Source organism: Oryza sativa, chromosome 9, assembly GCF_034140825.1.
Source record: "Oryza sativa Japonica Group chromosome 9, ASM3414082v1".
NCBI lineage: Eukaryota > Viridiplantae > Streptophyta > Magnoliopsida > Poales > Poaceae > Oryza > Oryza sativa.
The window spans coordinates 12,482,096-12,553,364 of record NC_089043.1 but is presented as its reverse complement, the minus strand read 5'-3'; the positions used below and the strand labels follow the sequence as shown (position 1 = coordinate 12,553,364).

Genomic DNA, 71,269 nt, shown 5'->3' with positions numbered 1-71,269 from the left:
TATGACTCATCTCGTATTCTATACCATACTTTTTTCTTCGAATCGGATTTGGGAACAGATATTTACTTGCATTTTTAATTCATAGATATTTAATATACAAAGACAATTAAAGTGGTAAAAGAGGTACATCAAGGAACAAAGTATATAATATTACATGTGAGCTCATAAAAATAATGATTAACTAATTTTTTGTTTATATGTAAGTTTCTAATAGATTTTCACATATGTTTGTATAATATGGACATACGGGCAGATACGACTCTTCCCATATCATAACATATATTTTTTTACGAATTTGGGTTCGAACTCGGATAATATCATGTATCTCATTTTTCTCTTCCATATTTTTTTTCCGTAAGCCTTGGGTCGGGCGGGCGGTCAGGTATATACCCGGGGCAGACCCAGAGGGTTTCTGGTATGCACCGGCATGGAACCGGATCCTCTGACGTAGAGGATTCTACGTTAGAGGGCGGTAGTTTTCTGCATCTACGTCTGTTTTTCATCGCACGGCAAAGGAACCAGAAGTTGAGACGCGATTTGTCTTCGCCTCGTCAGGCCCAACAACGTGGCTTGGGTCAGCCCGGTCGACACCTTGATAGTCATTTTCCTCCGCTTGTTTTCTCTGATCGCTCTATCTCTTCTCTTCTCCCCCGCGCCGCCAGACCGCGCTCGAGCGTTCGACGTGGGGAGCAGAATCGTCGATTGCCGGAGGGGTCAACCAGACAAGCTTCTCTACACTTCTTTCGCTATTTTGGAAATCAACATTCTAGCAACTTCCTGGGAGCATGGAGAAGAACTATAGTTCTGTGTGTATATATTTACCTTTCTTTTGTATATTGGAAATCAGCATGAATTCTGGGAGCATGGGCACACATTATGTAAATCTGAATGAGTGTCTTTTGCCACCTAAAATATATTACCAAAGAAAAAAAGGCATCAGCTGTTCAGTTAAATAGTTAAGTTATGATTGAGCATTCATAAATCTCATTCAGTCAGTGTATCAGGGATATGATTGAGCAATTACATACAATCATATGTTGAACTGAATGCTGAAAATTCAGCAATATTGTTCAGTCAGGCATTTCATTATGCATTGGCAAACAATCAATAATCACAAACTCCCAATTTATAAAACTATCATTCAACAATATTCATTCACAATCATTTATCATTGAGTCAAAATCTCAGTATAGAACACTAACTCTAAAGCTACAGCATGGCTGGCCATTGGGTCTGCTACTCTGCTTCAACACCGCTCCTCGGACCTCCTCAACGGCGCGAGCGCTACAGCACAAGGTCAGCCTTTCTCCAGCGGCAGCGTGGGCTCGACAACGCTGAGGTCACCCTTCTTCCTCCCTCGGCGGCGCGGGGGTCTGTGGTGTGGTCGCCCATGGCGGCCCTTCCTCCTCCCACAGCGGTATGGAGATCGCCTACAGCGGCACGGAGGTCACCCTTCCTCACACGATGGCGAGCACTCGGTGGCGAATGGAATTCCGGTGCCGCCACTCTCTAGCCGCACCACGTCGCACACACAAGCTTGGCCACCTTGGCGGCGCAAAGACCTCCGGCGGGCGGCGGCGCAGGCGAGAAGAGATAGAGCGACCAGAACGAGCGAGCGTAGGAAAAGAACCGTCGACAGGGCCGACCTGGCCCACGTTGTTGGGCCCAAAGAGTCGAGACAAATCACATCTCGAACTTCCGCTGAAGCCTTGCCGTGCAATCAAAAACAGACGTAGATGCGTAAAACTACTGCAGGATCCGGTTCCCACGGGCATACCAGAACATGCGGCAAAAGTTTAGGATATAGTAGTAGGCATGCATGCTTCGGTTGTTCTGCTGACGTAAATACAATATATGTTATTTTCTTGTGGCCTTGTTTAGATAAAAAAAAATTGGCCAAAAACGTCACATCAAATGTTTGGACATGTGCATGGAGAATTAAATATGGGAAAAATAAAAACCAATTGCACAGTTTGCATGTAAATTGCGAGACGAATCTTTTGAGCCTAATTAGACTATGATTTGATAATATGATGCTATAGTAAACATTTGCTAATGACGGATTAATTAGGCTTAATAAATTCGTCTCGCAGTTTACAGGCGGAATCTGTAATTTATTTTGTTATTAGTCTACGTTTAATACTTCAAATCAATGTGTGTTTGTATATTTCAAAAACTTTACACCCAAAATACTAAACACATTCTGTGCCTTATTAGCAATGCAAAGCAAAGCCCATAAGGACCAACGAACAGCCACTTTCCTCACACAGCTTCACAGCCCACAAGCACAAAAATTAATTAATGTGCAATCGATTCTTCGGTATTTGTCTTGGTCACATTTTATGAAGCCATTCTGTTAAAGATTCACAACAATAATGCAGTCGAGTGCTTTTATGCTATTAAAAGTGTGGCCATTCTAAATGTTTTTAGATTTTTCTGAATCTTCTATTAAAAATTATTCTTATAAATTCAGACATTTTTATGTATTCATGTGGACGTAAGCTGCTACAATTTGCTCGCAAGTTTTATATGGGCACACCAGTATAATTTTTCTGTGTCCGCCACTGGGTATACCCACCTCGTTTTCACCCCATATGGATAAGAAAAAGAAGGTACTATTGGATCTAAATACAACGAAATTAATATTGAAGGTACCAAATTATTAGTAGGGGGCATAAATCGACACCAGTCCAAACCTACACATAATCAAAAATACAAAGACATAAAATATACTAGACCACATGCTCACACTAAATGAAACATAGGAAAGTTTACTATTTCATGGTCTTGGTGAAAAAACTTATATGGTGATCAATATGGAATGGATGAAGTATTTTGGGTCAGAGGTAGTAGTTTGCTATAGGATATGATAATTATTGTTTCAGTATTCCGTCCTAAGTCGATTTGACTTTTTTTAATAGTCAAACTTTTGTTGGTTTAACTAAGTTAATAGAAAAAAATAGCAGTATCCATGATACAAAATTAGCTTCACTAAATGTAAAATTGAATATATGTTAATAACTTGTTTGTTTTGTATTGAAAATGTTACTATATTTTTATGGCCTTTATCAAACTTAAAAAAAATCAATTAAGAAAAAAAGTTCAAAACAACTTATAATAACTTATAATATGATGTGGAGGAAATATTATTTTTTATACTAGTGTGTTTAGTTCACGCTAAAATTAAAAGTTTGGTTGAAATTGGAACGATGTGACGAAAAGTTTGAAATTTATGTGTGTAGGAAAGTTTTGATGTGATGAAAAAGTTAAAAGTTTGAAGAAAAAGTTTACAACTAAACAAGGTAAATTGGAGATTAAAATTGCTTTTGAGAGCAGCGTTGCTTCCGCGTGACGGTTTGTGGCTCCATGCCATTGCCATCTGAGTCATCACCTACACTGTCGCCTACTGCACCTGCTGTACTCTCACCCTCGCATTGGGAACCGACTCGTCTGTTTCTCTCTCTCTCTCCCCGCACGAACAGCTGCTGAGCCCCACGCACCCAGGAGCGAGAGGGAGGCTACTTGGAGTCCAAGAAAGTCGCCGAGAGCCAGAGCCTCCCATTCGGCCGCCACGTGGCCGCCCAGGATTGGCAGTCAAGGAAAAGCCCAAGGACGGGATCATCCCACCCGTCCGTCCCGCAACGGACGGCGCCGAGATCGATCAACTCCCAGCTGGGGAGTGTGAAGTGACGTGGCAGGGATCTGACGGGTGGGCCCCAACGTGGGGGGAACCGCCTTCCCTGGTGGTCACGCGTGTGATGAATAAAATTTGAATATATACCTTTGTTTTTAACATTTTGCGTTTATATATATGCATAGGAAAAAATTACGAAAATATACCTCTACCGCAGAGTGGAGATGCGGGACTGAGATGGTGCCACTCGCTCCCGCAGAACGGCCGCGCGGCACCGTCGCTCCCGCGGAATGGCCGCGCGGAACCGTCGCTGCCGTGCTCGCTCCCGCGCGCGACGTCACGGTCCCGCGCTGCCGGGACGCACGACCGTGCGGTCCCGCGCGGCGGGTGCGCACTACAAGAATCCTGTTAATCTGTGATGGAAAATTTCTGTCACGGATTACTGAAAAACCGTCACCAAACAACATCTGTGATGGTTTCAGAAATCATCACGGATTGAGCGTCATGGATTGACTTGCGTGACGGTTTGTCGAAAACCATCACAGATTAACAGAATCGGTGACGGTTTAAAACCGTCACGATGGAGCCCAAGGTCTAGTTAGTCCAGCCAAGCCCATTTCCTGTGATGAAAATAACCGTCACGGATAGCTGCCACGTAGGATATTTTCCGTCACGGATCAGCTGCCACGTAGGATATTTTTCCGCCAAGGTGGACGCTGATGTGTCATCGATGCCACGTAGGATTAAGCCAACGTATTTTGTGGCCCAATTCAGGATCCAAGAGCTTTCGGCCCATTTATGACCACCTGGATTTTTTTTGTTTTGGGCCGATTTGTTTTTTTGTGGGGTGTTTTTTCGGCCTTTTAGTCATCATTCAACCCAGTTCAAATTGGGCTACTGCAAGATTTCAGCCCAACTAAAATTCAGCTGCTGCTAAAATTAGCAAAATGCAAATATTTCATCCATAATTTAAACAAAATTAATTACCGATCATCAATTTACATTCTCTCATCATCATCATCAGATCAGCACATAAATATTCTAAAAACACATTACAACCTTCACATCTCATACAACATAATGTTTGTTGAGCATATCTCATACAGCATAATTAAAACCTGTTCAAAAGCACATGACAATACCCAGCAGCCACCAAAGCATTTTGGCCACTTCTCCATCAAAGTTCACATATGTTTGAGCCCAGCAACCTGATAGTACAGTACCATATGTTAGGTTTTTTTTTATGCGCTAGAGAAACAACAAGAAACAATCTACATATACGATATTAATTTTTGATGTCCCCATAATATATTGCACCAACAGAACTCATTGTCCCCATCCCAACCCACCTCATTTCATTGGCCAAGCAAACAAGCAACTAACGCTAGACTAAACCAAAAAATATGAGAGCAAGTAAAGTGGTACATGAAAGTGAACTAGAATGCATAGGAGTACAACACTAAAATTTAGACACTAAAGTTATGATACGAGTAACTTCCTATCCATGCTTCATTTCCACGGGCTACAGGCATATAGCATTTAAACATACATACATATTTGTATGCAGGACCATAAAGATGAGAATATTGGTCATGGTATATTAATTAATAGTCCGTTCCACTGAGTATATAAACAGTTCTATACGGCAGAAATCATGAGATGCTTCTACACATGTACAAGCAGAATTACCTAAAAAAAACACATGTACAAGCAGCTAGATGGAGTTTGCTAATCGAACATGGTCCAAGCATCACTGGCATTCTGATTTGCTTCACTCCACAAACAGCTAGATGGATCTGCAGCATCTTCTGAAATCAGACAAATTGTTCAGCACTATCCTTTTGCAGGGGGAGCTGAAGGACATAACTACTGAAATAAAGTACGGTGCATACCAGTAAGCAAATCTTTCTGCAGATCACATTCCTGACTTTGCCATCCCCACATTTCTCTACAAAGTTACACATTTCACTCATAACTCATATTGTAGAATCAATAACACAAACAAATAACATAAATAACATATATCAATCCACACAGATGCAGTTGTGCTGTTGCTGTTGTTGTGCTGTTGCGGTACCTTTGGTTGTCGTTGTGCTGTTGCTGCAGCAAGAGGCTAAGGCACTTGGTGGGGGCGGATGGTAAGCCGGGAAGCAGCAGGGCCGAGGCACCGGCTCTTGGAACGGAGGAGGAAATCCTGGCACTGCTGCTGTTCGGCGGTGGCCGCGTCCATAGCAGCGCACGCCAGAGCGGCGGCGTCGTCGCCGTGGACAAACCTGCAGATCCTAGAACGGAGTACCGAGGGGGGATGCTAGCCACCGCCGCCAGCTAGTGCGCGCACGGTCGCCGCCGCCACCGCCGGTTCGACTGCGCGCGGTCGCTGCCGCCGCCGGCGGCTTGAGCATGCGTGGTCGCCGCCGAGATTCAAAGAGGAGGGGGACGAAGGACGGAATGCGAGTGGGGATGCGAGCCGCCGGCGCCGGCACCGGCTCTAGCGCGCGCGGACACCGCCACCGCCGAGATTCAGAGAGGAGGGGGCGGAGGACGGAATGGGGATGCGAGCCGCCGCCGCCGGCTCGAGCGCACTCGGTCGCCGCCACCGCCAAGATTCAGAGAGAAGGCGACGGAGGACGGTGGGGGAGTGGATGGTGGCGGCGGCGAATGGATAGCTTGGGCTAGGGTTTGGGGAACTGGTTATATAGATAAGAAGCAATCCAACGCGAATTTACCAAACTGTCCCTGGTGTGTTCACAATAGTTAAAAAATTGTATGAACAAAATGGACATTTCACCTTAAATTTATAAGAACTTTAAATTTAACTTTAGGCTGAATTATGGGTTTCAAATGCAAAAATCATAAACAACAAAATTGTAGGACTCATCGAGATCTACAACTATTGTATTGGTCCTTTTTATAAATAAGTTCATTTGAACAATTCAAATTTTGAATTTTTAAAATTTGACAACTTCGAATAAAAATTGGGGTTAATAAATGATTTCAAATGGAAAAGTCACTAAAATCAAAGTTGTAGAACTCATCGAGATGCAAAATTTTTATTTTGGTAATTTCTCTATCTGGCTCTATTTGAATAATTTGAAATTTGAAATTCAAAGTTTGATAACTTCAAATAGAATTTTTTATTAGTGAACGACTTCAACTGAAAAAGTCATCAACAACAAAGTTGTATAATCCATCTGTATCTACAATTTTTATTTTGGTCATTTCTTCATCTGATAAAGTGATAGTAACATTGTTTACAAATTTTACATATCTCTTATACTGTTTTATAATCTATAAGAGATATATGTAAATTTTGTGAACAATGTTACTATTACTTTATTGGATGAAGAAATGACCAAAATAAAAGTTATAGATATTAATGAGTTATACAACTTTATTGTTGATGAATTTTTCAGTTGAAATCATTTAGTATTTGAAAATATTGTTTGAAGTTGTCATAATTTGAAATTCAAATTCAAATTGTTGAAACAAAATCATATAGCAAAATGACCAAAACAAAAGTTGTAGATCTTGATAAGGTATACAAATTTGATGTTGACAATTTTTTATATTTGAAATCATTTACAACCCGAAAAATTATTTGAATTTCTTCTATTTCAAAATTTAAATTTTATATTGGTCAATCAAACTCAGATGGAGAAATAACCAAAATAAAATTGGTGTATCTCAATAAGTTTTACAACTTTGTTTATGACAACTTTTTCACATAAGTTCATTTAATATGATAAAATTTGATTCAAAGTTTTAATATTTTAAAATTAATTGAGAGGAGGGAGGCAAAGTGGACTTCTCGGTGAGGGAGGAGGGGAATGGGAAGTCGGCCCAGGAGGGAGAGAGAGGCTGTGGGCTGAGGGAGGGGGAGAGTAACACTTGGGCCAAAAATGGCCCAAGGACAGAGAGATATTTTAATTTGTTTTCTATTTTTTTTGATAGGTTAAATAAACTTTGTGGTATTAAAATTAGTTATTAGGCTCTGAAAATTCACAGAAAATTACAGAGAATAATTTAGACCACGTAGAATATTAAAAAATATTTCCGGTATGATTTTTAAAGGAAAAATTTTAATTTCCTCGTTAATTCACTTGATAAAATTGCTTTAACTTTTAATATATTTCTTGTAGTGAAAAGTATAAGTGAGTGCATACCTAATCAACTAAAAGAAGTAGCTATGAATGTTGCTGGATAACTATAGGTGTTAGGTTAAATTCCTACAAGCTCCAAATATTTTTTGTTCGCACACTATATATATGCAAATATTTTCAGTTTTACCATATGCAACATATACAAGTAACAAATAGTAACAAAATAATTTAGTTCAAAAACAAATTGTCTTTTGGGTTTGATTCGTTTTGCAATCATTTACTGCTTCAAAATGTTGTTTGAAGTTGCCACTTTTTGAAATTTAAATCTTCAATTGATAAAACAAAGTCACATGAAAGTATGACAAAAATAATAGTTGTAATAGCACAATAAATAGATAGATCATGAATTTAGAAAATTTTATATAAAAGAAAAATTAAATTTGAAGTTAGTATGAGGAAAATAAACTAATTTAAAATTTTATTCACACATTAAAAGTAAAAATCTGCAGCTATTCTCGCGAATTTTATGATGAACACGACGAGCAGGTGGCGCAGGTCCATTACCTGCTAACATTTTGATATATAAAATATAATGCACGCTCTTTGACAAAATACTTCAGTGGCACAGTGGTGTTTCCTCATCGAGTCCCCTAGAAAGCAACGTTTTTGTTTCTTGTTTTTTTACAAGGCGCAGGGTGGCCTGCAGCTAGCCTGTGTTGGCTGCCCATGTGGAAAATGGGCCGCTGGCCCAGCTGAAGGGGCAGAGCGCGAGAGGGAGGCTGGGCCGAGCCCAAGAGAAGGAGAGAGTGAGCCATAAATGGTCCAAGAGAGAGTGTAGCTTTTCATTTTTTTTAAATTCATTTGAACCTCAAATTCAAATCCTTTTCAAGCAAAACAAGTTTTGAAATGCCTTTTGATTATCGTCACACTGTGACGATTTTAAAATCACACACTGTGACGATCTGGATAAAACCGTCACGAGTTAACGGGCCAAGAATATCCACTAGTGCACGTCCATGACGGAAAACAAATTATCGTCACGGATTGCCTCTGTCAGTGACGGTTTATGAATCCGTCACCAAGAATCTGTCATGGATTAACAAGTTTCTTGTAGTGGCGCGCGACCGGCGTGGCATGCATGCACCGCTGTGCCTGCATGCGTGCGTGCGCTTGCGTGGCCGTGTTCCGCATGCATGCATGCACTGGTTCCGCGTTCCCGTGTTGCGGGAGCATCGGTCCCGCACAGCTATTCTGCGCGATCGTCGGTTCCGCAAAATGGTGGTGCGGGACCGTCGTGGTAGAGGTATATTTGCGTAAAATTTTATAGCATATGTATATAAACGCAAAATAACGACAACAACGGTATATTTTCAATTTTTTTTCTACTAGACGGTAGCCACGGTTTCGCAGAACCAGCGCGCGCGACCGCCACGGTTTCGCAGAACCAGCGCGCGCGACCGCCCCGGTTCCGCAGAACCAGCGCGCGCGACCGCCCCCTGTTCTGGGACTGCAACGGTGCCGCACACCCAACGTGCGGGACCGAGTTTCCCCCGGCCAGTCCCGCAGTCCACCGCGGTGCCGCACGGCCGGTCCCGCAATCCGCCGGTGCCGCACGCCCGGTCCCGCAATCCACCCCGGTGCCGCACGGCAGTTATGCGCGTGCGCCTCGGTACCGCACGCCCAATGTGCGGTACCGTCGCGGTACCGCTTCTCCAACGTGCGGCACAGCTCCGGGATCGGTCCCGCGCCGCCAATCCGCGGTTGCGCTTCGCTCCCGCTGCCCCGCCCTGCGGCTTAGGTATAATTTCGCAATTAGTTGCCATGCATGTATATAAACGCGAATTAGGGAAAAAAGAAGTATATTTTCAAATTTTTTTCCGCGTGTGATGTGCGGAGGCGAGGCAGCGGTCCCCATTTCCTTTTTTCCTACGCGCACCCCCTCAACTGTACTCCTAGTAGTATACTACCACACCTGAGTAGTAATTAGGCTTACGCCCGGAGTAATTCTTTTTCTATATTTATTTAAAACTTCAATTACCTTGTTTTAAATAATCATATATGATAAATGTAACTTAAAAACATATATATTTTTAATTAGAATATTGAGATTTTTTTATAAATATTTTATTGTAACCAATACAACAATGGAACCGGATCATAAATAGGATAAGTATTTTAAGAGAAAATTTTAGAAGGAAAAAGACATACAAGACCTAATAGCAAAATAGATCTTCAGCTTGTCTGTAGATGTAGATGCTTATAGTATAGTAGTTCTCCAACGTATGGTTGACATCGCTCATTAATCTAGTGTCACGCGATTTGACAGAAACCAGAGGGCTCTTGATTTAAATTTTTCGTTAATTAATCATATGCTAATGAGCTTTCTCATTTTGCACACGCTAAACATCTTTCTCCAAAACGAGAGAACGAACTTAACACAGCCTTAATACTAACTTCGTTTCGTACTACGAGAGTTTCCAATTCCAACTTTTTGGACCATATTCCTTCATATTTACGGTTCCATTAATTTGTATTAGCTGTCAATATGAACAAAGAAAATCAGACGTAATCTTTTTTTTTCAATGGTATCAAATTCAACCAATTTGATTGTTTAGCTGATTTTCAGCAGCAATGTCAGACCTGCATTGAGCTCTAAAGGGCATCACCAATGTATATGGCAAAGTGATCCATATAGATGGGACCCATATAAATAGTTTTTACCTATGACAATCTCCATAATGTATATGGATACAAGGTATCATTAGGAGAAGAGAGAGGAGTAGGGATAGATAATATAATTTATTCCATATGGGTAGTCCATATGCATATGGATACCTTTTGTTATTTTTTCTATATGGACTAATTGCACAATGGTAATAGGTGGCTGAATGAAATATTCTATTGCTTATGGACTACTTTTACACCACATTGTGGATGCCCTAACTATGTGAGTTGGCTCTATATATAAGTTAGGGTTAAAATAGGCTGATATAAGCAAGTTTAGATACTCATAAGTCACTCTAGGATGTGTTTTAGAGGAGGGAAAATAGGAAGATTGAGAACATACTAAATAAGGTGAGATATTAGCGTATGATTAATTGAGTATTAATTATTTTAAAATTGTAATACTAATTAATATGATTTTTAAAGCATCTTTCTTACTTTTTTTTTGCAAAAGAAACCCGTTTAATTGTTTGAGAAGCGTGTGCGAGTAGAAAGTGAGAGATTTTTTTCTTCCTTTGTCCTTCTAACAAAAACTACCTTAAATGGCATAAATGTTTTTCAAAATTTTGGGCTCTTTGGATTTGCCATGTATTTATCCAGATCACAATTTGGAGTTTTTTTTTTAAGAACACAAGACGGATATAGTATTCTTTATAGATAATTGGATGTATTATGCTCAATTTTTTTATAGGGATAAATTAAAGGCTACTTTTGCTAAAATTTGTTGAACATCTTATCTTAACTGATGTATAAAGTTTGTTTAGTTAGAAATTGTACTTTCGGAAACATGACACAAATAGTCCGCACATAATTCACTAGCTACAATCTAAAACAATTTGTTCTTAGTAGCTATTTCAACAGATTATAACAGCAAAGTTTTTTTTTAAAAAAAAATGTTTTACTGTATAGCTCACACCACTTCTTGTAAGCCAATACTACTCACTTTGTCCTAACTTATATAAAGTTAGTTTACTTTTACCCTCTTTCATTTGTTCCAAAATAAATTTACTTTTGAGTCATCATTATATTGGAGTTTACGAAAGTGGGAGAAAAATGTAAGGAATAATCACATTGAGATTTGATAATGTAAGAGTATTTTTATTTTTCTTCTTGTTTTATATTGGTATATACATGTGTAGGACAGATTAAAAATAAACTTATTTCAAGACAGAGGGAATATTTGTTAAGTCTATTTAAACAAAAAAAACCATTTAATTTATCCCCACGATTAAGTAGATAATAGTAATACGAATGTTGCACAAGAGATAAAAAAAGCTCTCTCATTAATGAACCATGACTATTGTGGATTTTGGTTGACCCGGCAAATATGGTTTATCCAGTAGTCCTCATCGTGTGCCTGGGTGGACTTTGGACTGGTTGAGTTTCTGTCTGGTTCATGAATCGAACAGAGATAGCACTTGATCCAACGGCTGTAAGGTGATGATGACGTGGCTTAACCTGGAGGTTGCTTTATAGAAGTTATTGGTTGTAGTGGGTACCAGGAAGAATATATGAAGAATGTATGCTAGAAATCACATGTCATTTTTTTTGCAAGTTTTATCAATAATATCACATAATAATTACATCATCATCCAATAACAATACCGGAAATCACATGCTTAATTACGTAACGAGTTGAATCTTCTTCCAATCTACTGAGAACGAACGTGGCCAAAAAGTTTGTTCGTTCGAACCACACTAAGAAAATAATCTCCTCGTTTCTACGCGAACACTTCTCGACATTGTAAACAATACATTTTTTTATAATTTTTTTACTTAAAAGTTGATTTAAAAAACATATTAATATATATTTCAAGTTTAAAATAATTAATGCTTAATTAATCATGTGTTAATAGCTTATATCATTTTACGTATCTACTCAATCTTTTTCTTTCTCCTTCTCAGCCTAAATTTGATAGCTTAGGTTGGATGGGGGATAAACAAATTATGGCTACCTAAATACAAAGAAAATACTATTGAAGCTACCAAAATATTAGTAGGAGGTATAAATTGACACCAGTCCAAAACCTACACATAATAAAAAAAAATACTAAGACATAAATTATACTACACCACGTGATCACATTAAATGAAATATTAACGATTTCTTAGTCTTGGTGAAAACATTTATATGGTGATCAATATGGAATAATATGGAATGGAGGTGATATTTTGGGACAGAGGTAATAGTTTGCTGTAGGATATGATAATTATTGTTTTAGTACTCCATCTGTTTCATATTATAAGTTGTTTTGACCCTTTTCTTTAGTTAAACCTTTTTCGGTTTGACTAAATTTATAGAAAATATAGCAATATCCATGATACAATATTAGCTTTATTAAATATAAGATTAAATATATTTTAATATTTTAATAGTATATTTGTTTTGTGTTGAGAATGTTATTATATTTTTGAGGAAAGTCCATCACCGGTCCCTAAACTTGTACCGCTGGGTCATTCCGGTCCCTAAACTCGCAAATCGACCGTTCAGTTCCTCAAACTTGTTCGATTGTGTCATCCCGGTCCCTAAACTTACAGATCACTCGTTTAGATCCTCCAACTTGTTCAGTAGTGTCATCCCGGTCCCTAAACTTGATTTGAATATCATCTAGATCAAATAGGACGGTCTAAAAACTTTATATTTAAAAATAATTCATAACATTTTCATGTGAACTTTAATGAAGATAAACTTTATATCAAACTTGTAACCCTCGACGTGATCTACAATTTTGTAGTTGAATTTTTTTTATTTTAAGTCATTTTTGTCCCAAAATGTAATTTTAAAATTAAAATTTCAAAATCTATAAACATGCAACAATATTTTGGGACCCTAAATAGTTTTGATACAAAAACTTTTCAACAACAAAGTTGTAGGTCGCGTCGAGGGCTACAGTTTTGATATAAAGTTTGTCTTCATTAGAGTTCACATGAAAAAGTTATAAATTATTTTTTAATATAAAGTTTTTAGACCGTCCTGTTTAGAGACCGGGGTGACACAACTGAACAAGTTAGAGGACCTAAACGAGTGATCTGCAAGTTTAGGGACTGGGATGACACAGTCGAACAAGTTTGAGGACCTGAACGGTCGATTTGCGAGTTTAGGGATCGGGATGACACAGCGGTACAAGTTTAGGGACCGGTGATGGACTTTACTTTATATTTTTTCTACAAAGTCAAAGCGACTTATAATACAAAACAGAAGGAGTATTATTTTTTACTACTCTTCGTTCTATAATATAAGTATTTTTAGCATAGTGACAAGTCAAAACATTCTTAACTTTGACCATTAATAGAAAAAAAGAGAGATCAATCATGTAAAAATGATGTTACTAGATTTATCATTAAAAAAATTATCATAATATGCAACTCTTTTTATTTAAAGCATCTTACTTTTATAGATATTGGCCATGTTTAGATCCAAGGGATATTTTTTTAGCCCTACCTCAAATAGCCCAAATAGTTCAAAAGGATCCAAAAGGGTGAGCTATTTGAGGACTATTTGGAAATAACCCACCAAAAAAACTATCCCACCCAAGGGGTGCTAATTGGGGCTATATATTTCAGGTGGGGCCACTGAAAAAGTGTATTTTCTCTCTATCTCTCTCCATGTGAAGGTACATTAAAAGCCAAATAGCTCTCAAAATAACCCTTGGATCCAAACAAGTTAGAGCTATTTTATTGGAGGGCTATTTCTTTGTGCTAAATAATACTTCATCTGTTTCACAATGTAAGTCATTCTAATATTTCTCACATTCATATTGATGTTAATGAATCTAGATAGATATATATGTCTAGATTTATTAACATCAATATGAATATGGAAAATGCTAGAATGACTTACATTGTAAAATGGAGGGAGTAGCTCTCAAAATAACTCTTGGCTAGTTGTCAAACATGGCCCTTGTTGGTTAAAGTAATATCTCGGAGACCGTGTCAGGATCCAAAAAATACTTATATTTTGGGACGGAGGAGTACTAAGGCACTGTTTGATTCAGCTTAGGATTATTATAATCTGGATTATTAGGAATAAGCTGAAACAAAACAGATAGATTATTATGATAGATTATTATAATCTGTAAGGCAGATTATTATAATCTAATAATCCACTCTAAAGGTGCTTATTTTAGATTATTGAGTAGCTAACAGCTAACAAAACAGCTTATAGTCCATATAAACAAACAGCTCTCACAGCTTATTTTATATCAGCTTATTATAATTCAGCTCATAGTAATCGGACACAATAATTTAGATTATAATAGTTTTAAGTTGAAGGTGAAACAAACCGGCCTAAATTGGAGATTAAATTTGCTTTTGATAGCAGCGTTGCTTGCGTGTGACGGTTTGTGGATCCATGCCATTGCCATCTGACTCGCATCGGGAACAACCGACTCTGTCTGTTTCACGACTATACTGGGCCCCACGCACCCAGGAGCGCGAGCGAGAGGCTACTTGGAGTCCAAGAAAGTCGCCGAGAGCCAGAGCTTCCCATTCGGCCGCCCAGGCTTGGCAGTCAAGGAAAGCCCAACGACGGGATCATCCCACCCGTCCGTCCCCCAACGGACGGCGCCGAGATCGATCAACTCCAGCTGGGGAGTGTGAGGTGACGTGGCACTGATCTGACGGGTGGGGCCCAACGTGGTGGGAACTGCCTTCCCTGGTGGTCACGCGTGTGATGGGCGGAGGCGAGGCAGGCAAGGATGGCGGTCCCCATTTCCTTTTTTCCTACGCGCACCCCATCAACTGTACTAATAGTAGTATACTACCACACCTGAGTACTAGTAATTAGTCTTACGCCCGGAGTAATTCTTTTTCTATATTTATTTAAAACTTCAATTACCTTGTTTTAAATAATCATATATGATAAATGTAACTTAAAATACATATATATTTTTAATTAGAATGTAATTATGTGAGATTTTTTTATAAATATTTTATTGCAACCAATATAACAATGGAACCGGATCGTAAATACGATAAGTATTTTTAGAGAAAATTTTAGAAGAAGGAAAAAGACATGCAAGACCTAATAGCAAAATAGATCTTCAGCTTATCTGTAGATGTTTACTATAGTAGTTCTCCAACGTATGGTCGACATCGCTTATTAATCTAGTGTCACGCGATAGGGAAAAAACGAGAGCACTCTTAATTTAAATTTTTTTGTTATTTAATCATATGCTAATGAGTTTTCTCGTTTTACACACGCTAAACATCTTTTTCCAATAGGAGAGAACGAACACAGCCTTAATACTAACTTCGTTTCGTACTACGCGAGAGTTTCCAATTCCAACTTTTTGTACCATATTCCTTCATATTTAATATATTTATGCTTCCATTAATTTGTATTAGCTGTCAATATGAAAAAAAAAATCAGACGTAATCTTTTTTTTTCAATGGTATCAAATTCAACCATTTTGATTGTTTAGTTGATTTTCAGCACCAATGTCAGACCTGCATTGAGCTCTAACTATGTGAGTTGGCTCTATAAGTTAGGGTTAAAATAGGTTGATATAAGCAAGTTTAGATACTCATAACTCACTTTAGGATGTGCTTTAGAGGAGGGAAAATAGGAAGATTGGGAACATACTAAATAAGGTGAGACATTAGCGTTTGATTAATTGAGTATTAATTATTTTAAAATAATAATATTAATTAATATGATTTTTTAAAGCATCTTTCTTATATTTTTTTTCTTGCAAAACATACGTTTAACTGTTTGAGAAGCGTGTGCGAGTAGAAAGTGAGGGATTTTTTTTTCTTCCTTTGTCCTTCTAACAAAAACTGCCTTAAATGGCATAAATGTTTTTCAAAATTTTGGGCTCTTTGGATTTGCCGTGTATTTACCAAGATCACAATTTGGAGTTTTTTTAGAACACAAGACAGATATAGTATTCTTTATAGATAATTGGACGTATTATGCTCAATTTTTTATAGGGATAAATTAAAGGCTACTTTTGCTAAAATATGTTGAACAACTTATCTTAACTCATGTATAAAGTTTTGTTAGTTAGAAATTGTACTTTTGGAAACATGACACAAATAGTCCGCACATAATTCACCAGCTACAATCTAAAACAATTTGTTCTTAGTAGCTATTTCAACAGATTATAACAGCAAAGTTTTTTTTAAAAGAAAAATGTTTTACTGTATAGCTCACACCACTTCTTGTAAGCTAATACTACTCACTTTGTCCTAACTTATATAAAGTAAGTTTACTTTTACCCTCTTCCATTTGTTCCAAAATAAATTTACTTTTGAGTCATCATTATATTGGAGTTTATGAAAGTGGGAGAAAAATATAAGGAATAATCACATTGAGATTTGATAATGTAAGAGTATTTTATTTTTCTTCTTGTTTTTATATTGGTATATACATGTGTAGGACAGATTAAAAATAAACTTATTTCAAGACAGAGGGAATATTTGTTAAGTCTATTTAAACAAAAGGCACTGTCTACACATCTGTTGACAGAAAATCCCACCTCCTATCTTTCAAATTTTGGACCAATGGATATGCTTCAAGATTCGTGCAGACCCCTTAACCCTAACTTCTCTCCTCCCCCCCATCCAGATCACGCTGCCACCGCTACTCCCGTCCCTCGCGCGTGATCCCCCGCCGCCACCGCCCCATCGTGCCGCCGCCCGCCTTGCCGGCTGGCCGAAGGGCGCCAACGGCGCCGACGAGGCCCCCCAGCCAGCCTCTCCCTCTCCTTCCTCCTCGAACCGTCGGCGACGAGATGCCCCCGCCACCAACGCCGGCCCACCGCTGTCCTCCAGCCCCGCGGCTCCGGCGCCTCGCCACCCGCCCGATCTGCCGTCCACCGCCGGGCTGTCGCCTCCCCGGCCATCCCTCTAAGCCCGGCGAACTCCCCCTTCTCCCTCCTCCCCCTTCCCCTCCCACCCTTCCCACCCCACCCCTAGGACCCTAATTCATCGGCCCTTCATTGGAGTTTGGGTTGTCGTCGGCGCCGGAGAAGAAGAGGAGTTCGTCGGAGTTGGAGAAGAGGCAGCTGGAGCACGAATCGCGAAGCACATCCAGTGAACCAAAAATTGCAAGATTTGGAGGTAGGTTTTCTGTCGACTGAAGTGTAGCAATTCCGTAAAAAAAAACCATTTAATTTATCCCTACGATTAAGTAGATAATAATAATACGAATGTTGCACAAGAGATAAAAAAAGCTCTCTCATCACATCATGGGTACAATAGGGGTGTGGTCGGATCAATTCCACCCATTCTTTTCATTCATCCCCCTCCCCCCATAATTAATGAGCCCCTCCCCCTCCCTCGTACACATCACACGTTTCGCCTCCCTCCTCCGCTCGTCTTCTTCATTCTCTCTCCTTCGCTTCGCTTCCAAATCGCCCGCAATTTCTCCCCCAAAAACCTCCCCTCCCCCCACCACCACCATTAATAAACCCCTCCTCCTCCTCCTCTTCTTCCTCCTCCGCCTCGCCATCTCACCGCCACCGCCTCCTCACTCACTCACTTCCTGCCACGTCATTCGCGCCATCGATCGCGTCGTCGCCTCAGCTGCCTGTAAGTGGTGAGGTGACGACCTCTGCTGTCTCCTTTCTTGTTCTTTGTTCTTCCTCCAATATCGGATCGTCTCGGGTTGGGGTTGGGGTTGGCTCGGCGTGGATCGGTGTGTTGTTGTTGGTGGCGACGTGTTTCTTCTTCCTCGTTGAAAGATTGGATTTTTTTTTTTGGGTTGGTATTATTGCGGAGATATTTCGTGGGTGGGTTCGGTTTGTTTCTATCTTTTTTTTTTCTTTTTTACCTTTCCTTTTTTTTGTGGGGGTTTGTGGGGGGATTTTTTCTGGGGGTTGTGATTAATCAGCTGCCAATCTAATCTGGGGGGATTGTGCTGGGTGTGAATACTTGAATTTTGGATGGAAAGTTCTTGGATTCTTAGCTTTCGCGTCCTCTGTTTCCTTTCTTGATCTCCTCTTTTTTTTTCTTTTCTTTTTCTTTTTACTTTCCTTGATGATGAATTCGAATTCGCTTGTGATGTTGATCGATCCGCTTGTGGTGATGATGCTGGGAGGAGCAGAGAGGAAGAGGAGGAGTAGAGCTCGTCGTCTCCGCCGCCGCAGCTGGTGCTCGCTGTTGATTTATGTCGCCTGCTCTACCCCCGTTTCTCCATGGTTCTGAGCTCCAGTCGCCGCCAACGGTTTCTTCCTGCTCCCTTCTCATCCTCCTCCTTCAAAATTGGTATACGAGGGGCGCAAGAACACAGCAAAATCCCTTCACGATCTCCAGGTAACCCATGCATTTCTCTGTTTGGTTTAATCCGATTCGTTTGAATTGAAACCAATATTGTCCATTATCTCGGTAAATAAAGTCAGTCGTGTGTGCATGTTGTTGTTTCTCTATTTCTTTCTAGGACAGCATATATTATATGTACTAATATGTTTATTAAGATTGTCTTCCTTGCATGATGGAAGATTGTTTTTTCAGTTGCTAGTTGCATATCTAGAGGAGGGCATGGTGGGTGGATATATTATTCTTTTAATTCAATGAGTATATATGACTGCATAACTGTGTTAAGAATGTTGATGCAAGTTTGGACTGGTTACCCAGCTGAGCTGCTTAATAAGGATTGATTTGTTGATCTTGTCATAGTCATAACGTTTCACTATTTTTAGATGCAAAGATGGATACGCTTGCTTGATCATTCTTTGCTCTAATAATGACCAATGTGCCTTCTTTGCTTGTTGGTTTCAGATTTGGATTTGGGGTGAAATACTTTGGCTTTCTTCATTTAGACTGGTGACAATTGAAGATAGCCCCCAAATTGCCTTAAGATTTGGTAAGTGTTGGCTGTTTTTAAGGCAATATATTATCAGCAAATAACTGCTCTTCCGTATTATAACTTTCCTAGTTTATTTGTACTACTTAAAGAGAACCTTTTCAAGACTAACTTACAGGGCATCATCACAAAACCTCTTTTTCCTTTTTATTCTTTCAGGTTTGGCTTGAGTGGATCAAGTACAGAATCCGAACTTTTGCAACCTGACATTCTTCTAGTTCACAAAGTCGGCCAGATTTGAGATTTCTCTCGGACATCTCTGTACACACAGGAGCTCTCTTTTGCTCCAGTTTTAAACAGAAGTTGGACAAAGGCTCTGTTTCTGGTTTTTTGAGTTTCTGCGATAAGCTTAGAGAGCAGACAACAAACTTTTGTCCTGATTCATCTAAACTCTTACCTGGTAGGTGAACATCTTTTCTGTTTTGCTTCTTTGCAATTTCATATCCTTTTATGAGCATATTTGACACATCCTCAGCCTTCTCTGCAGACTGCAATCAAGGCCAATTGTAATCCAATAATCTCTGATCTTGTTCTGGTTGCACGTTGAGATGATGGTGCCCTCTTCACGGAAAGTCCGTGTTTTCTGCTCTGATCCTGATGCCACTGACTCCTCTGATGAAGATGACCAGAATAAGAAGGAAAGGAGATTTTCAAGGGAAATACTAATTCCAATGGAAAACTCCAAGGCATCCAAACCTGTTAAGACCCTTGTTCAATGTGGCACAAAGACTGTAAAGGATTCCGAGAAGGAACCGACGAGCAAATACAGGGGTGTGCGCCGGCGGGCGTGGGGCAAATGGGCTGCAGAAATACGTGACCCTGTGCGAAAATCAAGGAAATGGATTGGCACATTTAACAGTGAGGAGGAGGCCGCTGCGGCATATCTTGCACAATCAAACCAGTTCCATGAAGAGTTGATGGCCTTGAAAATCCAATCTTCTGTATCAGAGCAGGAAGATTTGTCAAGCTCTGTTACTATATCCTGCGTGTCCTCATCTCAGTCATGTGACCAGAAGATTCAGGCAAAGCCACAAGAACACAAGAGAGTGTCAGTGGTGGTTAACCGTGAGACCGTTGAGCAGAAGTTTAAGGCACAGCCACAAGCTCAGAAGATTAAGGCACAGCCAGAAGTGCAGAAGAGAGTGTCAGTGAAGATTAGCCATGAGACTGAGGATGAGCACTTGCTGAACTTGCCGTCCACGCCTAAAGGCAAAGAGATTTCGATGGGCGCTGTTCTTGGCAGGATAGATGAGATTCCTGTGAGCAACTGTGTGGGCCATATTGATGAATTTCCACCTGATGATTTCACTAGGCTTGCAGATGCGTTCCCAGTTAGTGATTTTATCGGCATGGCAGATGTGCCACTGGGCGATGATTACATTGGCCTTGCAGACATCAGCCACCTGCCGCTGCCTATCACAGATCTGAAGTTCGACCTCAATGCAGAACTCAACTGGGACGGGTTCGACTTTGCTTCATTGGAACAAGAACTCAACTGTCTTTGATGGCTTGAATCCTGTTCTATGTGAAAACCTCTTGTTGATTGAATTGAGTGCAGGAGGTAGATTCAGGTATCCATCTTTCACATTGCTGGCAGGCCGAGTGTATGATCTGGAGATTTTCATCTCCAATTTTGCCGGAAAATTGTACAGTCCCCCTACAGCAAACAAATGAGTACCGCAGTATTTATGTATATGTTCACCAATCTCAAAAATGTTAATGAGATTGTGGTGACAGACCGTCCTTGATCTCAGTTTGGTTGTGTATTTGTTGGACGCCATTATTATATTTGTTAATTTTGATATTGTTCTTGTGATTCTGAAGTTATGTACAAATGTAAATATAGGCCTGATAAAATCCAGTTATTGTAAATAACCTTACTAATTTTAGGCAATGAACAGCTAAGAATAGTTCATTGTTGAACAAAAATGATTAATTTTTGTTGTTAAACATGGTAACGTTGCTTTTCTTTCTGAAGGATCAGTTCCCTAGTTGATTGGATTCCTACTCTCTGCTGAACATGTGTAATTCTGTCAGACAAGAGTAGTAACACAAAAATGAAAACAAAAGAATAATAGTATCCAACATTGCTTCTCTTAGTGCATGGAATTAGTTTCAAATTCAAAATGATTGACATAGCCACATTACTGCTAATACAAACACCATGTAGTAGTAGTCTAATGATGCAGCATCTGAAGAACATGAATACATATTTCTCTAGATGTTGTTAACTTCTCTGAATTCAGCTGTGGGATGCAAAATGCTGTGGAGAAAGAAAGAAAGACCCATGGCCGCCGCCGCCACCGCCGGCGGCGCTCCGGCGATCAGTAGGCGGCGGCGCACTCGAAGGAGACGTCGCAGCCGGGGACGGGGGTGAGCTTGATGGCGTGCTTGACCCTGCTCATGAACACCGGGAGGTAGGACATGGCCTGGCAGATGCAGGCGTTGTCGATGCCCATCAGACGCCGGCAGCACGCCGTGTCGTAGGGGTCGGCGCGGTGGCTGCGCAGCCGCCCACCGCCGCCGCCACCGCCACCGCCATGGCCGTGCTCGCGCTCGCGGTGCTCCGCCATTACCGCCACCGCCGACTCGTTGAGCTGGCGCAGCGGCACCGCCGGGTTGGGGCCGGAGAAGGTCCGGAGGCTGCAGGCCTCGTTTGCCAGGTTGAACTGCGACCTGCAGAACACCTGGGCGTTGGCCTCCGTTGCCATGAAAGTGAACAGTAGCAGGAGTACCAGTAGTACTACTACTGCTGCTACTGATGACAGTGGTGGCAATGGTGGTGATCTCTTCTTGTTCTCCATTGCTGCTGCTGTTTTTTTTTTCTTTCTTGATTTGTGGTTTGGTGATGTTGATCTGTGGTTTTGGAGGATGGTTTTTGGTGGTTTAGTGAAGAAAATGGGGGAAGGGGTTTAAGTAGTGAAACGGCGGTTCGTTTAGGCGCGGTTCTGGTTATTTTTCGGGGGGTTCGGGTTGGAGTTAGGAGGGGGAGGTTCAGCACTCTGTTAGGATTTTGCAGTCTGGTGCTGGAGATTCAGGTTACTCATGCTTGAGTTGTGATCAGTTGACAATTGACTTGACATCTTTTTTTTTTTTTGGTCTTATGGTTCAGGGGGTCAAGCAGAACAAGTGTGACATGTACTGAGCTTTTCATCTCTAGAATATCATTTGCAGTTTACATTGCCTTCTGTTCATCAACTAGTTTTATTTTCCTTTTCCTTTATTTTAAGGTAGATCTTTTATTTTTTTTCCTTTCTAAAAGGCAAGTTAGGCTAAACAAACATGATGAGTAAAAAGCAGCAAGGCTGCCTTGTAAGTTGAGCATTTTATTGAGGTATTCTAGTTTATTCCATTAGAACATGATTTCTATTGCTTGAGGGACAGTCTCAATCAGGCAACACAAACATTTGACAGTTTTTGGCAGGTTCGTAGTGAAAGGTGCAGGATATATATTTATATACATGTTCTCTATCTCCCTATATTCTTTTTCTCTCTTTGGTGGCAAAGCATTTCTTCAGGTTGGAACCTTTTTTTTTTACAACCTGACCATGTTCTTTCTACTTTTAATCTGCATGTAAGGTAGGTAACTCTACTACTCCCTCCGTTTCACAATGTAAGTCATTCTAGCATTTCCCACATTCATATAATTGTTAAATGAATCTAGACATATAACTATATGAATGTGGGAAATGCTAGAATGACTTACATTGTGAAACGGAGGAAGTACTAAACAAATCACTTTACACATTACTCCATATCCAACTATTATTTTGTTTCTAAGAAAGAATACCTTGGGTCTGTAAAATACTCCTTTCAACTTCAAAAGTTGCCTCGTTTGATTTGGATGATTGAGCGAATTATTACCATGGATTATCTACTTGATTATAGAAATAAATTAAATATTTCGAGAAATGAACTAAACAAATAGGTTAAAACAAGTAGTCTAAGTAATACAGTAAATTAAAATGACTTTTAAAGCATAGAGTAAATAATCCGTTCTAATAATCCAATAAATAGTCTAAATAGCGTAATTAATGGTTCTTTTTATCCTATCTTTTCTTTTAAAGCGAACAATTCCATGCTCATATGCAGACTCAACAACAGGTAGCAACTGAAACTTTGCAGGTTTAAAGCTGCAGCATATATCTGCCATTTCCCAAATTGCCTCCAAAAAGCAAGGAATTACATCCTGTAAACCTTTTCTTTGCAGCCTAAAATTATTTTTTCTACAACAAAAAAGCTGTACTTCATCATTCATCATTGGGTACCTTTTGTGTTCAAGAAAGATGCAGGAGTATAATTCTACTTCATCATAGCCTGCTTTGGCTTATAAAAACTGAAGATAATTTTGAAACTTGATCTTTAAGAATAATTGTGTAAGAACTTTTTATTTATCTTCTTAGCAATCAAGAACAGAAAGCTGAGCAATGAGAGTAGCAAATAAGCCCCTAAAGTTAATCCTAAAATCACCAGGCTTCAGCTGCACCAAGCAGGCTTATCTTAAAAAGGAACTTCGTCAGCTTATTAAAAAAGTACTGCAGTGGCAAGATATATTGGTCATATTCTTTTTAATTATTGAAAAGGACCATTTGTTCTACGGTTCGAAAAATACATTTTCTCAAAAAACTTCCTCCTACTATATTTATTAGATCACTTGTTATGTTATTTCAAAAATATTTAATTTATCCTTGCAATCAAGTAGATAATTCATGATAATAATCGTTCAATGATCTAAAAATCAGAATTTATCTTTATTTGCAAGTGTTTAAAAGTGCTACAGTGTCGCACTACTGGCAAACAGCAGGCACCTTAACCAATCGCATGATTGCAACTTAAATTAGGCATCTCTGTGGAGAGGTTGCCGTCAAAGGTGCTGGATGATGCGCTATACCAGCTTCTGCTGTCACAGCATGGGACCCACCATTGCACTTTCTGTTCTGCCTTAACATTCTGATATGGGCTCCAAAAATGTTGTCTCACACCTTGTCCCTGTTGGCCCTTTAAGGATTAATAATAACATTTTTTTAATTGATTAGTAGTTTTAACAGTTTCTTTTCATTGACTATAACATTAGTTGAGACCTCTGAAATGGAGTAATTTTGCGTGAATTTTTGAGGAAATGAACTATTTTTTGTGAAAATTCTGTAACATTTATGCGTCTGAAAGAGGGTCTCAAAGAATTCGACCCATTTGTTTCATGTGAAGAGAGTTGTCAATTGAAAATTCTTACGAATTCCGCCTTCAACTGTTGGAGCTAACCAGAGCTCTTACATGGATACACGTGCTTTCCTCGTGTTGCGTGCACCTTACACATGGTTTTTTTTTAGAAAATAGGTTTTTATTAATCTGGCTTTTTTATCTATGAAGGATATACACAACCAAACCTTATACGTAACTATCTATCGATCTCCTGACCGTCGCGATGTTTGGTTGCCTGCGTGAGCTGCTTTCTTGATAGATCGCAACCCCTGTGAGACTTTCACACAAGGGGACAATATCATGATGAAATTGAAGAAATATGATTACAAGATGATTAGGAGGACACGAATTCACCCCAAATTTGTTCCAAGATGTGACTGCCTCCAAATTAAATGCGATGTGCAACAGAGCTGGAAATGACAGAAAGGAACATATGAGACAATGACGCTTCTAATGGCCAAATTTTTCGGCACATAAAGGCGTATTTGGTGATAGGGTTTGGACGGCGACGTGATGGCTGGTCAATAATTAGATTAAACGCCAAAATTAATTGAAATTTTTGACAAATTGTTTGAACGCTTTAGTTTTGTGTAGAATCAGCGGGCTGGTTAATTTAGCGTCGTTGCTTCCTTAGTCGCTGTCTTATTTGTTTTTTTTGTCAAAGTTTTTTCAGAATTTGCTTTTCAAAGTTGAGCTGCTGCTTAAAACGCGTAGTAATTTACTGTACATTAATTAACGTTTAAGGTCAAAACTTTGCAAATCACGTGGAAACATACCTGTTCAAGCAAGCTTGGATCATGAGCTAAAACAAAATAAAGGCTAGATTATGACAGGTTTTATTCTACCTCTTCCTCATGAGCACGAGCATCATACAAAATTGTACCATTAGTTGCGTGTAACCACTACAACAGGCACACTAATCACCCCATCATCAATCACGCTAATTAGCACTCCCTCGTTGGGGCCACATGTCACGGACCGGAGCTCCGATTCCACGAATTAAGTTAAAATCGAAGAATGTGTAGGGGGCATATGACAAAATGGACTGGAAAGACTAGAAAAAGAGTGGTAATGATGCTTTTCCCATTTTATCATTCTCATCTCTGTTGTTGTTGATCACCACAACATGAATCAAAGAATTAATGGTGGTACAAAAGCTAGTAATTAATTGTACATACATGAATAGATCATCATCATCATCATCATCCCCAATGTGTGATCACCATCAACCGATGTGAAAAATCTCCAATCTCTTCTTGCGAATTTCTGATGCAGTGCAACAGCTAAATCATTGCCCCCTACATCCTCCAAATTTTTTAAATCACTTTGATTAATTTTCTTCCTAAATATTGCAAATCCCACCAGCTAAATCAATCAATCTCCCCATCACCACCACACCACACCAACCCTCCCAAATGGCCATCACCCTTATTTCCCCCACTGACAGGTGGGGCCCACCTGGAAGACTAATAAACCGTATTCACACCTGCCCACCGTGCGGTGCCGTGCCGTGACGTCTCACTTGGGGGAGGTCGCGACGGCGGCGAGGAGGCCGGCGCGGCGGCGGCGGCGGCGGCGGGCGGCGTGCTCGTCGGCGTGGGGGTGGGGGTGGTCGCGGCGCCAGCCGAGTACCACCGGCGGCGCCTCCGCGGCCGGGGCACGGCCGCCTTCATCGGCGTCCCACCACGCCCCACCGCCGCCACTCGCCGTGATCGAGTCCCACAGGCGGACGGCTGCGGCGGAGGAGGTCCCCGGCGCGAGCAGCCTCGCCCCGCCTGAGATGCGGCGGGGTAGATCCTGCCACGTCCGCACCACGGTGCCGCCCCACGGGAAGCAGCCGTCCTCGTCGTCGTCGGCAACGCCCTCGTAATACCCGATCCTCCTCTCGCGCCGCCGCCCCTTCTCCTCCTCGCCGGAGGAGCTCTCCTCCTCGTCCTCCTCCTCCTCGTCCTCATCGGTGCCGTCCGAGTCGGAGTCGTCGCCGGAGGAGTAGTAGGTGGAGATGTGGGAGGAGATGACCTCCTTGCCGCGTGAGCGGAGGCGGAGGATGAGCACCTGCAGCCGCCGGAGAAGGCTGGGCAGCGTCGCCAGCGCCGCGAGCGCGACGGCCAGCGGCGCCCACATCTCCGCCAGCAGCGCCGCCACGCTCGGCCCCCGGAACCTCCCCACCCCGGCCTCCAGCATCGCCGCCGCCGCCGTCTCCATCATCCCCGCCTCCGCCACCGCCGCCGCGGCGCCGCCGAGCAAAAAACCCAACAAAAAATATTTCAAAAAAAATAAAAAAAATCAACACGTTATCGCGTCGCGTGGGGAGGAGAAGAGAGAAGAGGAGAGGAGAGAGGAGGCGGCGATGCCTTCGCTTTAAAGCCACCGCGCGGGGGGTGGGGCCCACATCGCGGTCGGTGGTAAATCGGGGCGGGCCCACCCTGTCAGTGACCTGGTCGGGGGGTGTAAATCGGGTGGGCCCACCCTGTCGGTGACCTGGGGGCGTGGTGGGCCTCGTGTGTGGGGGAGGAGGAGAAAAAAAAAAGGTTTTGTTGCGGTCGACGTGTGCACGCGTGTGACCTTTTCCCACCTGACCTCTTCTAAACCCCTGGGGTTAAAACGTGCGCTGCGTTAGGCTGACATGTGGGGCCCGGAGTCGCTCCGGCCCCACGTGTCATCGAGATCGCGTATAGACGCGGCGCGGCGCACGGGCGGATGCGGGTGCGACCGAGCCGAGATCGAGGTGCCGTCTCGGGAGGCGCGCGAGAGAGGGGTACAGGCGCTGACGGGTGGGGCCCAGCGCGTGGTGGTTACGCGCCACGTGTGGGGGGTGGTGTGTGGGGCCCGCGGGTGAATGGTGGGGGGCGTTGGTGAGTGAGTGAGTCAGCGTCGCGTGTGCCTCAGCTTCACCGACGGACGGCTGTGGGGCGACGGGAGGGGAGGGGCGAGATCGTGTGGCTGGGGATGGTCCGGATCCGGTGGGGGAGGTGGTGGATTCTGTCAGCCACTAGGTTGGCGCCACGTCGGCGACAGTATCTCTGTGCAAGGCACTTGTACACGTCTGCATGGAAGACCGGCCCTCTCACTTATCTCCAAGGCCATTGTGTTCTTATCCCTTCCTGCCTGCTTTGCCTGCTTCATTTCTGGAAGAGTGCTGCAAATGCTTAAAAATTGCTCCTTGTATTTCATATTAAGTCGCTTTAATTTCTTTTCTGATCAAGTACTTTTAAGTTTGATTATATTATAGAAAAATATAAACATTTAAACAGATTTAACATATTCCAGTACCACAAAACTAGACGACCTATCTAGATTCGTGGTATTATGATATGTCCTATCCATTCAAATGTTGCTATATTTTCGTATTATCATAATATATTAAATATTAGTTTTAATGAAACTAATTTAATGTTGTAGATATTGCTAAATTTTTCATTTAATCAAAGTTAAAGAAAGTTAAACAGAAAAAAGTTAAAACGAATTATAATGTAAAATGGAGTAAATACTTACGGTATTCCTACAAACAAATTTATTAGGCTTTTCGTAATAGAGTTTAAGTGAGTGTATACGCCTTAAAAAAAAGAAATACCAGTAGCGTATATGATTAGTTAGATATTAGCTATTGCAAACTTAAAAAAAAGATTTATTTGATTAAAAAAATGTTTAACAATTGAAATGTATGCTTACGTTAATGTGAAAGTAGCTCATCCATTAAGCACAAACGAACACACCCTTAGCCATTTGATCAATTGGTGGCTTTAGCTAGAGGTGGTTCTTTTGCTACCTGGCTCAACCTCTATTTCAACGAATGCAAGGAGTAAAAAAAAAAGAATTATATCTAAAATTGTTGCAAATAATTTGAAATTTGTTTAGCTCAAAATTAGTTTTTGGCCAAAGAAATGTTGTCAGTCACCACCTGTTTATTTGCGCGCCAAAACCACGTGTCATCATTGTAAAACGGTATACCATGGGGCTTCTCACAGTCCTTCTCTCTAGACCAAATTAATTTATATTGCCATCGGGGTTAATTGAAGTCTTTGGAGTCCCAGCTCTTTATAAACCACAAATTGAAATTTGTTTATTTGGTGTGGTCTAAATTAATGTTTGCTTGCAACGACCATGCATCGATCTTGTTTAATTGGCTTTCGTATGTGCATTGCATTTGACTCGTTGATCGAGTGTTTGGAGCTTGGTCGATGATCATGTGGTGTGTTGCACGGACCCATGAATTGATTATGTAGTGGTGGCCAAATTAAAGAGGAGCAGTCAATCCAGCCTAGCTTGCCCCCTGCATATTTGATTAGTTGCATGGACGACATAATTTGTTCAAGAAACTTCAATGTCTGGATTTTGATTATTAGATGGTGGTTTTTGCGTATAAAGAAATGCATATTGATTTCCTTTTGGCTTGCTAACACCACTAACTGAATCTCTCGCGTGCACACATGTAATATTTAAATGCACGGCCTTAATTATTAACTTGCAAGCAATGTATACTAACCATGTGTATATATTGATTTGGAATATATATTTCTCATAGATTTTACGGAGCGATGCTGGAAGGAGTGGCAAATCAAGAACATTATTTTTTTTATGGAAAAAGTACGAATTACCTCCCCGTCGATCTATCGCGGTCGACCGATTTAACCCCCTGAACCATAAAACCGAACATTCTTCACCCCCAACTATGCAAACCGGACGAATTACCCCTCTCGACATAATCCGTGGTGGTTTTGGTCTACATGGTAGTCAAGTCAGCAATTCTTTTAATAAAATATTGGTGGGCCCACCTGTCAATTTGCCACCCCTCTCTCTCTATCTCCCCAATCCCTCTCTCTCTCCTCCCTCCCCTCACCAGCGCAGGAGTGAAGGACGACGCTCGGGCGCTGGCGCTGGCGGTGGAGGCGGAGGTTGCTCGAGCGACTGTCGGTGGAGCGGAGGGGAAGGTATCGCGAGTGGCCAGCGGGGGAGGCGGGGCTCGCTTGGGCACCGGCGACGCGCTCATGCAACCGGCAGCGGAGGCGAAGGCGAAGGCGGGTAGCGGCGCGCACGGCGGTGGCCATGGCGGAGAGGCTGTCATACCTCTTCCTCCCCTCCCCTGCTAGGGTGCGCCGCAAGCTCTGTCACTGCCCTCGCTATACCCACTCTCCCGACGACGCTAGAGAGAGAGAGAGACAGAGAGAGAGGGGCGGAAGTCGTGTTGAGCGGCCGCCTCCTCATCCCCCGCCGCCGCCGCCTCCGCGTCACCCGCCACCGCCGCCGCCCCTGCTCCCGCTGTCGCCGCCTCAGCGTCACCCGCCGCCGCTGCCGCTCCATGTCCCCCGCCTGCCGCCGACCCATGAGAAGAGTGTGACAGAGAATGATAGAGAGAAGAGAGAGAGGAAGAGTGAGAGAGCGAGTGAGAGAGAAGAGGGAGAGGAAGAGTGGAAGAGGAGTATGATTGGTGGGTCCCACGTTTTTTTTTGATAAATAGAATGCTGACCGGATTGCCACGCGTACGTCATGTAGACCAAAACCATCAAGGATTGGGTCGAGGGAGGTAATTCGTCTGCTTTGCATAGTTGGGGGGGTGAAGAATGTCCGGTTTTGTGGTTTAGGGGGTAATTCAGTCGACCGCGATAGTTCCACGGGGGAGGGGGTAATTCTTACTTTTTTCTTTTTTTTATTGTGCATAAGCCGGCACATAAATGGGTACGTGCTTTACCGAATAAAGTTTATATCATCGTACTGAGATGAAGATCTGAGCGACAGGAATTTTGAGTGACATGAATTTCGGTAATAAGTTATTTTTTGAATGTTATGTCACGTCCACGTGCACGCTTAGTAGTTACTAAACACATCTATGTACCATGTGTGTGCATGCATTATATTACTTTCTTATATTTAATCGCAATAAAAATGTGATTGTGGTGTGAGTTTGGGATTTGAAACATACTCCCTCCATTTCATAAAAAAATCAAATGTAATATATTCTACTACTATAAAATCAGTATATGATAGCTGTCCAGATTTATAGGACTAGATTGTAACATGTTTCGTAGTAGATTTGTTTTGTAGGGTATGAAGGAAGTAGTAAGCATATTTCAGCATAAGTAACTTAACCAACGGATCTGCCCCGTTTACTCATGGACACCCTTCAGCTCCTCATATGAATATATAAGATACATTTGAAAAAAAAGAAAATGTTATACCAAGTTTACCCCCTCCTCAACTCTTGTAGTAAGACAAAGACATACTTCCTCCGTTTTTTAATAGATGACGCCGTTGATTTTTTCTCACATGTTTGACCATTCGTCTTATTCAAAAAATTTACGTAATTATAATTTATTTTGTTATTAGTTGTTTTATCACTCATAGTACTTTAAGTGTGATTTATATCTTATACATTTGCACAAAATTTTTGAATAAGACGAATGGTTAAACATGTGAGAAAAAGTCAACAGCGTCGTCTATTAAAAAACGGAGGGAGTATATGTTTGTAAAATGAAATTGACATGATTTTTCCCGCAAAAAAAAAAGAAATTGACATGATTTTGGTAGTTACTTGCGTCATGTAGGCGTCAGAGTATTTTATGGCAATCTCTACTTATTGTACATTGTTCAACAAATAAAATGATATTTGAAATGATCTAAATCACTATATCCATTTTTTAAATATGTCGTCATTGACTTTTTATTAAAGCTTAACCATTCGTCTTATTCAAAAATTTTATGCAAATATAAAAATATTTAAGTCATGATTAAGGAACATTTGAAAGAACATTTAATGATGAATCAAGACATAATAAAATAAATAATAATTACATAAATTTTTTTAATAAGACGAATGATCAAACGTATTTAACGGCATTATATATTAAAAAGAAACGGGGATAGTACCAATTTATAAGGGCCTATTTGATTGGATTAATTTTTATACTCCTTGATTCTACTCACAATAATTAAGCTGGTGGTACAAATTAATATTGGTGCTTGAGAGAGAGAGAGGGAGAGAGAATTATAGAATCCACCAAAAAAGTTTTCGCGATATAATAAAAAGAAAATTGATGCTAGCTATAGCTTGCTTCAGCAGCAAAGAAAACAAGCACCGCCCTTTCCAGTACTGCAACATGGGAAAATATGTGGCGGAAACCACATATACATTGGAAACTTGAAAACTGGCGTTGGATCGAAAATGGACGTCCGAGATTCGTCCATGTCATCACGAGTAAAAATTTTACTCAAAATTGTCATCACGAGTAAAAATTTTACTCAAAATTAATTTTCTACTCTTGATAACGTGGACGAATATCGAACGTCCATTTCTCGTTCCAATGGTAGTTTTCAAGTTTCCACCATATGTGTTTTCCATCACATATTTTCCCCCTCAACAAATAGAACAAAAGAACTGATCCTGCAGTACGTGTACGTAGACTAAAATTAATTAATAATTAAGAGGTTCCCCTCTGCCAATATGCAGTACTCCGACTCAGCCACACCACAAATTAATTCCAGAAAGAATGATATATTGCAACTGATCATGCATCTATGCATGTGAGAGCTGTCTTACTTGATGGCGCCAAACTAGTGCAGATATATGCGCCGAAAAGTCAGATACGAATTGAGCAGGCTTGGCAAGGCAAAGCAGATGCCTTTCTTTCATAACTAAAATAAATGTCATGCTTGTACCAGCAGATCACCATTCTGAATTTATGATTCGAGTCATGAATAGTTGAATAATATATACATGTACACTTCGATCCCCTGTTCAAACTTAAGTACATTCAGAGATATAATAATATAAACTACTAATGCAGGGCAATGCATCGAGACGACCGCAATCGATGGGGATGACATTGATTTTGTTGTCTCCAACTTGCGAATTTTGTATAGTTGTATGATATATATAGTATCAAGGTAACTAGGGTCCATGCACGATTTTGCATTTATTTATATATGGCGATCTGTGTATAGGGATGCAAGTGGGGCGGGCAAGCGGGTTTTTTTAGCCCGCTTATCTCACTTTTAGTTAATTTTTTCTTCTAAAATCTGTACTACCATATATGAAATGAACTAGCAAGCGGGTTTTATGCGGGTAGCGAGATTACCAACTTGCATCCTACTGTGTATATTGCTGAATACCAAATATATATACTACTATCTATTTTTATACATAAATCACTGGTGGAGAAATCATCTTTCATCGGTCGGTCGAATTCCACAATAGTCCCGGTTGCAATAAAAACCGGGGCTAAAGATGATCTTTAGTCACGGTTAAAAAGGGTAACGGGCATATTTGACACCAACCGGGACTAAAGTCCCACCCCTATATATATATATATGTATATATATATATATATATATATATATATATATATATATATATATATATATATATATATATATATATATATATATATATATATATATATATATATATGTCTTCTTCCTCCTCCAGCTGCCCGAGCAAGCTTCAAAATTTCTTCAAAAAAGAGGAGGGGAGGTCATGCCAAAATTTTTAGTGAATTTATTTTGGTGATTATATACAAATCGGAGGTGCCTAAAATGTTAGCAACTTCATCCTCCAATGTATCTTTAGTCACGGTTAAAAAGGGTAACGGGCATATTTGACACCAACCGGGACTAAAGTCCCACCCCTATATATATATATATATGTATATATATATATATATATATATATATATATATATATATATATATATATATATATATATATATATATATATATATATATATATATATATATATATATATATATATATATATATATATATATATATATATATATATATATATATATATATATGTCTTCTTCCTCCTCCAGCTGCCCGAGCAAGCTTCAAAATTTCTTCAAAAAAGAGGAGGGGAGGTCATGCCAAAATTTCTAGTGAATTTATTTTGGTGATTATATACAAATCGGAGGTGCCTAAAATGTTAGCAACTTCATCCTCCAATGTTTTTTTTGTTATATTACATTTGGAGCTATGTTTTGCACACTTTTTTGTCTCCAAAATTTAGTTGTAAGTTGATGAGAGAGAAAATTTGTGTGAGGAAGAAAGAATATATAGAAATTTAGTTTATTTGCTAAAGAAGGTTTTATAAAATAGTTGAGAAGGAAAATATAGTGAAAGTTAAACTTAAATAATAGAAAACAAACTAAAATGAAAATTAAAAGAAGTACAACACATTAATATTAGTTTAAAACTTTAGAAATAGTAAATAAGAATTATTTGGTGTAATATTTTATAATTTTTGTATGAATAATGATATGTCATTATTGTATGACTGTTGAAAGAGTTTGTAATTATTTTATAATTATTGTATGACTGTTATTATTGTACGAATAATTATTTGTGTACGATTTTTTTTTCATCTCATGTAGATGGATCGGCAATGGATGTACGCTGACCGGCGGTCCAAAGAGTTTATTGACGGCGTGCATTATTTGTTGAGAGTGGCCGAAGCTAACATGCATAAGGGTTTTATTTGTTGTCCATGCAATAAGTGTAAGAAACAGAAGGAGTATTCTACATCTAGGACTATTCATTTCCACTTGTTTGAGTCGGGGTTCATGCCAAGCTATAACTGTTGGACATCCCACGAAGAGCAAGGGGTTGAAATGGAAGAAGATGAAGTGGAAGACGACAATATTCCGGACTTTGCTCAGTACGCTGGATTTGAAGGAAATCAAATGGGCGAGGAGGAAAGGGATGCTGATGGTAACGACGTTGCGGATGATCTTGGTCAGATGTTGCAGGACGCCAAGGAGGACTGCGAAAGTGAAAAAGGGGCTCATAAATTGGACAAGATGTTAGAGGACCACAGAACGTCGTTGTACCTAGGTTGTGAGTAGGGGCACAAAAAGTTGGATACCACTCTGGAATTCTTGCAATGGAAGGCAAAAAATGGTGTTAGTGACAAGGCATTTGGCGATTTATTGAAACTCGTCAAGAACATTCTTCCGAAGGGAAACAAATTGCCCGAGACAACGTACGAGGCTAAGAAGATAGTCTGCCCTCCCGACGATGCCGACCCCGATCTCGATGTGGACGCCACCGGCGATGACGGCGCGCCGGCAGTGCCGACGACGCCGGGCCGCGCCACGCCGCCGCGGCGGCACGCCACCGCCGCGCCGCCACGCCGCCACGCCGCCGCCGCGCACGGCGCCTTCGCGCCACGCCGACGCTGCGCCGCCACGCCACCGCCGCGCCAAGCCGCAGCCGCGCCGCCACGCTGCCGCCACACCGCCGCTCCGCTGCCGCCACGTGAACGAACGATCGCTCGTGAACGAACGAAACGTGACTTAGGTGAGAACTTAACGACAACGTGAACGTTAACGAAGGTGAACGAACGAACGTACGTGAACTTCAACGAACGTGAACTTAACATGAACGTGAACGAATGAACGTACGTGAACGTGAACGCAAACACGAACGTGAACGAACGTGAACTTAACGTGAACGTGAACGTGAACGAACGTGAACGAAACGTGAACTTAACGTACGTTAAAGTAAACGAACGAACGTACGTGAACGATACGTGAACTTAATGTACGTTAACGTGAACGTACGTAAACGAACGAACGTGCGTGAACGAAAAGTGAACTTAACAAGAACGCATACATGAACTTAACGTACGTTAACGTGAATGCACGTGAACGAATGAACGTAGGTGAACGAAACGTGAACTTAACGAGAACGCGAACGTGAACGATCGTGAACGAAACGTGAACTTAACGAGAACGCGAACGTGAAATACAATATATGTTACTTTGCGTTTATCCTAATACATTTTTTTGTATGTTGCAGAAAAGGCGTTGTCGTCGTCGTCCCTCAAGCCGGAGTGGTAGCTAGCCCTCGAAGGAATTCGCGCAGGCAAGTGATGTAAATATATGATTGTTAGATTTTTAATGCAATTAAGACTATTAGATTTATTATACGACACTTAGACTTAGCATATATGATTGTCTAGGGTTCTAATATACGACACTTAGACTTAGCATATATGACTATTTGAGTTTTAATATAAGATTATTAGATTTGTAATTAGACTTAGCATATATGATTGTCTAGGGTTCTAATATACGACAGTTAGACTTAGCATATATGACTATTTGAGTTTTAATATAAGATTATTAGAGTTTTTATACAAGATTATTTGAGTTTTAATATAAGATTATTAGATTTGTAATTAGACTTAGCATATATGATTGTCTAGGGTTCTAATACAAGATTAGTACAGTTTTAATGATCATCTAGGGTTCTAATATACGACACTTAGACTTAACATATATGATTGGCATATAAGATTGTTAAAGCAAATATGACCTATAGACTTAGCAAATATTTCTTGTATGAACAGATGGCTGATCACGATGAGGAACAGATACTGTACGATACAATCGCGGAGAGAAGCAGCCAGTACTAGAATGAAGAAGAGGGGAACGAGGATCCAAACCAGTACTTGAACGAGGAAGGGAACATGGAGAGAGATACGGAGGGGAACCAGGAGGGGAACGTGGAGAGGGATGCGGAGGGGAATGAGGAGGAGGAGGCTAGTGGAAGTCAACCCTCCGCTGGACAGAAGAGTGCATGCAGGCAACGAGGTGCCGCGAAGAAGCTAGAGGGTCGGCACTTCATAACGGAAGTGGACGAAGACGGCCGACCCAGTGCCCCGGCAGAAGCAGCCAAGAACTACGTACGATACAGTGGTTGGGTTGTGCGGGATAACGTGCCTGTCAGTACAGTGTACTGGCGCAGAACAAGGGCACGCGAAGATGATGAGAGCTTTGTCCCAGATTCGGAGAAAGAGATGCTGTGGACCACAATGCTCGAGACATTCACCCTTCCCGTGGGTATAGAGGACAAAGTGAAAAGGTGGACTCTAAAGAAAATGGCAGAACAGTTTCAGAGCTTCAAGGGAGATCTGTACCAGAAATACATCCTGAAGGGTCAGACACCGAACTTCAACACATTCCCAAAGCTAAGGGATCACTGGGACGAGTTCTTTGCATATAAGACAGGTCAACAAGGGCTGGCGATAATGGAAAGAAACAAAGAAAATGCCGCCAAGAAGAAGTACCATCACCACTTGGGGTCAGGCGGCTATAGCGTCGCGATGCCGAAGTGGGAGGAGATGGAGGCAAGCTTGCTTGAGAGGGGTATCGAACCGGCCACCGCTAAATGGCCGGATCGATCAAAGTTCTGGTAGTATGCTCACGGTGGAACGCTCAACCCAGTTGATGGCTCCCTGGTCTTCAGCGATCAGATACGCGAGGCTGCGCGTCGACTAACGAACGCAGTGGAAGCCTCTTCTCAGGGCACGTTCCGACCCGACAGAGAGAAGGACGAGCTGTCACTCGCCCTGCAGACTCCCGAGCATCCAGGACGAACACGAGGGAAAGGGGTGATTCCTTGGAAGATTGGATTCAAGGAGGACATCCACACGTACATGAGTCGGATGAGGAGCAAGAGAGATACCGAGGCGAAGATTGCAGATCTTAAGTACAGGGTATCGAGCTACGAGCTCAGCATGCAAGAGGAGGTGGCAAGGAAGGTTGATGAACGCATGGCCGCACATCGGTCCCATGATCCCCAGCCGTACATTCCTCCTGCAATGGTGAGCCCTTCAGGCAATCGTAGCAGCTGCGCCTCAACGGGGTAGGTAGGATCACAGAGCATGGACGCCATGCAAACCCAGGACGAAACTACCTACCCCGTTGATGACATCACTCAGCGGACACCATGTGAGCTGCATATTCCCTTCAAGAACTTATCAATAAAGGTAAGCTCGTAATTTATAAATTTTAGACTTGTCCATTCCGCAAGTTGCTGCTTATATATGTTGATTACTAATAAATAACCTCTCACCACGTGAAGGTGGCGTCAGGCATGGCCATCCCAACGGACCCGTCAGGGACTTACCACTGCAGGCCGATTCCAGCAGGATACTCCAAGGTCGAAGTTGAGTTGGTGGAAGGCGCGTACGAGGACATCGAGTTGGACTACCCTGGAGGAGACGATGAGATGCATCTACGAGACACAAGCCACGCCATTATACTGTGGTGCAAGCGGTACATCATCCTTCCTGGGCGACAAACGGCGTCTCGTGCACCATCTCCTCCGGCTCCGCCATCTCCTCCTCAGGCTCCTGCACCGTCTCCTCCTCAGGCTCCTGCACCGACTCCTCCTCAGGCTCCTCATCCGGCACCTTCCGAGTTAAGGGCCCCCCAAGCTCCACCGCCTGCCCCCACAAGGGCAACGAAGAAGGCGAATGTTGACGCCGCAAAAAACAAGGACCCGGGGTACGATTGCACGCAAGAGGAGCTTGACGCTTATGTGGCATCAGAAGTCAGGAGACAATTGAAGCCTCGAAGTCCAGAAAAGAAGATTCCTATATACCCGAGTGTCAGGAACTTCTTTAGGGGTATGTCTGCACCTGCCAAGGAGGCCATAAAGCTATCGGACTATGAGCGAACACTTAAGAAAGCATCTTCTGGAAAGTCCAAACCAGTCCCTCAGCTTGGAGAGCAACCATACCAGGAGATCGAGCCGTTGGTAACCGGTGAAGATTTTGGAATACAAGAATTTATTAATGACACCGGGCTAACTACGGATCAATTGCTACGAGGCGCACCAATCGAAAAGGCAGAAGTGAAATACATGTACGAACTCGGTAAACCGCTTGTCAAGCCTGAGCAGCTGCAATCCCTACCCACACAAATGTACAAATTCCATCAACTGTACATGGAGATGAGCGCCACCGGTAGAGAGATGATCAGAGCGAGGATCAGGGACACGGACTTCTTGCAAGGAGATGATATTCTCTGGATCAATTTCAAGGGTATCTACGAACTATACCAGCTGGACGCCCTCGACGTCTCTATTATGAGTTGCTGGATTTTGTAAGTATCGTTCAGTTAGATTTCTTATTACGTTTCCTTTAATTAATTAGGTCCTTGTATATAAGTAGACTATATATAATATATACTTCCTTTTATCGTTGTAGAATGGAGATTCAAAGGGCCCGACGGCGGGGGGTTTTCGATACTGGATTCATCGACCCTCGGAAAGTAAACGTCGCAATGCTCGACCAGTATCCGCAAGCCACAGAGGACAATCTCGTCCATCTCCTGAAGGCGCAGCATTACAAGACGTTCATACTATTGCCATACAACAGACAGAGTTAGTTTTTACTGTCTTCCTATACCAAATTTCATTCCCGTACGAACATGCTAAGTGTTTCATATGTAATGCATCCGATGCACATTGCAGATTCCACTGGGTCCTTTTACTCTTCGACTTGGAGGCCTGCACCGTCAACGTATATGACTCAATGGATAAAAAAGAGTCTACGTTTGACAAGGTTTTCGAACTTATAGACAGGTACTGTCATAAGTTCCTATATTAATTAAGAATCTTGTTATAATTAATTGCTACTACGAATCATAGCTTTAAACTCCATGTAGGGCTTGGTATCGGTTCCGTCATTTGGTCCGCGGCAAGTGGAGAGAAAGACTTAGGCGGAAGTTTAATTTTCCTGTGAGTACACATACTCTACATTTATATTGAATCTCCAATTCAAATACATACAAGTGTATATTAGTTAGATCTCTCACCGTTTGTCATTTATTTATAGTGCGCAAAGCAAGCCCAGTGAACTAACTTGTGCGGCTACTACGTGTGCGAGTATTGCCACTGTCTTGCAGACCAAATCATCACCACAAGAGAGCTCGATGTACGTACAAATAAATTCAAAATTTCATTGCGTACGTATCGATTTGTTGTTTACTAATTAATTTCATACATTCATATAGTTTATTCGTATGAGGGATAACCTCACACACAAGGAATTTATCGCGGCGGTTCAAGAACAACTCATGGGATTCATCAACGAACAAATCCTTGATCCCAAGGGTGAATTCTACTATGACGGAAATACAATTCATAGGTCCTTAGCTTCTGAGATAACGACTACTACTACGTCGAAATCGTAGCTAGCTAGGACATCATAATGGATTGTAATTAATACATGTCTATTTTTCTATATGCATGTACACATTTTCTTTAATGTAAATATATATTTTGGTCATATATATATATATATATATATATATATATATATATATATATATATATAGACACACACATATGCATTTGCATAACATATATATATATGTATAAATACATATATTTTATGCATGTATATGTATTGAAACATATATAAATATTTTTTATATATATATATATAATGCGTATATATGTATTGAAACATATATATGCATGGTTTATATATATATATAAACCATACAGCAACATGGCCATGCAAATAAAAAAAAGGTCAGCTCGATCTACTAAAGATCGATCTTTAGTCCCGGTTATTTCACCCGGGACTAAAGATAGCGATCTTTAGTCCCGGATTGGTAGTCCCGGTAAAAAAAAAAACCAGGACCACGAACGCTTTCTCCACCAGTGAATCTAAACAATTACTCCATCCGTTTCATATTGTAAGTCGTTTGACTTTTTTCTAGTCAAACATCTTTAAATTGGACTAAGTTTATAGAAAAATATATTAGTATTTTCAATACAAAATAAATATATTATTAAAATATATTCAATGATGAAACTAATTTGATGTTTTAGATGCTACTAAATTTTTCTATAAACTTGATTAAACTTAACAAAGTTTGAAAAAAAAAAGTCAAACGACTTATGAAACAGAGGGAGTATCAAAGATGCGTAGTATAATGTACCATTGAATTATAAGAAACTTACTGTAATGTGTGATTTGTCTTGATGTCCTGCATATGTCGATGTGCTGTCCCTGGACAGGTGGACAAGGACCCTTAACCGCATCCAGTTAAGTGTCCATGATGTGGGCCCGCCTGTCATCGTCGTACACGAACGCATCTCTGGATTATTGTAGACCCCACCGCCTATATTGGAATAGGTTTGTATATAAAATCGATCTGTTAAGTTTAAGAGACTATGAAAGTATTTACAAAAGTGATACCCATATCATTTTTATGTTTTGAAATTAAGTATTTAGTGATGGTCAGAACTTATAACTTTGTAAGTCATCGAAGGTTAGAATTTTGTAAGTTTAAATCTTATCCAAAATATTAAATATTATGACCGCAAGGAGTGATTCGAAAAATTTGTAGTTGTAGTGTGTGTATGTTTGCTATTCTCTTTTTCTTTTTTTTCAAAAAAAAACTGCATTTGGTCTCCATCATGTCAGCTGTTGGGCATGCATATATGACTGATATGTGGAATTGAGCTTAGATGAAAACTCGTGTAAATCCTGATAAAAAAAAGCTGTATAAATTCAAACAAAATAATAATACATGTAGAGGACATGATGTTTCACAAGTATGTAAAAAATCTCGTCCAAATTTGATTTTATTTGTAAGATGTAAAAACAACAAAGTTTGAACTAGAAAACTGATTTGTTCACAACTTATTATTTTTATATCTCACAAACGAAGTCGAGTTTGGATAAGATTTTTACATGTTGTGTAACATCACCTCATGCATATACATATGTGTGTTTTTAATTTGGATAACTTTTTGGTTAGGGTTTACATGAGTTTTCATCTAGTTTGAGATATGCACCACATATTTACACAACATATATCATGAAATAATTGGAATAAGTTAGATGATCTAAATTTTGTTAGGACTGGCAATTAATTAAAACTCAAAGATTATTGTTTAGAAAGGACAGCGATTGAGCAGGTTTCAGATTATAAATGTATAGAACTAGAGTAATAGTGTTGCCCAGTGTTCTGTACCTAGCTAAAATTAATACAAGTTAACATGTTAGAAAGAAATAATCCATTGAGCTCCGTTGTTGAGCGATGGTTTTCCAAACTACTCCGTCATCCCAAAACCATATACCTATAGGAAAATCCCTTATATTAATTTTGGGACAGAGAAAGTAGTTTTGTACCAATACACATGTCAACTAAAATAAAATTCTATTGGAATATTTTTCTCGAGCCATCCATCATCAGAATCAAAATTTATCATAACACTTCTAAAAAGAATTATCATAAGTTCGTAAAGTTTGACTTAAGCCATCTATATGACACAATCCCTAAAATACTTATTATCGCAAACATTATTTGTCCCGTCCGTAAGAATTGAATTTTATCGCAACGTTTCGATCGAACCGCGTCTATGACAAAATTGTTGAAAGAGACAACTTCAATTATCTCAAACATTATTTCCCTAACTTTTTAGGATATTTCCGAGTGTTTCCTGAGCTTCTCCTGTTGTAACACAGTACAATGACATTCAACCATTTTGGATGTCTCCAATGGGACGCAATGCCGACCTATAGCTGCCGACCAAAATTCATGGAAAAGGGAATGCATATGAATCACGAATTCACGAGATGTGTCGCGACTTGACTACGTCGTTAACGTTTACATGCAACAACCTGAGACAAAATAATTAATCAAAACACTTTGCTAACCTAATTATATAATCTAAATATATATCATTTCATATGCTACCACTAAGAAAGCGACTGGTCATCGTGCGAACCTATATATCGATCGATATCGACTCGCCTTTTGATGATATATTATGTGCTGTCCGTGACACTGACCCTTAACCACAAACACGTACGTACGCTATAGATGATTAATTGGTACGTGCTGCACTAAGAAATGACTAATTGTTGCTCCGATCAATCATTGTTTGCTTTTGGATACTCAAGAAATCGGAATTAGGTCACAGTTTGACCAAGGAAAATTAATATTGCAAGATACTTAGGTTACCAATATACAATTTCCTCTTTGTCTTTCGTCGGTCTAAAAATGGCTGGTTGTTAATTAGGAACGATAAGAGCTTCTCTTCTTCATTTTTGCGAGGATAAGCTTCTCATTTTAATATGCTTCTAGAAAGGAAAATAATGCGAGATACTGAGATTGGTTTACCAATAATTTGTTCTTTTTTTATTATTTTGCGTTCTAATTAAAAAGTGGCATGTTGTTAATTAGTAGCAACTACATTTAACTCTAAATGTAAGTTCTTTCTAGGAAGGAAAAAAGTTGTATATTTTTTTAGGAACATATCCTGTGTATATTCCATACACACCAACCAACAACAGTCACCCAATGCAAACATCTGGAAAAAAAAGTGTATATACTTCCAATAGTATTACACATATATGCATGTAAAATCTTAACCTCGAATTTATTATATTTTAGCCATAGAAAAAAATGTTTTATGACAATTTTGCCTTTTTGTTGTTCTTTTATATAGGATGAATTTGAAGATGTAACTTGACACATAGATATAATATTTTTTTTTGTGATATTTGTTAGTTGGTTTGCACGGTGTATATATGCGAAGGCTTGTATGCACAGTATTTTTTTTAATATGTTGTTAGAGGCATCAATGCCATCACTACAATTCTCTGAGTGTCATTTTTTTGGAACAGACTTTGGAGTAAGGTAAACCAACAAAAAAAATATTTCCTTCTTTTTTTAATGATAATAACGTTATAGCTTGAGCAAACTTGATTGGCCTATACGAGTAGTTTGCATGGAACCCCATAACTGCACATAATCAAATAGTTAACCCACAAAAACAGCACGTAGAGCGAGCTGTTCACACAGTGATGGAGCAGTTGACAGTGATTTAGGGTCCAAAATGCAAGTTTACAAGGGCATGACTGCAAAGTTACAAGTCAAGAATGGGCATGGCTGAAAATGTCCATGGACCTGGTTGTGAGAATCAAGAAAGTGTGAGGATATAGAAAGGAGACCGCAGGGGCATATCTGAGAGAAAAAAAAGTTGGAAACAGACTGGGCAGGGACCAATCCGTGAAATCGCAAAAATACTTGGACCATTTCTCGATTTGTGCGTGTCAACCTTGCGCAGGGGCCATGCTAATCTTCTCTGTATCGTTTCTATTTTATGCACAGCAGCGTATATAAGCTACGCCTAACCATGTTAGCTAAGTAGTATGGTACTAATTGTTTGCTCTGCGGCTACTTCCTGCACGCTCGTAGCCGTGGGCCCGGGTGCACGTGGGCTAGAACTCCCGCAGACGGCCCAACTTAAGTTAGGCGATCCCCATTCGATCGAGCCAGCGTTCGTCTGTGCAAAATTCAGGCTAATTTCAAATATATGAATACTTTTGTCACTGATGTAGTGATGTATTATTTTTTTAATAAAAAAAACTTCTTTTGTAGTATAACAGTGTATGACTGCAAATCGACTGTAGTTATTTCAACTGCTTGCATTAACAGAGGATTAACCTCACCAATTTCTAGTTAGCAAAAAAACCTCACCAATTTCTCTGTTGGTAGTAAAGATTACTAACTATCTATACGCAGCATTATAATTTATCATGCATGGAGAGTAGTATTACATATCTATCCAGTCCAAAATAGAAAAAAGGTACTTTATATCATACTATCACCATATCATGGTATCTTAGTGCACAGGGAAAAAGAAACAGCATGTTGCTGCAAAAAAAGTGGTGTCAATATGTACAGATTTGTGCCTTCTCCATGATTAGGGAAAATCACAAACAATTGGAGATCTAATTAATCAGGTTGTGCTGAACTTAGTTCGTTTGGTCCCACACTGAAGTGTTGTTTTTCCACATGATCAAGCCATGGCCATCACTTGTCATGCAAGGGCTCCACAGTGCATCATCTGCATCTTCAGTTACAGCAGCAGCAGACAATGAATCTTCAGAATCCATCTGGTTTCTGCTCTGGAAATGAGGCCCTGATACGGTGCCTATCTCATCTGCCTGTAGTGATCCTTCATGTGCCTGACCAAGATTGCCTACAAGATGGAATAAAAGGTTAGATTAGGGATGAGGGTTAATTACTGAACTTCCAAGGTTAATCATGCAGGTGCTTCATCTGGCCATTTTCTGCACCTGAGGCTGTCTTGTTAGTCTCAGCTTCGTCCAGCTGATCCCAATTCTGGTATGCCTCGATTGAAGATTGCTTCACTTGCATCTGGAACAAATAATGAGATCAAATGACTTGGCAGATAAAAGCTAATTGCATTCATTTATGTCGATAAACCATCGATCGACAACAAGATGAAGTATATTCTGACCAAACAACTTGTGAAGAAAGAAGCAGAATAGTAGTACTACGACTTATTACCATTTCTGCAGCTCTAAAATCGCATGTTTTCGCGTGGTGCAGTGTTGCCTTCCAGAGCCGATCGGACATGACAACGAGCTGAATGAACAATCCCGGATCGAATCAACCAATGATCCATCAACACAACAACGAAATCTTCCATAATTCAAGAGATACAAAACGATGCACAAATTGATTAGTGCAGACTAACTACATTTACTAATTACCTTCCTGAGCTTTTCAGGGTTGGTGGCATGCAGGTTCAGAAAACCCTGCACATTCCTGACACGTTCAGATTCCAGCCTCTTGTGGATTGGCCCATCTTTCCGTATGTTCTTCAGCCTCCACACCTCATCATCTGGCCTCGGAGGGAAATGCTTCTTGTACGCTGTGAAATCAAGCATAAAGAAAAAAAATTCAAATACTAATAATCAAATTCAGAATAAACTGTCGAATTAATAATCAAAGTTCATCAAACTCTGACGAAACTGACATCATCATCGTCATCAACAACAACAACATTGCTAACACAAAGACAAATTCAGAGTAGCTTTGATACCCACATTCTCCCCGGTGATCTTTCACCATGAAGCTCTCGCTCACCGCCTCCCGGATCCTCAGCTCGCCGCCATCGCCGCTACCCGCCACCGCCACGGCGCGCACGCCGATCCTGAACCTCCTGCTCCTGGTCCAGCTCGAGTTGTCGGTGAACGCCACGTCATCAATGAATGCAACGCCAAGATGATCATCGGCCATGGCCACATTGAGCGTGCCGACGAGCAGTGGCCTCCTGCCTTCCCTCTCCCTCACGATGGCGCCGCTGAACTCGTCGCTGCTCCATCCCTCATCACCATGACTGAAATCTCCATCCAGGACTAGCACCTCCAGCTTCTTGATCATGGGGAGATGATGATGAGAGGTGGTGGTGGAGCTCATGTGAAGGAGGTGGACTTGGAGAGGGTTGTTGTCGACGTCGACGAGCTTGTTGTTGGTGAAGATTGGGAGCTGGAGCCGCTTCGCGAAGGCGAGCTTCAGCGAAGAATCGACGGAGTTGACAAGCATTGGAGGAGATCTGGAGATCAAGATATGCAGAAGAAGTTCATATGTGGAGAGAAAAAATTAAACTTGTTGGTGCATAGTATGTTTGGGTTTTGTTTTGGAAAAAGTACGAATTACCCCCGAACTATCACGGTCATCCGAATTACCCTCTAAACCACAAAACCGGATATTTTTCATCTCCAATTATGCAAACCGGACGAATTACCCCCCTCGATCCAATCCGCGGTGGTTTTGGTCTACGTGGCAGTCCAGTCAGCATTTTATTTTTTAAAAAATGGTGGGACCCACATGTCATACCCCCTCTATCTCTCTCGGTCTCTCTCTCGTGGCGGAGGATGCACGGCGGCGCGCGGTGTGAGACGAGGAGGGGGAAACGGACGGCGGCGTCCAGGGCGGCCGGGGGAAGCGGCGGCGTCAGGGCGGGCTGGGGCAGCGACGGCGGCGTCCAGGGCGGGCTGGGGAAGCGGCCGCGGCGGCGACGGCGGTGTCCAGGGTGGGTTGGGGAAGCGGCGGCGGCGGCGTCCAGGGCGAGCGGGGAAGCGGCGGCGCCCTCCAGGTCGAACGGGGGCGGCGGCGGCGGCGCCCTCCAGGGCGGGCGGGGGAAGTGACGGCGGCGACGGCGCCCTCCAGGGCAGGCGGGGGAACCGGCGGCGGCGGGCGTGGCAGCGGGCGCCGCGAGGAGCGGGCGCTCGTGCGCGGGCCGGCCGCCTCGCCTCGCCGCCGCCGCCTCATTCCCCGCTGCTCGCCTCCTCCTCCGCCGCCTCGCCTCGCCTCCGCCGCGCTCGCCTCCTCCGCCACACCTCGCCGCCGCTCGCCTCCTCCGCCGCCTCCTCTGCGCCTCATCCCTCGCCGCCGCTGCCGCTCGCCGCCGCCGCCGCTCGCCGCCTCATCCCTCGCCGCCGCTGCCGCTTGCCGCGCCCCGCCTGCCGCTGTCATTCGTGAGAGAGTGAGAGAAGAGAGAGAGGAAGAGTAAGAGAAGAGAGAGGAAAAGTGTATGACAGGTGGGGCCCACCTATTTTCTAATAAATAAATTGCTGACTGGACTGCCACGCGTACGCCACGTAGACCAAAACCGCCACAGATTGGGTCGAGGGGGGTAATTCGTCTGGTTTGCATAGTTGGGGGCGAAAAATGTCCGGTTTTATGGTTTAGGGGGGTAATTCGGACGACCGTGATAGTTCCGGGAGGGGTAATTCATACTTTTTCCTTTTTTTTTTTTGATAATGGAAATCAATCCAGCCTCTACATGAAGATGTTGTTTCTGGCCATGAATAATAACAAGAAATGGGACAAAAATTTGCAAAGTACTACTCCATCTGTCCCAAAATATAAGAATCTAAAATTGAATGGGACATCCTAGTACTACGAATCTAGACAGTTGTTTGTTTAGATTTGTAGTACTAGGAAATATCTCATTCGTTTATAGATTCTTATATTTGGGACTAAGAGAGTAGAAAATAAGTTGAGTTATAAGATCATAATAGTATGTTAGATATGTGAGTGGAAGAAGTTTGTTTGTACCTGTACAGTAGGTGTCCATGTTTAGAAAGGCTTCTTTCCAGTTCCTCCTGAACCTTTAAATTGGTAGGACAATGTTCAAGTCAGTTTAGACTCAAAGGAAGTGCAGAAAAAACCTAGCAATTAAGATGATGAATTAACACAAATGACACGAGTTTTATATATTTGATTGAACAAAATAAAGTGTTTTTTTTCTATTTTCAAAGAAAGAATAAGTTGGTGGATGATTAGATGGACTGTTTGGAGTAAAGTTGGCCTGAATTGATAGTATTTTTGTGAAGGCATTTGAGCTATACTATCTTTGTGCTTCCACATAAAAGGAATTAATACTTCATGAATTCGAATCTGAATTTTTCGTATCGTACCGCCTTCCGAAAAAATGGTTCCAGATCCAGGCCGAGTTTCTGAATCTTTTCGGCAGCCATTGCTCCTCTCATAACTCTGCAATCAAATCAAAAGTGGTCAGAAATGAAACAGTAAGAATGAATAGAGTGCACATATACCCCCCCCCCCACACACACACACACACATTTTCCATGGTAAACCTAGTATAATAACACAACCTACAAAATGGAACCCCAAAACAAAGGATGCAACTTATCTTCAGATTTCATAAAACCAGAAAAAAGTGAAAACTATCACACAATGAGCATTAAGAACAGTATAATGCAATGTTAATATGCAGAGAAGGATACTATGCAGATTCAGAGATCGGAACTAACGATATGAAAGATGGCACCGTCTGTCTCTTCCTCTTGGCCTCAGGCCACCCACCATCATCCCTATCCTCCTCTTGTTCGTCGCCTCGAATCCGCCTAAACGCCATGAATCCTTGATCACCACTCATCCTCAATGGATGAAATCAAATTCAGAAGAAGAAGAAGAGATGGAGAGTGGACAGTAGAGCGGTACAATACAGTTAAGGGAGCTGGGTGAATTGAAGCTATTTATAAAGAAATTAAGATCCTAATCAGTAACTGATAACTGCAATACCAGAAGAATGTTCCAGGTAGGTTCCTGGAAGGTCACTGGAAGCTTGCTGCTTAATTTGTAGGCTACCTTGCAAATACTCCATCATAGATAGCTTCTGTCCATGGATCATATGTGCCTCAACCTGCTATTGGCTGTTTGTTTGTAACGGAGCTTCAGGTCACATAGACTCAAACTTGCTGCTACTAACAGCTAGGTCAAGCAGAACTAAGCTAATTTAACTGTCAGTATGTCTCACTGACTGGTGGGCCCTCCTCGGTCTCCACGCCGCTTACTTTGCCTTGAAGTCTTGATGAGAGAAGTTGCTGCCTAGCTACCTCGGTCAAGCTGAGTTGTAACTAAATTAAGTATTGTTGACAGAACAAGAGGCTAGATTATTAATGTCCAAAATTCAAATGCTTTGTGATCACAGGACACGAAACTAGATTAATAATGAATACTTGGCATTGACTTCATTAACTTGTCAATGTTTCTTGACTAGGCTGCTTTCATTCATGGTAGAAGGATAGAAAAAACAACTTTTTTTTCACAAATGCTTCCCAAACTGCTAAACGTTAGTATGTGTTTTGCAAAAAAAAAATATCAATCCATTTTTCAAGATTAAAATAGTTAATACTCAATTAGTTATATGCTAATGGTTTACCTCGTGTTTGTGTATCTTCTCAATTTTCTCTTTTCACTCAAACACAAATTATAGAGCACCCTTATTTTTAGAAAAAATCAAACTCGGTAAGTTTTACTAATAATCATACTAACAATATCTATGAGAAGTATTATGCATGTTATATCACTAGATTTGTATTTAAAAATAGTTTAATGTGATACTAATCTTATATACGTTGGTAATTTAACATTGACTAAATTAATTGTCAAAGTGTATCCCTTATAATTTGGGACGGAGGGAGTAACTTGTTAGCAGTTAGTACTAGAGTTCCCCTTTTGTCTGACTTTACAAGGATTAAAGAACACAGCCTGAAGAACGACCAATCGAGCTTGTAAATTGGCTGAATATTTATATGTACAAGTGCATATTACGCTAAGTGATAAAATTTGGACAAAAATAAACAAACCATTTCTACGACAACCGAACAAATATGCAGACCTCCAACGTTCTTCCAAGAACATTCACTGAATCACTGTCTGAATTTCATAATCTCTGTTCCTGCAAGCTTCAACTGCACACAGAGAGAATGCAGGAAGCTACCGATGCATATGGCTGCTTGTGGCTGAGAGCTTCCTGCAATTTTCTATGCACTTTTCTGAAAGTCTGAACTGCTCAAAAGGAATCTCATGGATACTTTACAGGGCTTCAGAGATGTAAATTAATTAACAAAACATGTCTAGAGAAATCTAACAACTAACAACAACACTTCTCGGAGACGACAGCTGGGCATCGTGCCACGTAGGATGCATACATACATGTTCATCGATCGATCGATCGATGGAGGAGATGGCCTTGGGCGAAGGTGAAGAGGAAACTACATGTTGGAGAAATTCAAGCTGCAATGGATTAAGACAGAAGTTTCTACTAGCAGGAGTTATACCAGCTGGTAAGTAGCTAGGAGTAGCCGCAAAATGATGTCACTAGCTAGGAAACTGACTTAAAAATTGGAGAACTCCATCCAATGTAAGGCGTCCTTAAAGTTTATATTTTGTACAATTGATTGATAACTAAACCGAAAGTATATGCGTCAAGTGCCATATTCGTATTTGAAAATATTTTCATACGATGTTTATTTTGTAGTTGTTAATAATATGTCATGAAAAACATAATTGTCAAAGTGTATAATGTTGAAGACCACGCAGAAACGTACGTAAAATGCCTTATTTGTTTATAAACGGACGAAGTGATAAAGAAAAGTACATAGTTAGTGTGCTTCTTACGGTCCAAGTCAATCTCTATATATGGAGACGGAAAGGAAAAATCTGGTCACCTTTAATGGAGAGGATGCAACAACAATCGCATGAAAACAAAAGAGAAAATTCTGCTCCCTCATCTCTTCATCCACGTATGTTGCATTTCAAAAGGTGAGCTACTATTTTTTTTGGGTGAATAGCTAATTTAGTCCCTCAAGTTTCACCGAAGGCTCAATTTGGTCCTTCACGTTTCATTTTGTCTACATAGGTCCTCCAAATATTTGTTTTGGCTTAAAATCATCCTTGGGCCCACTTAATATGCCATATGGCTATTTCTAGTCAATATTTCTATTAAAAATATCCTTTTTGCCCTTAATTTGTATACAACTATATACTAGAAAAGAGAAAGTCAACATGAATAAACAACATTACAGATGTACTTCTTATTATTTCAACATGTGCACATGAAACTTAAGCAATTGCTCTCGTATACACTTGCTAGTACATAATATATTTTCATTTTACATAATATACTATGTATTATCTATAAAAATTCAAGCATGCAATTTTTCTCTTATATATGTGAATGATGAGGGGTATAAGTGTCATTTATGAAGAGAGTTGTTGGTTCAAGGATAAGTTTGAACAAAAATGAAAACTTGAAGGACTAATATGGATAGATTGAAACATCAAGGACTAAACTGAGCCTCAGATGAAACTTGGAGGACCACTTTAGCTATTCACCTATTTTTTTAAGCAAAAGAAAAAAAAAACTAATGCTCCTGCTCCCGACTCCCGAGAGAGTATCTCATATAGAGACGGGCAGATACGTGGACCTATTTTTTTTTATTTATAGAAAACGCATTACAAACACAACGCGCGCACACCTATTCCTAAACACATTACAAACGCAGACATACACAACACGCACACTACCTCTATAAACACCTTCTCGACGAATACATCATCTATCACTGAAAGAATTATTAGCCGTAAATACAAGCACACGTATTAAATTTAGGATTTGAACCCAGTAAGCTAGTCCCATCACAAAAATCCTACTTTAGTTCAACTTGGACCTTGCTTATTATTTGCTATGTTATGTTAATGGCTGCTTTGGAATTTAGTGATTTACATGGTTTTTCTTAAGAAAAGTTTTGATCTATGTCACTATTCCTACTAAAAAAAATTTCTTCTATCAATGATTTTTTAATTTTTTTAGTTCACAAACAAACTAAATGGTATATGTAGATTTGCCTAAAAGAATAGATTTTATAAATTTATTTTGATATATCTTTGATCGCTGAAATATTAAAAGTTTGCGTATTTTTTACAGAAGTGAGTAAATTATTTTATTGAAAGAAAAACCTTTTTAAGAACATAAAGGTAAAAAACTTAGAAATGTTACTTTTAATAGAATTTGTAGCAATGTTCATTCACTCTTTATTTTTTCCCCAAACAATGCACTCTTAAGCTTAAATTTAACTCTAAGAGTGGGTCTAAAGTGAAGATTTAGAGCTTCCTAAACCCAACTTCACCTCTCTAGTTTTTATATTTACTTTTTAAAAATAAATTACCATTTCAAAGTTTTGAAAAAAAAAAACTCCTCCCGCCTTATTGTTTGGTGGGGGCATATAAATTTCCCTATCGACCCTACATAGGGCGGGCATATAAATCGCCCTACAATAGGGTAATCTATGTGACGTAGCATCCTACGAGAGAGGCGTGGCGTGGTAATTTTGCAAGCGACCCCCTTCTCGCTCTCCACTAGGGCGATTTCGTTTGGGACATTAGAAATATTTTGCTGATGCACGAGGCGCACCATAGAAATTTTGCCTACGCACCCCTCCTGGCGATAAATCGTCCTAGTGGAGAGCGAGAAGGGGCCGTATGCAAAATTACCACGGCGTGTCCCTCCAGAGGTTGCACTGCCACGTGGATTGCCCTATCATAGGGCGATTTATATGTCCCATCCTACAGTGGGTCGGGGGAGTATATTTCTGTAAGATTTTGAAATAAAAATTTATTTTTTAAATCTTTTAAAAAATAAAAATAAAAAATAAACAAAATTCAACTCTTTGGCAGTTCCGGCTAAATCTGGGCCTCTTAACTCTCGAGGCCTATATCGAGCGGAGAGCCCATGAGAAGCCCAAATTCTCAAATTGCAAGAGTTTCAGCCCAATTTGGCCTCCCCATTCCATCCACCCCAAACCCCTCCTCACTCTCTCTCTTCCCCCCTTTCTCATTCTCTCTCTAGGGTTGCGGCCGCACCAAACCCCCACCCCCCCCCCAACTCCGGCGACCGGCGGCCGGCGGCGCACGCCCATAACCCTCCCATGCCGCCTCACCGGTGACCACCTACCCGCCCTTCCCAAGATCCCCCTTCGATTCATCTGATTAGCGCGAGCAGCGAGGTTCGGCGCGGCGGGATGGGGACGGAGGCGGAGGCGGCGGAGGTGGTGGAGTCGGTGAGCGACCTCGCCGTGCAGGACCCTCCCGGGGAGGAGTTCTCCGCGGCGGACCTCCGGTGGGTCAAGTACGCGAGCTCCGAGCACCAGCGGGACGACGTGGCGCTCATCCCCTACGAGCGGATGGACGCCTTCATCGCCGGCGAATGCAGCAACCCGGAGTGCCCCACGCGCTTCCACATCGAGCGCGGCCGCAAGCGCGACCGCGGCACCCTCCGGGAGGTCAGGAGCGACGACTACCTTCTCTACAGGATGTATGTGTCATGTATTTTTTTTTTTTGCTTCTATATTATTTGAATTCAGTGCTTGTGAAATTGCTAATCCTTGCTGACCACTGTTGTTGTGTTGTGTTGTGTTGGTGTGATGTTCTTGGATTGATCAATCCAGGTACTGGTGCTCGTTCGGCCCGGAGAATTACGGCGAGGGAGGGACGATCTTGCCGAGCAGGAAGTATAGGCTCAACACGAGGAATCGTGCCGCTCGTCCGCAGTCGATGCGTGGCTGCACCTGCCACTTTGCCATCAAGCGGCTATATGCCCGCCCGTCCCTGGTGCTCATTATCTACCATGAGAGGCGGCATATCAACAAGTCTGGTTTCATATGCCATGGTCCCTTGGACCGGGACGCCATTGGGCCGGGTGCCAGGAGGGTGCCGTATGTGGGGAGCGAGATCCAGCAGCAGACCATGTCGCTGATTTACCTTGGTGTGCCGGAGGAGAACATCCTGCAGACACATATGGAAGGGATACATCGTTACTGCGGCTCGGACGCGAAGGTTGATAGCCTCGCTTCACAGTATGTCCAGAAGCTTGGGATGATCATCAAGAGGTCTACGCATGAGCTGGATCTTGATGACCAGGCTAGCATCAGAATGTGGGTTGATAGGAACAAGAAGTCTGTGTTCTACTACCAGGATTCGACGGATACAGATGCATTTGTTCTAGGGATCCAGACAGAGTGGCAACTGCAGCAGATGATTCGCTTTGGTCATCAGGATCTTTTGGCTTCTCATTCCTCGTTTGGTGTTAGCAAGCTGAAGGTATTGGCTGCAGCAAAAACTGACAGTTCTGTACTTAAACTTCAAACACCTTTCCTTGTCTGTGATGTGTAATTATGCCGGCAAGGACTAGTTTTGTAATATATTTGACATTTTGCTCTTCTCTGCAGTATCCATTGCACACACTCCTTGTCTTTGACTCAAGACAACATGCTCTACCTGTTGCGTGGATTATAACCCGATCAGTTACCAAGCAAGACACTTTGAGATGGATGAAAGCACTTACTGAGAGAATATATTCTGTTGATTCCACCTGGAGAATCGGTGGATTTGTAATTGATGACCCAGCTTCAGAGCTGGATCCAATCAGGTATGACATGGTTTCCGACGATCAGTTCTAATTGTCTAATTTTTCCAACTGTAGCTATTAGCTGGTAATGAATTTCAAATCAATGTATGTTTCTCTGTTTCAGGGATGTATTCTCTTGCCCAATTTTGTTTTCTTTATGGCACATTAGGAGAACCTGGCTTAAAAATATAATCAAGAAATGCAGCAACAGTGAGGTACAGCGGGAAATGTTTATGCAACTAGGAAAAGTTATGTACAGTATCTGGAGTGAGAAAAATCCCATGGATGCTCTTGAGCAATTATTTCAAGACTTCGTTGACCAAACCACCTTCATACAATATTTCAAGTCCTTTTGGGTTCCCAAATTGGGTAAGAATTTCGGGTAGCTGCTTCAGTTTATGCATCGCATTGTAGATTATTATGCAATGCTAATGATATTCCTAATATGCTTTTTAGAGATGTGGATTGACACCATCAGAAGTCTTCCACTAGCAAGTCAGGAATCATCAGGCACTATTGAAGGTTACCATCTAAAGCTCAAGGTTAAAGCATATGATGACTCACAGCTTGATGCTCTCCAGCGTGTGGACTGGTTGGTGCATAAGCTCACAACAGAGCTCCATTCGAGTTACTGGCTCAATCTGTATGCGGATGAAAGCGGTTCATTTCCTGAGGTGAAAGCAGAGTACATTGCGTCCACTTCATGGCATAGAGCGCTGCAGATACCTGACGATGCTGTTATATTTGATGACAAGGAACCATTTTCAGCAAAGGTGACAAGCCAGAAGGATACTAGTCAGATGTGGACTGTCTGGAATCCTGGGTCTGAGTTTTCTCTTTGTGATTGTTCGTGGTCAATGCAGGGCAACCTATGTAAGCACATCATAAAGGTTAACATGATGTGTGGACCACGCAAGGATTTCCAGCCCTCGCTCTCATTTCAATCGTTTCAGCGTGTCCTACTTGATCTGTGGCAAAAACCCATGGATGATTCATTCTCACTCGATCTGTCAGTAGCATGGGTTATGCAAATGCAGGAGAGGATCCAGAAGGTGACTGAGCTTGCTACCGCTGACGGCATTGCGGAAGTATCTAACAGATTGCCGATTCAATGGACAAACAAGAAAGGGAGGAAAGTAGCTGCAAAGCGCACCAGCCCTTTACGTGTTCTTCCTCACTCCAATGGTATTGTGCAAAAGGATTTCACACCCAAGAAGAACAGAAAGAGAAAGAGGTTGTCAACAGTCTCGGGTTAACAGTACTCCAATTGTTCTTGTCCAGAGAGTTATTTTTCTCTCTGTGTAATTAGATGGCTAACCGTCTTTTGTTTGTTTTCTGTCTCAACTAGTTACTTTTGGTATAGGCATTGGTTACTAGGATGATCACCTCACGTTTCTGAAACCAATTCTTCTGTTGTTTAGTTGGATATAATTATTCAGGCAGCATAAGAAATACATCGAATCAGTCTCTCTGGTCGATCGTGGCATTATGATCTATGGTTGTTTTTATTGGCCACATTGGCCACTTTGGTTTTTCTTGATACAAACTTTGATCCACATATCTTTCTGGGAGACTGGAACTTGACTGTAAAGTGCTAAAGTTCGGTTCAAGCCTTTGGTAACTTTCAAAGTTTGTTCAAAATGGTCCTGAACTGCCTTCAGCAATTGACTGCAGATTCTCAAGGTTGAAGTCGTGATGATTTACCATAGATGCTGATGGAGTATTAAATAATGATGGTTTTCCTTCAAGCATATAATTTCTTTTCGTGTTGAGATGGTTCATATATCTCAGTAAACAAACAAACAAACTGTCTACCTTTTTCCTGCTGGGTTTCTCATTCTACAAGGATTCCCATTGTTTCTTTTTTTATCAGCAAGCATCTAAAGTTTTTTTTTTCTTCTGAAAATTAGTTTGCTTTCCTGAAAATTTAGGTGTTGAAGAACAACAGGGAATAAGTTTATCACAGAATCGACAAAATCAAAGAAATAGTATGTGTGATTGTGTAGTGGATCTCGATTATGTGCAGCTTGCCAACAGTTGTGTAATTATGAATTGACAAACTCAAACGCGTCGTGCAGTTTTAATAATTGTGTATGTGTAATTATGAAGTTATTAATGGCGTCGTGGAGGCAGCAAATAGATGGATGAGGTGGCAATTGAATTATGTTGCCGGCTTAATTGTCCTCTACTAGCTGCCTGCCAGGTAGTGTGCCAACCAGTTGCAATCATCCTGCAAGAAAATGCTCAATTATCTGTTGCTTAATTATTTAGTTTGCATAGAACATGGTCCAGCCGTCCAGGGGCCAAGTGCCCAAGTGGATTTGGTCTCCAGAGATTATGGCTCAAACTAATACTGAGATTTTGTCTGAGTTGGAGGCAATTATTGTCTTCCTAAAAAAACACACACATAGAGAGTATTATTGTATAGCCTCACCCACCACTCATCTAGCAAAAATAAAATTACTTTATTCTTTATTATGCATCAATTATTTTCTGCAAAATATGTTTTTTCAAATGTTAAACATCACTAGGTTAGTACTCTCTCTGTTATATAATTTTTTGATGTTTTAGACACGTCTCAAAATAAATCTTTGACTACGATTTTCTGTTATAATATATACAAAATAAGTAAATCTTTAATTTTTCTTCAAAATATACTTCTTAAGACTAAGTATCTTTAAACTAAATATCTTATTAAGAGTTACTGATAGTCAAAATCCTAATTTGTTTGATCTCCTATCCATAATGTAAAAAATTTATGAAACCGGATGGTGCACTCCTTTTTATTATAGACACCAAACGTATATAGGGTAGCAAAAGGAGATGGTGGAAACATGATAGGTTCTTCAATATGAAATTTGTTTTGGCCATGTGATTAGAAGGTTCTTCCCAGCTTTATAATTCCCGTTTTAGCTACCTTAAAAGACTCGAATCACAAGGGCACTTTAGCTAGGAACGAAGATGCATACATACGGAAGATAAATAAAAAGCGTGTTTCCCGCAAAAAAAAAAAAGCGTGTGAATCTATCCTTTTCTTTACATGGAATTCACGTTGCATGGTTCGAATCATTTAATGATGACTGTCATATGTATTGGAAAATGCTCGGCGTCGGTCGACCGAGGGGGGAGAAAAAAATCGGGCGCTCCCCCGCGGCCCCACCCCCGCGCGCAGTGATACTGTTGGGCCCTACCACATTACCTGCCCCCACATGCAACAAATCAACCACATATTTTGCAAACCCTATATTAAGAGAATTTGGTTTATTTTTTGTTGTACCAAAAATGTTTCACCTAGTGTACTCACAATGTTTCACTATGTATAGATCTAATGTTGCAGTGAACTGGAATATTCTATTGCAACAAAAAAACCCACATATTTTGGAAACCCCCTATTAAGAGAATTCGTTTTATTTTTTGTTCCACCGAAAAATGTTTCACCTAGTGTACTCACAATGTTTCATTATGTATAGATCTAATGTTCCAGTTAACTGCTATTTGCCGAAATATTGTTTTTATATAAGGTGAAACAACATCCGATTTAAACGAGTGAAACATTTTCGATCTACTTTGTGAAACAATTCCGATATACCTGGTGGAACATCGCGCCACATTTAAAAATAATTCAATAATAAGCTAAAAAAATTTCGTCGGAATATATCCATGTGTGATCTTGTTTTGAAAATTTAATTGCAACGAATTTAATGGTGCAATCGGATCATGATTTGGATAAGTAATTTGAGAGAAAAATCAGTTTAAAGTAGTTTTACACGTAAATCGGACGCTGACGTCAGCGCCCGATTTTCCCCCACCCACGATCGGGCGCCCGATTTGTAGGGGGATCCATATGTATTCCGTTCTCTCTCGATAAGTTGACTTTTTTTTTTCTCGTTGCCTTTGAGGTGTGATCTTGACCAAATTTCTTTTACTAAAATCTATATCTATAACTAATATAAATATTCGGATTTTTCCAGTCGTCACAAGTCAGATGAAGGGCGCCTTCGTCCCTCGCGGTACGCCTTCGCCCGCAGCCCCCGAATCCCAATCCCTCCAATCCCTCTCACAATCGGATACAAGGGAAACAATTCCTAATATCGGCACAACCCCCTCCCTCCCCCCAAGGAAAAATCCCAGTCGAAATTCATCAAGAATACACATGAAACATTCCATCAATAACCCACATAACAAACTTTCAACCAAGAACACATGAACCTCCACCGGTACCATGCACAGAGATAGAGAAAGAGACGACGCCGCCGCCTCCATGCCGCCGCCCCTCCCGCCTCCATGCCGCCGGTTTTGGCGGAGGCCGCCTCCACGCCGTTCGACCCACGGCCTCCATGACGTCCGCCGCCACAGCCGCCGCACCTCCCCACCATGCAGAGAGAGAGAGAGAAAGAGATGACGACGCCACCTCTCCCGCCCCCGCTAGATCTGGCGGAGGCAAGGTCCGGCCCGCCGCCCCTCCTGCCCCCGCCGGGCCGCAGCCGCCTCCACGCCGCTGGATCTGGCGGAGGCGAGGCCCGGCCGACCGCCTCCACGCCGTCTGACCCGCCCCCTCCATGACGTCCGCCACCACCGCCGCCGCACCTCCCCTCCCCCCGATCTAGTGGAGGGGAGGGCGTCGCCGCCCCTCCTGCCGCCGCCACAAAGAGAGAGAGAGAGAGGGGGAGAAGTGGAGAGAGAGTGGGGGGAGAAGTGGGGAAGCTGAGAGAAGGGGAGAAGCCGCATGCGTCGCTGCTCGCCGGAGGGAAACGGCCGGCCGACTAGGAGAAGGGGGTGGAGGGGGAGGGAAGTAGCCGGCCGGCCGGCTGGAGAGAGGGGGGGCGGAGGAGGAGGGAAGTGGGGAGAGGGGGCTGAGGGGCGGAGGGGCAGAGGGCTGGGGGAGATGGGGAGGGGGCGGCGACTGGATGGATCGAGATCAATCCTTATCTACTCGCGTGGGCCCCACCCGTTCGACTGACTCGGCTCCATTATTAGGATTTTATCATTAAAGATATTTTTAGTATGACTTATACTTTTGCTTATTTACACAATTGAATAAAATGAATAGTAAAATATTATTTGAAAAGTCAAATCATCACAATCCAAATAAAAACAAAATCACAGTCCAAATATAAATCGAAATCAAAGAACATAAAAAATATTAGCACAATATGAGGCCGTCGCATGCTGCTACTCGCCACCTCGCTGCAGTGGAGGTCGTAAACTCGGGGGGCTAGATTCTGAACCGATGACTGACACTGCGCCGGGGATCCGCTGTGCCATCGCGCCGCTAAGAAGCTGCCAATCCATCGTTACGCTGGATGCCGAGAGGGAGAGGGAGGAGCCAAATCCTGAGCGCCACGCCATTGGAGAGCCGTCGACCCGCTGGATCTAGCGAGGAGCGAGGCGGCGGCCACCGCTTGACGAGGGGAGAAGGAGCCTGCAGTGGGGAGAGGGAACGGCGCTACCACCACCGCCACTTGCAGGAGGGCAGGGCGCCGCTGCCCGCTTGCGGGGGAGAAGGATGTCGTAGTCGCTGCTCGGTGGGGAAGGCCACTGCCGTCGTCGCCCGTTGGAATAGTCGCCGCCGCCACCGTTGCTTTACGAGAGAGTATGGTATTTATCTAGGTCAGGACCAATCGAGACTGTCCATCAGATCGGACGGTCCATGCTTCTCTCACGTCAGGCCGGGCGACGTTTTAGGCCGCCGCGCTATTGGGCCATCCTATGGGCCGACCGCACGTGCGAAGCATAGAAGGCCGCTCTATTGGGCCGAGCTTAAATAAATTTTCTCTCTTATTGATTTTAAGTATTTTTGTAATTTTCAGAAATAGCATTAATACCATTTTAATTGTTTATGACTGTTTATTTTCAAAAAAATATTCTTTTATATTTCAAATTTCAATTCTTTTTCTAAATTGTATTCTTACATGCACTCTACCTTCTTTTGAGAATATTCTAGACTTCTCATCCAATATAATTTATAATTTCTATTATTTCTAAATATTATTTCTATATGAACTCTAAACCCATCTTTCAATATTCCTTATATTTTTAATTCCAAATTTCATTTGTTTTTTTAAATCTTTCCTGTTGCAATGGCAGGAATTTTTTCTTAAAAAATATACTAACTCCAAATAAATAATCTATTTTTTCTGCACGTGCATTGTTCGTCCATCCATTTTCTCCCATGCTACAAATCATCCAAACTAAACATCATGTATATTCCACAAATATAAAGTAGATTATTTATCTAAAAACAAACAATTTTTTTGACCAGATTAGATGTCTAAACCAAACAACACTTTTTGTTCACTGTACACGCTTTGTAATCAGCCGATGCAACGCACGGGCACTTTTGCTAGTAAGTATAAAATTTAACAAGTTTATATGATATTACTCCTCCATTTCAGGTTTTATAAGATGTTTTGACTTTTGTTAAAGTCAAACTGCTTCAAGTTAAACTAAATTTATAGACAAAAATATTAATATTTATATCACTAAATTAGTTTTATTAAATTAATAATTAAATATTTTTTATAACAAATTTATCTTGAGTCGAAAATGTTACTATTTTTTCTATAAACTTGGTCAAACTTGAAGCAATTTGACTTTAACCAAAGTCAAAACATCTTATAACTTGAAACACGGGGGTACTTTCGAAGACAACGTACACACATAGTATTTTAAAAATATACTAATAGTTGAAGTTTTTAAGTTTTGTTTTTGAAAAAAAATCAAACATTTTATATTTTGATCGAAAGGAGTATACTAGTGCATCCCCTAGAGTTGAGGAGATGTAAATTTGGTCAAAAAATCACTTAATACACCGTTGGCCTCAAGAAAGAATGATAGATGCCTTCGAACAACTTGTCCTATTAACGTGTAGTATGCCATTAGCGGAATGCACGTCTCACGAAGATGCGTGATTTGGGAACATATATGATAGAGAATAAAATCTTCTTCATCACTCTACTCCCACTTTTCTCTTTTTTTTTCTTCCATTCATCGCTTTCAATCCATAAGAGAAAATTGACGTGTTTGAAATATGTCGACAAAAAAGCATATGTAGTGCCCATCGTCCTCTCCAAAGTACACATATATCTATATTATTGCCATTCGTAACAGATATCTATATCTTCGATGAACTTATGGTTTTGAGCTAGTTTGCTCGATCAGATACTTTTTTTTCCGATGAACTTACAGTAAATATTGTCTCCAAGTCGACCATTTATAACAAGTGATGATAAAAAAAGTATAAATGTTATACTATGCATACTTGAGTTCATCTCTACGAGAGTACGAGAGAGGGTTGATGGTAATTTTGAAAAGGGTGAAGTCGATTTTTGAGCCATTGAAACTTTGCACAAAGTCTATTTCTCATTCTGAACTTAAAAAAAAAGGGGTTATTTTTCAACCTCAACTTCTAAAATCGAAAAAAAAAACACCTTAGCACATACTATTTCTTTTAGTAATTTTGTTCGAAACAGATGTGGTTTTAATATTTATACCCTGATGATAACACATACTTTTTTAAGCAAACACCACTTTACTAGGTAATACAACCATAAAACTTACCTAAATTTAAATTCATGCTAATAAAAAACATGTCACCATATCAATCGTAACCACCATAAAAATAAGGTTCAACGCGGTATGCACCCAGCTTTCATAGAGTAGGGCGAAAGACTTCCAGTACAGTTCGAAGGCCAAATACATACGCCGTATTTAGTTCCAAAATAATTCTTCAAACTTCCAACTTTTCCATCATATCAAAACTTTCCAACACACACAAGCTTTCAACTTTTCCGTCATATTGTTCCAATTTTAACCAAACTTTCAATTTTAGTGTGAACTAATTAAACACAGCCATAGTTCAGAGTGTGTTCTGTACTATGGCTGTGTTCGGCACTGCCTGTTCCCATCTTCTCCTCCTCGTTTTCTACGCGTACGTTTTTCAAACCGTTAAACGGTGTGTTTTTTCAAAAAAGTTTCTATACGAAAGTTGCTTAAAAAAATCATATTAATCTTTTTTTTAAAAAATAGCTAATACTTAATTAATCACGTGCTAAACGCTGCTTCGTTTTACGTGCTAGGGAGTGAGGGCTGGGAATCCTGAACACCGCCTACATATTCCCAACATCCAACTCTTCGTTTTTCCCATACATACTTCCTAAACTGCTAAACGGTGTATGTTTGTTTTTTTAAAAAATTGTATGAAAAGTTGCTTAAAAAATCATATCAATACATTTTTGAAGTTTTGTAGTTATCATTTAATTAATCATATGCTAATGAGCCACCGCATTTTACGTGCGTGGTTCGGTCCCAACCTTCTTCTCTCCGGAACACGGTCTTAGGGGGTGTTTAGATCCAGGGGTGTAAAGTTTTGGCGTGTCACATCAGGTATTACATAGGGTGTCGCATAGAGTGTTCGGACACTAATAAAAATACTAATTACAGAATCCGTCAGTAAACCGTGGGACAAATTTGCTAAGCCTAATTAATATGTCATTAGCAAATGTTTAGTGTAGTACCACATTGTCAAATCATGGGAGCAATTAGGCTTAAAAGATTCGTCTCGCAAATTAGTCGCAATCTGTGTAATTAGTTAGTTTTTTAGCCTAAATTTAATACTTCATGCAGGTGTTCAAACGTTCGATATGACATGATGAAAAATTTTAGGGTGGGATCTAAACAGGGCCTTAACCATAAAATTTTATAAAGTGTCACAATATATTACTAGTTAGGAAGTTACACTCAAACGGTTCAAATTCAAATTTGAAATCCACCAATGGCCCTCTTGCCCATTGTTTTCTTCTTGTCCTTTTAGAGATGTTGGGTACAGAGTACAGATTAGAGACTAGAGAGAATAGACTAGCAAGCAACTGCTCCATCTTCTTTCCCTTTCATCCCTCCAAATTGCCAATCTAATCAAACACTTAAGCCTATATCCACTAATAATCCCTAATTACCACCACCCCTCCACTACCCACTTCCCCCACGACGCCGACGCCGACGAGGCAGCCAACCAACCGCCGGCGGCGGGGACGACCCGGCCCGCGATCGCGACGCCGAGCATTGCGGGTGGGTACACGGAGATATTTTCTTCCTCCCACCTCCTCCTCCTCCTCCTTTTGCTGCCCTTTCACAACTGACAAGCTCTCTCTCTCTCTCTCTTCTCTCTTTGGGGGTGGTTCTTGGTGCAGAGCCGATCTGCGGCGGCGGCGGGTGTGGGGGGCTCGAGGAGCCGCTGGTCGGGAAGAGGAGGAGGAGGAAGAACGGCCGCCCTGTGAGTTCTTCTTACTTCCCCGCTTCAGTTAAATTTCTCCCTGATTCCATATATGGTTTTGTCTTTTTTTTCTTTATCACTTCTTGGATTTTTGTAGTTGTTGTTGCTGCTCACTGCGGATGCGTGTAGTTTCTCTTGGATTGGATTCTATATAGATGTTGAGTGCTTCCTCGTTACAGCTAGTTTAGGGTGCGGAGTTTACTGTAGAGATCACACTGGGGGATGGGAATGTTTGAGTGGTTCTTGATTGACGCGAGAGCTGGTTTGCATTTTTCATTTATTTTTCTTTGCTAATGGATGTGCCTTCGGCCTCTAATCTCAGTGTTTAGTGTAATGAGATCGTTTTTTCCTCCTCATAGAGGATTGTTTGATTGCTGAGATTCTCTGTGGTTAGTGGTATGGAACCAATTTATCCTCCTAAATACCGAATTGTTAATCTGCTGGCTTCTCTGTGTTTAGTGGTACGGAACCAATTTTTCCTCCTTAATATCGAATTGTTAATTTTCGGTATGGAACCAATTTTTTCTCCTTAATAGCGAATTGCTAATTTTCTGGGCTTGGTTCCACGCTTCCAGTAGTAAGTAAGTACTGTGATTGGTAATTGTGATGTCATTACTCACAGCCACTGAAAACTTAGACATGGTCGAAGGGAAGGCATTTGATGTCATCCTTCCCCTTAGGCACAACATTGAGGTGACTCAGTTACTTGCTACCTTAAATCCTTAATGAGGCGCGACTTTCAAATGGGAGCGCAATTTTTTTTTTTAAAATTCTAGTGGTAATTGATTGATGGTGCGAACCGACAGCAACTAGCAATCTTGAAGATGCCAAAGCGTTGAGATAACTGCTGGTTGGCTTGAGTTACAGTGTTGGTGAGCCGTTTGAATATAGGCTGTGCTTGGTGGGTCCAATCTCCAGTGAGAAGCATTTTATACAGCATGCGTGCAGTGTTTCATGGATTGGTTAGTAATCTAACACAATCACGAGGAGTTTTGGTTCTTTTGGTTTAAGTTATTTTGGATCTGACTTGGTCAGGCTGGGCATTATTGTTCAGCAACTTGGTGTGTTGGTTACATTGGAGTTTCTTAGTTCTGTACAGCAAGTTGCTCTGTAATTTTTAATTCTACTGGTATGTGCAAGTGTTGATTGTCTATCTAGGAGCTTAGTGTATAGACAAAAGCTTTATTTAATCTTTGCTTTGTTCACACTTGATTCCACATGTATTTTCTGATTTCTTAGCTTCCTGTAGTTGGAGTCTTTAAGTTTTCACCCTAATTCTCTCAGTTGGTTTGCCTACCTGGGTTCAAGAAATTAACGAAGATTTCCTAGTTGCTTTGGCTTGGTTGCCTCTTTTGGTCTGCAGTATGTCAATATTTGTACTCTTTGTTGTACATTTCTTTTTCTTGTCAGATCACTTAAACTTCTCTTGACAGGCTTCTTTTGTAAAAAAAAAAAAAAACACACACACATTATTTGCACCTGAGAAAATTACTCAAGCAGGCTACCGTATGACTGACTCTTTCGTAATCAACTAATCACATTGTCATCTGGTTTTGTTTTCGGAAGTGATGAAAGGAAACAAAGCTAACATTTTTGGTAGAACGACGCTGCTGGCTGTACCACAGGTGGTCTGTTCAAAGTATTGTTTAAAATGCACATCAAATAATCAATGTACTCTGACTGTCCATTCTTTCATATGAAAGTTTTTCAAATTGGAAACAGCAAGAATTACTTCAAAAATTCATGTGTTGACAGTAAGACATTTGTACGACTGGCAATGAAGCCTTACTGTTTTTAAACACTCATCTCTGCATCCAATTCTTTACTTCCTCAATATTCTCAGAGGGGTAGGTTTATTTTGCGTGTTCATTATAGTTATCTCCTTTCCTTATTTCCTCTATATGTTCCGTCCTATCATACCTTGGTGGAGGTTTGCCCATTAGGTGGTAAATTATTTGTCTTTCTGCTTATTTTTGATGCAAAAATCTCATTGATGATTATATAGGCCTATTTAAATGATGTTTAGAAATTGGTTGAAATATAAGCAGTTTGTATATTGAAATATTGAATTAATTGGCAGATTAGTGGCAACTAGTTTCTGAGTGCCAGGTGGCTGTTTATTTTTCATTATTTTAAGGGGTAAATACCAGCATGTTGTCTGCTGGCATTCTTGAAACATGAGCAGAGCAGAGTTTTTTGACAACATTGGTAGGCTGAAATCTGACCTTAGCATATCACATTAGGTATAATTTGAAAAAAAAAAGGTCTTCTGAGTTCTCTGTTGGTTAGAACAATCATGGATGAAATGTATGAACTTCTATAGTCTTGTTATATTTTGTCTGTTCTGATGAATCATCACTAATAAAAGTTGAGATACTTTTTTTAAATGTCTCATGACTTACTGCGAGATCTGAAAAATAATCTCTGTTATCTCCATTTGTGTTCTTGTTAGCTCCTGTTATTCCTGGACCAAGAATGAGTTGTGCTAATTATTATTTCAGTTGTGGTTCAATGGATGCCCCAAGCTTTTATCTGCTTTCAACGTGTGTTCACTTTCTCAAATGATTGCAATGAGAGGGTTGTACCATAATGGTTTATGTTATATGCTGCTTGAATTTAATCCCAGTTTTCTGATTCCTACTAAAAAGAATTGGCTAAACTGGCTGATTCTGGCAAATTATTTGTCAGGCCTCAGGATCTGTAGGAATCTGTTGGCATCCCATAAGTTTGTATTGATGATCATGAGCATTCTCTGTTGTTATAAGAATTGCAAAGACTCCACTATTCTTAATTGTTAAATTTTCTTGGAAGTTGGAACATATTAACCTTTTAGAAAAAAAGTTCATTTCACTGTGACAAACTGGTGACATGCTTACCTCAGTTACAGTGTTATTTTTAAAGTTGTAACTAGTGTGCTTGGTAAACTATGTATTAAATTAATTATGTTGATAGATATTTCTTCGGGATCACCTATACATTTGTCGACAACTTTTCTTTTAAAAATTTGACAAATGTAATTATAGTACAATCGTGATGTAATCACCCTGTAACTTGCGTGTAACTACAATGTAACTTGTATGTAACTTTCAAAAATCTCTTCGTAACATGCTATTTCGGTGAAACAGAGGTCGTGGGAACGAATCCTCTTACATGTGTGCGTGCAGTGACTTTTTTCCTTCCTCACTTGCACAAATCTTGAAACAAATCTAACGGTTGAAAATTCAAAATTATGTGAAAGTTATATACAAGTTACAATGTAGTTACATGCAAGTTATAGTGTAATTACACTAAGATTGTACTGTAATTACATCTGAAAATTTGTCGACAAATATATAGCAAAATTGTATTTCTTCTTTTGTATTACTTGATCCAGAAATTTTATAAAAACCGTTCAATTCTATTCACCAGTAAACATTTCAAGGTGGAGTTGGTTAAATGGCTCAATCGCTTGGTTGTGATCATGATCTTTGCTAGAAATATCTGAAATATTGTCAAATTTGTACCAGTAATTTTCAATGCATTACCTATGGACAATATAAGAATGTGAAATGTTTTCATAAAAAGTAACCAATGCCCAATTACGTATGATTTAACTGGTCTAGTTTCTACTGTTGGTATATACTGGAGGATATAAATATTTTTGCACCATGTACGGAAGCCTATTACAAAAGGATACGTTATCTTCTTGTGGGGCGGTTGCAAATTCTGGTATTCTTAGTTTTATTTTTATTATAGTTGCATTGTATCCACATTACATGGAGTTGTTATTATAACTCTAGTTACTCACTTTGCTTTCTTGTTATGTTTGTTATTTGAAGGACACAATGGCAGATGTCTTAGGATGTTACACTATAAAGTCCCATGGAACCAAAGTGGCGAGACTTCACATGTACGACTGGATAATACTTCTACTCCTTGCTGTTATAGATGGACTGTTGAACATAATTGAACCTTTTCACCGTTTCGTCGGGAGGGACATGATGACTGACTTGAGATATCCATTGAAGGGCAATACTGTTCCCTTCTGGGCTGTTCCGGTGTGTTCTTATGATGTTTCATCTGTTAATTATATTTGTGGACTTCAGAAAGCTATGATAGTTTTTTTAACTACTTTTCTGATTTCCAGCTCATTGGAATTGTATTGCCTTGTGCCATCTTTGGTGGAATTTACTTCAAAAAGAAGAATTTCTATGATTTGCACCATGGCATACTGGGTATTTTACATATTCTTGATCCTACCATTAAGTTGATAATATAAATAAAAAGGAATAATGCTTGACATTTTTTTTTTGGTAGGGATCCTATACTCTGTGCTTATAACTGCGGTAATCACAGATGCAATTAAGGATGGTGTGGGTCGTCCACGCCCAGATTTTTTCTGGCGCTGTTTCCCAGATGGAAAGGATGTAAGGTTCTTAGGCTAAAAACCTAAAGTGCACTTTTCTTCAAGCATGTTTGTGTTGATCTTCTCATTATTCAAATGTTTTATCTTTCTGAGTCTTAGTGGACCAGAACTCACTGAAGGACCTTCTTTCCAGGTTTATGATAATGTCACTACTGGTGTCATATGCCATGGAGAGAAGAGTGTCATCAAAGAAGGTCACAAGAGCTTTCCAAGCGGGCACTCTTCATGTAAGTGGTGACATACATAATCAACATACCTTTTTGTCCCGTTGTGCCTTTGGTAAATATTGACTTGTACATTATCATAGAGATGAAAATCATATATTCCTGAGGTACGGTAGTCACAAATTCTTCCCCATACAAAGGAAATGCTTTTGGCACAAGGTGTGCTGGGAGCTGGGAGCAAGAGATGACTAGCTCTAGGGCTGTAAATGCAATTGGTTCGGTAGTTTGCAGTGTCTGGCTTAGTGACAATAATGTGACTTGGAATCAGGAGCTTACGATCGCTTTGAGGCCTCAATTGGGCGTGGGCAGGGACTTCTTAATGCAGAAGCTAGTTTGGTGCAATGGTGGTTGGGAGCCAGCCGGCAATGTAGATAACTATGCAAGTAAGGCAGTGGTGTGATGTTGAATGGGCCTTCAATGTAGATACTTGGCTGCCAATGGAGTAGGGACAGTTGATCAGTATGTAGTATCAAGCATTTGGTTTCTTTATGCATACACCATTATGGAGTTGCATAGCCTGTAGCTGGACATAACTTGCTTACTGGCCTTATCGTGACAGTATGTGATTTCCTAGTGACCATACCAAGTTGCATTCCTTCAGTAGTGTATGCATATGTATGGTAGTGTTCCTACAATTATGTCATATGGTGCTGTGGCCAGACTATCTAACATTTTTGTTTTTGTTTATTTACACAACTCCAGGGTCTTTTGCTGGTCTAGGCTTCCTTGCATGGTACTTAGCTGGGAAGATCACAGTTTTTGATCGTAGAGGTCATGTTGCAAAGCTATGCATAGTATTTCTGCCTCTTCTTACTGCTGCACTTGTGGCTGTTTCTCGAGTGGATGACTACTGGCATCACTGGCAGGATGTATTTGCAGGCTCTCTGATAGGTTTGCAATTTCAATAATATAACAATTATATGCAAGAGGTCCTAGCACTATCTAAAAGGAAAAAAAAAATCCACAACCATTTCTTGATTCTGGCATTTCTCCTGTTGCAGGTCTTACAGTCGCATCATTTTGTTATCTGCAATTCTTCCCATATCCTTATGACGCAGACGGTACCTCTTTTTTTTTCTTCTTTTACCTATATAATTCTAGATAACTGACATCACAAAAGATGGTAACATTCCCCTTTTTTTTGCAGCTTTCTGGCCTCATGCATACACCTTCCAGCTAGCGGAGGCCTCGCGCAACAATAACACCGCAAACTCCTACAGCGTGAGACCGACCGGGTTCGAGACTGTCAATGTCCCAGAAGGGCATGGTGGGATTGCTCTGAGAGACACCAACCTAGAGGCCGGCAGGAGACCGTGAAATCTGAGACCTGGACTGGAGAAAATCTACCAAATACCATGACAATATCCTGACTTTACGAGTTCGAATTTTGTCCACTCGACAGACGATATGGTAGGCTGTGTTCATATATGTATTACAGTTGTATCTAGATCTGCTGTTTCATCACTTCTGAATTGGTCTCTTGGCTTCCATGGTTTTTGTTTTCTGCTAATGGGATGGCTAGCCCCAGAAGCATTGGCTGTAAACAATCTAGTAGACGCTCTAAAATTACATTGTACATTAACTCTGCTTATTTTGGGTTTGGTCAAGATAGGGTTGTGGTCATAATTGTTATGCTTATGTATGCTCTCTCTGCATTACAGATTCTGAGAAACGGTGTAATGAAATTTGGACTTCCTCGATGTGATGAACGTGAGAATAACCCAATTACATTGATATATGTTGATTTTGTTATCGTCTATCAAAGTGTCAGAAATGCTACGTTTTGCCTTGGGTAAAAAAAAAAAAAAGAAAATCTGTTCGCCTATAAAAGTGGCTGACACAAGTTTTCAGAGCTGAGCTAAGTCGAAAATTCAGGTTCCACAGAATTAAACAGTTATTCAAAAAGAAATATAAACATCGAGTGGCGTTAAATTTCGAGTAAATTGTTTTTTAACATGACTTTCGTTAACCATAAACCCCTAAATTAAGCAACCATGATTCTCTGAAAGTGTGGCGGAGAGTTTTTGCGCTGTTGTTTTTGATGATGCGCTTACCTGCGCTGTTATCAGTAATCAGGGCCTATTATCCCTTTGAAATGTTTTGCTGGGAGATAGGGGTCTTCAGTTTTTCTTTTTCTTTTTTTTTAACCTGATGACGTAGTGGATTCAGAGTTCAGAGTGAGTCAAGCTGACTGTTGTTAGTCATTTTACACTTCTGTTGAACGCTGGCAAAAATCCCATATATAAGATCATGGCTTCCTTAAAACCAGACAAATGAAAATGAAAATTTGCCATCTTTCTCTCTCTTTTAAAGAAACAGACCGCATGAGCTCTACTAGATAGGGACAGTAATTTTGCCCACGGGCGTGGGTATCCGTGGATACCCGATCTGATGGGCACGGACATGGGTGTAATATTTTACCCGTGGATACGCCCGCCCGAGACCCAAAAACGTAGCGGGCAACAGTTGGGGGTATTATTTTTTGCTCGTTGGTAATACCCGACCCTATACATATGTATTAGTTAATTTTAGCAATCTCTTAATTTCTATACCTCTTTTTCTTGGCCCATCAACCAAGGACATATATATACTCAACTAGAAACCCTAACCTAATTCCCCACTTCCTTCTCCTACCCCATCACAATGCGGCGGCGCAGGCAGAAGGTGGCGCTGGGAGGTTAATGGCGGCGGTGGCAGAGCGGGCCAGCGAGGGCAAGCGATGGCGAAGGCGTAGGCCAGCGCGGGTCTGTGGCGGCTCAGTGTTATGACGGCGACGGTAGGCAGTGGCGCCGGGTGCCGCTAGGCATCTAGCGGGCATGCCTGTACCCGGTGGTTATGGGTACGGGCACAATGTTTTGCCCGCTAACCTTGTCGGGCATGATTCGGGTGGGGACTATCGGGCATCGGGTCGGGCATGGTTTTGCTTTGCTCGTGCCCGACCCGACCCGTTGCCATCTCTACTACTAGATATATTAAGAATGAGTAAAAGAGTTCAGAAAATAAAAGAGTTCATAGAATTTACGGACCGAACAGAGTACATCATGGTGGGTCAAAAGCTAGAGTACGCTGATCAACAAGGATCAAGTTTAATTAGAACTCAGATTTCATGGGAAGAGATCTCCTGGAAAATTCTTTTGTTTCTTTCTCATGGAAAATTTGTCGTCTTTTGCATGACAGATTTTGAATATAATCCGATCCTTATACTAATTATATATTCTAGGAAAAATTTTAAGTACAGAGAGTCAGAGAGTATCTAATCTCTATATATCTAATTCAGGTTAATTACGATGTCTAGATTTGGTCTAGAAGCTGAATGTATCTTATGGATGGAATCATTTGTTATTTCCAGAGTTTAAACTTTGTTTTAAACTAAGTTGTTCTCTACCCTCTTGTCTATACTCGATACTCCTTATCTACGTACCTATCAACAATACTATTTTTTATTAAGATACAATGAATATAGCTACAGTAAAAAATGGCATTGTGTTGTATTCCACTTTAAGGTACTGTAGCTGGAGCACACGTTACTATTTTTACATGGCAACTAGGCCTCTATGTTAA

General features: G+C 40.9%; 5 protein-coding genes, 1 long non-coding RNA gene and 1 other non-coding gene across 13 annotated transcripts; 3 read left to right on the top strand and 4 right to left on the bottom strand.

The window, feature by feature from the left end:
* Window positions 1–4,590: 4,590 nt before the first annotated feature.
* Window positions 4,591–6,303, bottom strand: LOC9268191 (uncharacterized). The gene is made up of 4 exons (XR_001548611.3): window positions 5,712–6,303; window positions 5,527–5,582; window positions 5,324–5,442; window positions 4,591–4,842 (listed from the first exon to the last, which is right to left on the bottom strand). It is a non-coding gene; the product is annotated as an uncharacterized lncRNA (long non-coding RNA).
* Window positions 6,304–17,776: 11,473 nt separating this feature from the next.
* Window positions 17,777–21,080, top strand: LOC4346686 (ethylene-responsive transcription factor ERF117). Of its 6 annotated transcripts, none has more exons than XM_015795787.3 (5): window positions 17,777–17,991; window positions 18,506–18,714; window positions 19,180–19,264; window positions 19,424–19,664; window positions 19,752–21,080. In XM_015795787.3, the coding sequence occupies exon 5, from the start codon at window positions 19,813–19,815 to the stop codon at window positions 20,767–20,769; it is 957 nt and encodes a 318-aa protein (XP_015651273.1). In that variant the 5' UTR covers window positions 17,777–17,991; window positions 18,506–18,714; window positions 19,180–19,264; window positions 19,424–19,664; window positions 19,752–19,812; the 3' UTR covers window positions 20,770–21,080. The 6 variants fall into 6 exon arrangements, with proteins under 6 accessions (XP_015651273.1, XP_015651274.1, XP_015651275.1 ...); XM_015795788.3 differs by having other exon boundaries at window positions 19,740–21,080; XM_015795789.3 differs by having other exon boundaries at window positions 17,777–17,998.
* A 4,445-nt stretch (window positions 21,081–25,525) lies between these two features.
* Window positions 25,526–26,964, bottom strand: LOC4346684 (uncharacterized). The gene has a single exon (XM_015795982.3). It carries the CDS (start codon window positions 26,669–26,671, stop codon window positions 25,982–25,984), a length of 690 nt encoding a protein of 229 aa, XP_015651468.1. The 5' UTR covers window positions 26,672–26,964; the 3' UTR covers window positions 25,526–25,981.
* Window positions 26,965–43,295: 16,331 nt separating this feature from the next.
* Window positions 43,296–43,402, bottom strand: LOC112936487 (U6 spliceosomal RNA). Its single transcript, XR_003238792.1, has one exon. It is a non-coding gene; the product is annotated as a U6 spliceosomal RNA (small nuclear RNA).
* A 451-nt stretch (window positions 43,403–43,853) lies between these two features.
* On the bottom strand, window positions 43,854–48,068 carry LOC4346682 (protein SAR DEFICIENT 1). Of its 2 annotated transcripts, XM_015755482.3 has the most exons (8): window positions 47,870–48,068; window positions 47,513–47,588; window positions 47,151–47,203; window positions 45,134–45,642; window positions 44,798–44,958; window positions 44,592–44,669; window positions 44,357–44,438; window positions 43,854–44,259 (listed from the first exon to the last, which is right to left on the bottom strand). In XM_015755482.3, exons 1-8 carry the CDS (start codon window positions 47,992–47,994, stop codon window positions 44,033–44,035), a joined length of 1,311 nt encoding a protein of 436 aa, XP_015610968.1. In that variant the 5' UTR covers window positions 47,995–48,068; the 3' UTR covers window positions 43,854–44,032. The 2 variants fall into 2 exon arrangements, with proteins under 2 accessions (XP_015610968.1, XP_015610970.1); XM_015755484.3 differs by lacking the exons at window positions 47,151–47,203; window positions 47,513–47,588; window positions 47,870–48,068 and adding an exon at window positions 45,747–45,903.
* Window positions 48,069–52,194: 4,126 nt separating this feature from the next.
* Window positions 52,195–55,302, top strand: LOC4346681 (uncharacterized). The gene is made up of 5 exons (XM_015795735.3): window positions 52,195–52,716; window positions 52,850–53,501; window positions 53,630–53,829; window positions 53,933–54,177; window positions 54,265–55,302. Exons 1-5 carry the CDS (start codon window positions 52,424–52,426, stop codon window positions 55,062–55,064), a joined length of 2,190 nt encoding a protein of 729 aa, XP_015651221.1. The 5' UTR covers window positions 52,195–52,423; the 3' UTR covers window positions 55,065–55,302.
* Window positions 55,303–62,714: 7,412 nt separating this feature from the next.
* On the top strand, window positions 62,715–69,408 carry LOC4346680 (lipid phosphate phosphatase 2). The gene is made up of 9 exons (XM_015757077.2): window positions 62,715–62,874; window positions 62,997–63,079; window positions 66,898–67,116; window positions 67,206–67,293; window positions 67,376–67,485; window positions 67,618–67,711; window positions 68,411–68,599; window positions 68,710–68,769; window positions 68,856–69,408. The coding sequence occupies exons 3-9, from the start codon at window positions 66,904–66,906 to the stop codon at window positions 69,023–69,025; spliced, it is 924 nt and encodes a 307-aa protein (XP_015612563.1). The 5' UTR covers window positions 62,715–62,874; window positions 62,997–63,079; window positions 66,898–66,903; the 3' UTR covers window positions 69,026–69,408.
* The last annotated feature ends 1,861 nt before the right edge of the window (window positions 69,409–71,269 follow it).

Coding starts and splice junctions, on each gene's coding strand:
- LOC4346686 (XM_015795787.3), top strand. CDS start 19,813: ATGATGGTGCCCTCTTCACGGAAAGTCCGTGTTTTCTGCTCTGATCCT.
- LOC4346684 (XM_015795982.3), bottom strand. CDS start 26,671: ATGATGGAGACGGCGGCGGCGGCGATGCTGGAGGCCGGGGTGGGGAGG.
- LOC4346682 (XM_015755482.3), bottom strand. CDS start 47,994: ATGAGTGGTGATCAAGGATTCATGGCGTTTAGGCGGATTCGAGGCGAC. Junction 47,589..47,869: donor ACGGTGCCATCTTTCATATC/GTTAGTTCCGAT, acceptor ATTTGATTGCAG/AGTTATGAGAGGAGCAATGG. Junction 44,959..45,133: donor GAAAGATCACCGGGGAGAAT/GTGGGTATCAAA, acceptor TTGATTTCACAG/CGTACAAGAAGCATTTCCCT.
- LOC4346681 (XM_015795735.3), top strand. CDS start 52,424: ATGGGGACGGAGGCGGAGGCGGCGGAGGTGGTGGAGTCGGTGAGCGAC. Junction 52,717..52,849: donor GACTACCTTCTCTACAGGAT/GTATGTGTCATG, acceptor TGATCAATCCAG/GTACTGGTGCTCGTTCGGCC. Junction 53,830..53,932: donor TCAGAGCTGGATCCAATCAG/GTATGACATGGT, acceptor TCTCTGTTTCAG/GGATGTATTCTCTTGCCCAA.
- LOC4346680 (XM_015757077.2), top strand. CDS start 66,904: ATGGCAGATGTCTTAGGATGTTACACTATAAAGTCCCATGGAACCAAA. Junction 67,117..67,205: donor TTCCCTTCTGGGCTGTTCCG/GTGTGTTCTTAT, acceptor TCTGATTTCCAG/CTCATTGGAATTGTATTGCC. Junction 67,294..67,375: donor TTTGCACCATGGCATACTGG/GTATTTTACATA, acceptor TTTTTTTGGTAG/GGATCCTATACTCTGTGCTT.